Source organism: Mus musculus, chromosome 1, assembly GCF_000001635.26.
Source record: "Mus musculus strain C57BL/6J chromosome 1, GRCm38.p6 C57BL/6J".
In the NCBI taxonomy this organism is placed as follows: Eukaryota; Metazoa; Chordata; class Mammalia; order Rodentia; family Muridae; genus Mus; species Mus musculus.
This window is the reverse complement of record NC_000067.6, coordinates 91,796,750-91,868,473: the sequence shown is the minus strand read 5'-3', so window position 1 is coordinate 91,868,473 and position 71,724 is coordinate 91,796,750. Positions and strand designations below refer to the sequence as shown.

The 71,724-nt window shown below is 48.4% G+C and overlaps 1 protein-coding gene and 1 long non-coding RNA gene across 2 annotated transcripts; one reads left to right on the top strand and one right to left on the bottom strand.

The window, feature by feature from the left end:
* Window positions 1–20,439: 20,439 nt before the first annotated feature.
* On the bottom strand, window positions 20,440–67,013 carry Twist2 (twist basic helix-loop-helix transcription factor 2). The gene is made up of 2 exons (NM_007855.3): window positions 66,325–67,013; window positions 20,440–21,085 (listed from the first exon to the last, which is right to left on the bottom strand). The coding sequence occupies exon 1, from the start codon at window positions 66,845–66,847 to the stop codon at window positions 66,365–66,367; it is 483 nt and encodes a 160-aa protein (NP_031881.1). The 5' UTR covers window positions 66,848–67,013; the 3' UTR covers window positions 20,440–21,085; window positions 66,325–66,364.
* Gm46117 lies at window positions 37,152–53,047 on the top strand. Its single transcript, XR_001779204.2, has 3 exons — window positions 37,152–37,323; window positions 52,397–52,470; window positions 52,792–53,047. It is a non-coding gene; the product is annotated as a predicted gene, 46117 (long non-coding RNA).
* Window positions 67,014–71,724: the final 4,711 nt, after the last annotated feature.

Here is a 71,724-nt window from a genome sequence, read left to right as displayed (position 1 = left end):
AGGAAGGAGAAGCAGGAGGAGGGAAAAGGAAGGAGGAAGAGAGAAGGAAGGAGAAGAAAGAAAAGGGAGAAGGAGGAGAAGAATCATTTCTTATGACAGCAAGAAGAGCCAAGACTGAAAAATGGCAGTGCCCAAAGTGCCATGGCTAAGGATGGTATTTGGCTGTAGTGGAGGTGGAGAGGCTCATCCTGTGCTCAAACACAGAACCCCAACTGAAATCCAATCATCTCCTGATTGAATTTAGATCCCATGGGTTGGGGAGAAGGATGTCAGGTAATCCTCCCACAGCTCCTTGGTTCAGCGCTTTTGTTAACAGCATGGTTTATTTCACCCTGTGCTGTGAGCACTTTGTTAAGGAGACTATAGAGTTGGTAAACCACCTCAGGATGCCCAGAGTCAGCTGATGAGAGATAGAGAATGGTGTCTCTTGAGCTCAGAAAGAGAGGGTCCTTTGTCTTTGCTCTGACCCCACAAGCCCTGTAGATTGGCCCTCCCTGCCAGCTGCCATCTCTTGGATGTCATCTTGCCTTACCTGTCTTTTTGTATCCTTTGCTGCTCCCATCCCTGCTGTACTTCAAACACTGCCCATGAGTAGCAAGGCTGAGACTCAGGCCAGGCACAAGTGCATGGGCTTGCTATCCATGTTGTGGCAGTATCAGGAGGGCTTGGGTGTCACGTCTGCTCTCGACCAGCAAGAACGACACGACTACCAGTCCTTCTAACAGCAGTTTATTCAGCAAACTTCAGTCTTCATCTCTCTCTCTTCATCTTTTTCCTCATCTATCTCCCCCGAACCCGGGGCCTCTCACTCTTATATACTCTCAGTCCCCATCCACTCACAGCAGGCCACGTCACCTCACCAGGCACGCAGCTTCAGCCAATCAGGGCGGCAGGGGCATGTCTCCAACAAATATGGACTTGTTTAAACCTCCAGCATCATGGTGCACCTGTGCAGCTCTCACGATGGTCGTGGCTTATTTTCAGGTGTATGATGAAGTCAGGTGCAAGTCATAAGACTTAGCTGCAGTCCCTGGCGCCTTCTTGGGACTGCTGCCACACCCGCTCCTCACACTTGGGGAGGAAGGAGGATGTCCAGAGAGGAACTGACACCGTGTAGCTTATATATGTACACAGAAGACCATGAATAAGGAGAACAGGGATGATCTTGGAGATTCCCACAATTCCTCTGGACTCCATCCTGACCCTATCCAAGGGTTTAAGAATGGGATCTAGACTGGTCTCTGGCTTCTTCTCAGCACTTACAGGCACATTTTAGATCTGTAGTTCTCCAATTTGGGACAACTCTGTACTTTATACATTCAAAATTTCTATTAAAAATCTATTATATGTAAAAAAAAAAGTTGCAAAGTCTGAAGTCTCTTGGAAGTAAACTGTAACCTTACACTAACTAGTTTCTTAAATTAGAGTCAGATAGAGAGTGTGGGGGTCATGAAAAATTGGTAGCAATGTAAGCTTTCCTCAATGCACAATTGGCAACAATGTATACTTTCTTCAAAGCACAAATTAGCAACAATGTATGCTTTCCTCCACGTACAAATTGGCAACAATGTATACATTCCTCAGTGTACAAATTGGCAACAATGTATGGGTTCCTCCATGTACAAATTGCCAACAAGGTATGCTTTCCTCAGTGCACAATGATTAAGAAGAAATTCAAAACCCAGTGGGTGTATAAATGCATTGCTCACCATCGTGTGAAGTATGACATCACTGCTGCCTTGATTCCGAACTCAATATGCACCCTTGACAAGGTGCATGCTTCATACCATGCAAACACACATTCAGGCCAAAGAACACAGCCGGAAAAGCCTCAGCTCAGATTCATTTGTCACATTTGTTGCAGTTAGTTCTTCTTCTTCTTCTTCTTCTTCTTCTTCTTCTTCTTCTTCTTCGTCTTCGTCTTCGTCTTCGTCTTCGTCTTCGTCTTCTTCTTCTTCTATTGCAGAGTTTCCTGCATTTATAGAAACATAAGGGTTTAATTATAGGAAGCAAAGACTTAAAAGTTTCCTACCACTGCCCATCAACAAGCAAGCCTACAGTATTTGGTGGAAGAAGGCTGTTGTGGCTAGCTTTGTCAGTTTGACACAATTTAGAATGAACTGGGAAGGGCCTTAATGAAGAACTGTCTAGATTAAGTTGGCTTGTGGGCCAGTCTATGGGTTTCTGTCTTGACACATCTTATTGATGTGGGAGGATCCAGCTTAAGTTTGGGCAGTGTTTTTAGGTAGCAACCCAGAGAAGAGGATGTGGGAGAAGGAAAGTGTTTTGCTTTTTTGCTCACTCAGCCTTCACTCTTGCTGTTGCTTCTGCTGCTGTTGCTGCTTCCTTTGCTTGCTGTTACTGAGCCAAGTTCTTCAAAGAGGACTGAATACCACCCGTTCTCAGGGAATCCTCCGGGCCTCCAGGGTCACATAGGGACAGCTGAGGAATCCTGCCTCACACACTGAGCAGTTACTAGGTATCTGATAAGAACGCCACAATTGGGCTCTCTGACCATACTGTATAAGCCATTGTTAAATCTCCCTTTAATGTGCAATCGTTCTACTGATTCTGTCCCCCTGGAGAGCCCTGACCAATACAAGGGGTCTTTCTAGGAATGACCTGAGGTTGAGGCAATAAAAGCATAGGGTGAGGGGAACGTTTTGCACAGAGGAAAACCAACAACTCATATATCAGTCCAGCAACACCCAAGAATGAAGTTTGGGGTGAGCAACATGCAGCCCTCTCCGGCTTTGCATAAAAGATGAAGAAGCTGGAAGGGCTTTGATGGGAAGGGAAAGTATCCAGGCTCTATGGGATTTGTAGCCAAGCGTCTGGTGGGCTTCTGGTTGGCAGCAGCTGGCAGAGTCCATGCCAGTCATGTTCATTCTGGAGAGCCATCATGATACAGTAACAAGGGTGTGTGAATATGCTCCTCAAAACAGTTGCACCTGGAAGGTCCAAGTGACATCCTTTCAACATTCCAAGGCTGAGAATTGGTCCCAAGAACATGCCGGTAGAAAGCAGCAGAGACAGGTCATAAGAACCCATGTCTCTCCTTTAAGACTCCTTGACCTCACTCTGAAGTTTTCTCTAGCATAGACATAACCCCTCTCTAGCATGATATAATAAAGCCTTTTAAAAAGGGCCGGCAGGACTGCTAAAGATCCACAGTCATCCACTCCAAGGCAATGCCAGGAAAGGCTAGGAAATGCTAAAAGAAAATTGTTAGCAAGACCCAACAGAGCATGACATGGTCTCATCATTTTCTGAGTTGTTTTGTAAAATAGCAATGCTGAGTACTACAGAACGGATGGAAGACATCATCCTACCTGGTCCTCCGAGAACCATCGACTTCCTCATGGGGTGTGCTGTTATTACGTGGGGGCCTTCATGCATCTTTGCACTCCCGATGGTCTCAGAAGGAACGGCTCTCTAACCTGCTGTGTCTCCTGCTGGAGCCAGACCCCTGGTTCTGACAGGATCCAGATGAATACCATGGCCCTTGCATCTCCACTGGCCTCACCTGGATGCCGAAAGGTCCTGAGCTTGGTGAACAGTCTGTATTTCCAGTGTAGTTTACATCATATGTGTTGGAGGGACTAATTATTCACCCCTAAACCAAACTTAGCCCCTTCTTCCATTGACGGTTGCGCAGGCATTGGAGCCTTCTGGAAACTCACTAGCACACTGTTAGCTTTCTGCTCACCTCCCCCCCCAACCCCTGTGAACTCCATCTTGACATAATAACACCACATTTGTCTCTAAGTGAGCTGGGTAGCCTCCTTTGTCTGCCTTGCCCCGCTCTGACTTTGTCTTATTGACATTGTACTTTATAGAGACAGTTTACATGTCAGTCAAAGTCACTCAGGTCTGTGAGAGCTCATAAAGACCAGCCCAGCACGGGACTCACAAAGCCACACACACCCCATAACCTCCCCAAGGTCGCTGCTGTATCAACCACTTTCTTACTCGCCAGTCAATGCAGTACTATCTGCTTAGGTAAATCTGACATGTAACACTACTGGTCTCATATCCAATTCCATAGCAAGGCTCTTCCTTCCTCCATTTTCTTCCTCTCCTTGGTATTCAAGGGGACCCAGCTAGTGACAATAGAGTACCCCTAATGGCCCATAAAAGCCAGCCCACCAGCTATTGATTTTCCTTGTTACTTCAGGCCCTGTAGTCTTTGTCTCAATGAGGGGTAAATAGTTACATTGTTCTTTCTCCATCTGTATTTCCAGTGTAGCTTGCATTATATATGGTGGTGGTAGTGGACTAATTATTTACCCCTAAAACAAACTTAACCCTTTCTTCCATCAATGGTTGCCCAGACATTGGAGCCTTCTAGAAGATGGACCCATCCCATCTGCCCTCATGATACAACCTCAGGAGCCAAGCTATGACGGATTCTTTTACATCTTGTTTATCCTGAAACAGAGAACTACCAAAACACCAAAGTGTTAGTTCCACAAAGTCTATCTTGGTGACTGGGAGGCATCAGAATGACAGTTCAGGCAGGCTCGGCAGCAATCACCTGCCCTCACTGTGTACAGGACTTCTAGTGGCTGGGAACCCAGTAAACAAATACACATTGTGGCTTGGTCTCCTCCCAGAGCTGGCTGGAACTTCTTGCTTCTTAGAAGCCACAACCCCAGGCCCTTGAGGATTTGGGATTCATACCAGCCAAAGGCCCTATGATTTCCCACCTCTGCCATTTCTGAGCCCAGAGAGAGTGGCACAGCTGGTTTGTGTGGGTCTGACACTTTGTTCTTGGACCAAGACAAGTCACAGATCCAGCAGGTCAGGGCACAGTGGTCCCTGGCTGTCTTGATTTCTTACACTCCAACTCTGCACACTGAGTCATAAATTTCCCCTTCTTCTGCATTCATGGTTGGGCCTGGGCTATCTCTTCTATCATCTCTTCTTTCTCCTCACTGTCTGCCTCTTCCCACAGGTTCTGTGTTTTTGGATCCCAGGAAGGTCTCTAACGTGAGCTCGGAATGTTCCGATCCTTCCTCCCATCCTCCTGTCTCATGCTGCTCTTTCCCCCACACTCCCCCTGTCAAGTCATGTGCTCATTCGAGGTTAGCAGCTTAATGTCTTTTTCCTGTTGTCCCCCCAATAGACAGGTCTTTCTGGAAGGTCCTTGAGCATCAATTACATGTTTTATCACCCACAAAATGGCCATGCACTAGATCCTAATTAGGATCTAATTAGGATCCTAATTAGGATCTAGTTCCATTGGTGCTGCTTTTAGGGCCTGTGGTATGTTTTTTTTTAATTTATCAGAAATATTGGGGCACCCCACCCTCACTAAACATCCCATTCATCAAAGATGTACACCACTCCATACCATACAGAAGAAGATGGCTACCTTAGGAGTCTCCCCAGATAGCACAGCCTTGCTTGCATGTAGCATCATCTCTGAGAGCATGTGGTCACCACAGCCGTAAGGTAAGGTATGCACCATCCCATACCACATGGGGAAAGATAGCCTCAGAGAGACTGCACTGCAAATCCTCCAGAATTGCATCATCAGCATCAGGTGCGGGTGTCATCACCTGTTGCAGGGCCCATGGCAACACTCCCTCCCTCAAACTTATCTTTGGTTTTAAGTGTCCATATTCAAGTACCAATAGCATGTGACTTTTCCCAGGGGAATCTAGACAAACATCTGTGCATCCCAGGCAGAGAACCATCAATACACGGAAGTGTCAGCTCCACAAAGTCTACTTGGTGAATCAATGGCTTTATTTGGGTCCTTTACAGGACCACGGGTGGCTCTGTATCATCCTGTATTCCTCCCCGGGCTCTTAGCAGACAACTTTGTGATTTGACTCCTATAGTCTGGTGACCAAGACAGGAGAACTGGTCTGGGAAAGGGTGCTATCATGCAAGGCAGAGGCTGCCGCAGGTTCTTCAGACAATGGTTTTGAGAAAGAGCAATGGGCTCTACCCAGGCCAAATGATTGGGAGAGACAGAGCATCTCCCTCTCCCCCCTCCCCCTCCTCCCTCTCCCCTCCCCCTCCATCTTCTGCCTCCCCACCTCTGAGCCTAGAGTTTTTGGGTTTTTTCACTACCCTAGCAGCAAGCAGCATGGTCCTTCTGTCTCTCCCTTATCCCAGAAGCACAGTCACAGCCACACAGCCTTGCTTTGCTTTTCAGGTGTGTGAGAAGACTTTAACTTGGATCTTCACGTTTGCTCAGCAAAAGTGCTTACCCATCAAGCCGATTCCCTGGCCCTTGAAGTCTTTCCCAAGCCTCAGGATGATACAGAGTCATTCATGGTCCTGTAAAGAACCCAAATAAAGGCATTGATTCACCAAGTAGACTTTGTGGAGCTGACACTTGGGTGTGTTGATGGTTCTCTGCCTGGGATGCACAGATGTTTGTCCAGGTCCCCCTAGGAAAAGTCACACGCTGTTGGAATTACATGATACGTATCTCAAACGATGTTTAAACACAAGCAGAATGTGGTGGCATTCACATATAATCCCAACACTCAGAAGACTGAGGCAGGAGAATTGCAAATTCCAGGCCAGCCTGGACTATAAAAGACCATGTCTCAAAACGAAACCCACGAATAAACAAGATGACTTGTAAAGTCATTTTCTCGGCAAGGTCAGCTCGTTCTGATGACCACCACATGATATGGGTTTCTTTATCTTTATACAGAGCTTATCTTCAGCAGAGAACATGTTTTCTGCCCCGGGATGTGAATGGTGTCTGGAGATAGCTTGGTTGTCTCCAGACAGTGGAGCCAGACGTGTTGCAGATCTGCCTGCAATGTATGGGAGCGAGTGTCCCTCACCCCAGATGCAACCAGGCCCCAGTGTCAACAGGCTGTGGTTCAGAGGCCCCATTCAAGATCAGTTCCAAATACCCTAATTTATTTTCTTTGGATGAACTCTTGACTTTGGTAGCTGGCTGAACTTTCTTTATATTTAAAGACACTTGTACTTTGGTTATATTTTTCACTGATTCCTTAGACTTTCTTAAGGTCATAGACAGTAGAATTGTTAGCTCCTTTTCTTCCTTTTTCTTCTTCTTCTTTTTTATTCTTTGTTTTGCTGAAGAAAGCGTTCAAAGCCCTGGAAATCCCTTTACTCACAACTGTGACCAACACTTCATCTTTCTTGGTGTATAACTTTAAAATCTTCCAACCTAAACCATGTTTTACCACAGGCTTTGTCCACTCCTTGATCTGTTTGTTACCCAGGAATGTGACTTTAATGTGGAACGAAAGGGCATCTTGTCAGTGTGTTCATGACTGCGGCATGTCTCCTGCCCTGTGGTCAGGGTGGCTGTGTGCAACTCTGGTTTTGGTTTTCCTTGGTTGACATTTTTGATGTGTGCTCAATTACTACCAGTGCGAGAGTTGCTCTCTTCCTAGTTCATATTTCGTAAACATTCGCTGATTCTACTCCAGTGACTGTTTGGATTTAGATTTTATGAAATGCCTGTGTAGTGATTGGAAAGAGAATGCCCACTGTAGGCTCAGATATTTATATGCTTCATCCCAGTTGGCGAACCATTTGAGAAGGATTAGGATGCGCAGCTATGCTGAAGTAGGCGTGGCCTTGTGGGAGAAAGTGCATCATTGGGGGTGGGCGCTGAGGTTTCCAACCCCTCTGCCTGCTGTCTGTGGATCAGGGTGTGAAACTCTCAGCTACTGCTCCAGTGTCCTGTCTGCCACATGCCACTTTGCTCCCTCGGTGACAATAATGAACAAAACCTCTGAAACTATAGACAAGCCCCAATGACATTCTTTCTAAGAGGTACCTTAGTCACAGTGTCTCTTCACAGCAATAAGAGTGAAGTAAGCAGAGACAGAGCTTAGCTTCCTGCTCATTGCCCTTTCTCCATCCATTTCTGCTCCTCCCCCTCCAGCAAGGTCCCATGCCAGCTGAGCTTAGACCCAGGAGATCCTTCTATTCTCAACATAGGTCAGCCTGGAGCAGAGGGCTAGGCTTAGAGATAACAATTTGGGCAGCCAGGCCAATGCACTTAGAAGATATGAGTCACGCACCATAGCTTTGCAGGAAGGTCAGCAGCACCTCTGGCTTCACCCACTGGAGACGACCAAGCTGTATCCAGACACGGCCCATATACCTGGGTAGAAAACCTGTTCTCTACTGAAGATAAGCTCAGAACTTGGGCAAAGATGAAGAAACCTATCCTATCCTATCCTGTCCTATAGTATAGGTGACTGGATCGTGTCAAGGAAGTGACTTTACAATCTATAGTGGTTAAGGTTCTAGGATAACAGTAGGGACAGAAGAATCACTGGGACTTGCTGGCTGCCAGCGCTGGGTGAAAAAACCCAGAGCTCTGAGTTCAAAGAGATCCTCTCAAGGGAACATGGTGGAGACTGATAAAGGGAGACACCTGACATTCTCCTCTGGCCTACACACACGTGTACTCGCGACATGTATATATATTCATGTACCAAACATACATGTAAGAAAACATACATGTAAGAAAAACAATCAGGAGAGGACTTCAGATTACGAGCTTTTAAGTTAGTAAATAGCAACAGGCACAAGGTAGAGAAGACAGAGCGGAAGGCACAGTGAGTGTGGCTGCCAGTCTTCTGCATCTAGGTTTCCTACCCGTGGGCATCTGCATGGATGAGCGCAGGGGCTCAGCTCGGTGTGTCCCCTTTCTGCCTCTTGCTCTGGGGACTCAGTCTGCCTTATGCCTGTCACTAGAGCACTTCTAGGACATAAACACCTCCCCCAATACCATGTCTACACCATTAATAACCCTAATACTAGGAGGTGCTCTCCATCTCCTCAAATAGGGTTTGTTTATTCTTTGGCACAAGTCCTAGTAGTAAATTGAGCACCCCAAGTGGCTCACCTGCTTGCCCAAAGTGACCCCATTGGTCAGTGGCTGTCATTTCCACCTGGGTGCCTTGTTCAATACAACTTCTAATGCCCTTCATTTTCCCCACTGACCCAGCCTGGCCCTGTGGATGGAGCATGCACACGGGCAGATCTGTACGGCAGAAAGCCCTTCTAAGACTTCCGGCAAGCTCTACACTCAACACAGGAGCCAAGCCATGAAGACAGTGAAGATTTATGGGGGATCCTAAGGCCATGTGAACTTATCTTTTTGGCTGGACTCTACATTCCTGGTCATCCCCTGTGGCTCCGTGGGAGCACCTTCCTTTCTTGTCAGTATTTCACACCTCTCCCCTCTGCTCTGCTGGGGTTTGCTTTATAGAAAAATTGTATCATGATCATGACAGTGCTTCTGCAGGGTAAGCTGGTCCATGTGCCTCTGTGTCTGCGCTTTGATCCCCTAGGTCTGTGATTGGCTGGGGCTGAGGATGCTGGGGTGAAATGGGTAGAGTGGTCCTGATCTGGAGGGCTTCAGTCTAGTGGGAGAAGGGCTTCCAGACAGCCCAGTCTGGGCACTGTGGGTGATGAGGCTAGTGCCTGAGCTGTGTGCTGGGTGTGGAGTAGGGCCTTCTAGGCTGGGTGCTATAGGTTATGGGTGGCCTGCTGGGCTGGGCACTGCAGATGAAGGGTGATCAGCTGGGATGGTTGTTGTAGGTGCTGAGACAGCTTCCTAGTCTGGATGCTACAACTGTGGGTCTGTTCTCTTGCATGTTCTGGATGTGGTCCTACTATATCTTCAGCCTCTTAAGTACAATGGGACTAACTGGAACCACAGGACCCTTTTGCTGGGCACCTCCCACGCCAACCCCTGGTTCTGGCACCTATGAGACTGGCTGATCTTCTGGAGATTAGCAAGGGTGGGGTTCATGTGAGTGTGGACAGAGTCCCCCTGTGCTTTGCATCCCAGAGTGTGTAGACACACAGGGACCACATCCAAGAAGCCATACTTGCCAAGCCCTCGGGACCAGGGCTCCATGAGAACCGTTTTTATTGAGGATTGTGGTATGTAGTAGATTGAGAAATTGCCATAGTTGGAAAAACAAGTAGAAAACCTTCCAGAAAGTAAACCCCGAGGAAGGAAGTGCCAGGACAGGGAGTGCTGGACACGTGGGAGGCTCAAGCTCAGTTTCTAGGGGAGCGCTGGGCCATGCAGGTCCCAGTGCCTTCGGATTTGGCCTGGTGGCAGTTCTCGCTGTATTTAAGGTCTAAGATATTCTTTGATTAATTTCCGTGGACTTCACTAGAGTTACAACAGCAAGTCCCTGAGCACTAATTAAGGAAGAGAGGCGGACAGTGACTCATGCTGGAAAGAACCCTCTCCCAGCCCTAACAAAGTGTCTCAGGTCCTCACAGTGGGAACGGCCTCTGATCAAGGCAGCTCTGGATTTAGGTCAGCAAGATAATGGTCAGAGATCTTACTAGCCCCCCACCCCCACCCCCTGTGTGTGTGTGTGTGTGTGTGTGTGTGTGTGTGTGTGTGTATGTGTGTCTTACGTATTGTGTGAGTCTGTCTTTGTGTCTCCTCTCTATCTGCTTATGTGTGTGTGTCTGTTTCTGTATGTCCTTCTGTTCGTCTCTCTCTGTGTTTCTGTTTCTCACTGTGTGTATGTACATATCTGTGGATCTGTGTCGGTGTGCCCCCTCCCCCCGTGCCTGTTGGTCTCTATCTTGCTGTGTCTCTGTGTCTGTCTGTCTGTCTGCCTGCCTATTCCCCCCCCCACCTGTCTCTGTATTCACTTACAGGCTCCAGGCTCCAATTGTGTGTCCCCCAGAAGAGCTGACAGGGGCACCTGGCATGGCTTCTTACACAGTTCTCCTGCTGGAGACCAACAGAACCTTCTGGTGCTTGAACTCAGGGCCTCACACACGCAAGGCAGGCTCCCACCGAGCTGTGACTCAGCTGTTCCAGATCACAAGTCCATGACCAGGGATCTGCCACCACCTAGGTTGGAAGTCACAGCATCCATCTGGCCCCAACCACGAAGGGCCATTTTGGCTGACCAAACCTTTTCTTGAAAGCTTGGGTGGTAAGAAGGAGAGCAGAGGTCGTTGCTTCAGTCACATGCTGGGGAAGGTTGACAAGGCACAAGTAATTCTTATCCAACATAGAAGCAGAGTGTGCCAAAAATGAGAGCAAATTCAAGGGTGTATTTTCTCTCCAAGTGAGAAGTAGCTTGGAGCCTTTCCTGCCATGTGACTAGATTCTGGCTATGGATCTGACCTGGGAGGCCACAGAGGACCCACAGCTTGGGATTCCTTTAGGAGCCAAGACTGAGCAGCAAGTGTGGACATTATTCCCAGTAGAACTTGGTCTTGGGCAGACAAGGAGCTGAGTCTGCTGGTACAGTGTGTTGCTGTGCATCAGAACTAGAGCCCTGTCATCTGGGTGACGTCCAGAGTATGACATTCTCACAGGCTGTCTGCCTTCGGCCTCCATTCCTGTAAACACTTTGCCTATAGATAAGAACCAGCTTGCTGTTTAGCCGAAGGGAATAAATCTTCTTTAGACCAGGAAGGGACCCCATGGTTGAATCTTGACAGCTGGGCAAAGTACAAGTGCAGAGAATGTTGCTGTGAGCAGGGACAGCCAATGAAAGCACCAGGCCACACAGGGCTAACAACTCAGCCAGGGACAGAGATGGGCCTATCTGCCAAGCAGCGTGCTGGAGACCAGAGACTCAGGAGGGAACGCATATGTGGTCAGGTCCCCACGGGGTGAGAGTTGACAGACAAGCAGGGCAGAAAAGCACACAGACTACGTCCCCTTGTTCTCTTGGGTCTCACAAAGGGCAGTGGTGGAGAAGCTTTGCCAGCAAGCACAGGAACTTTGGGAGAAGATTTGAGAAGATGTTTAAATTGTAAGGCCTTCTATTGATCATATAGCAGTCATAATCCCAGATCACCCAACACTGAAGCTGCCTTTGAGCCCCAGCTTCCCCATGGGAGTCACTCTCCTTTATTTAGTTTTAGTTAATGTGTATAGGTGTTCACATGCGTTTGTATATGCACCATGTGCATGGAGTGCCCACAGAAGCTAGGAGAGGGCATCAGATTGCCCTGAAACTGGAGTGACAGGCAGTTGTGAACCTCCATTGGACCAGCCAGTGTTCTTGACCACTGAGCAATCTCTAGCCCCTTCACTGTCTCTTCTACATCATGGCAATGGCAACGCAGAGACAGTTTCTCACAGCTGACAGCACTCCCTTTATGAATTGTATCTTCACACAGCATTGCTTGTTTTAATTAAGAATTTTAATAATTGTATATTCACAGGCAGTTGTAAAAAAAATAGTGCCCAGAGGTCCCATGTGACTTCTACCCAATGTCAAATAATGGCAACATCTTGTATTGAGTAGGGACAGCAAATGGGACCTTTTGCAGTCAGAGAAGAGCATTCAACCATCCCTGCGTGACAGTTCAGATTTCCAGGTCTCTCTCATGCCCAGACCTTTGGCATTACCCTTCAGGGGTCCCTTCCCCGTCTTTCCCTGCTCCCTGAAACGGCTACTCTGTTCCCTGGGTCTACGGTTTATATGCTTTATAATCCTGACTGTCCAGATGCAGTCTTTTGGAGTTCACTGTTCTACACACTGTAATTTTCTGGAGACTCATCCCAGCTGCCCGCAGTCGTTCCTTTCAATGATGGAGGCAGATTTGGTTCCGTGAATGTACCTCAGCTTATGTCACAATTTGTCTTGAATATAGGACATCACTGAAGACATCTGTGAGCAGGAGTTTCTAGAATCCATGTCCAGGAGCAAACTTGTAGGATACTTGTCTAGGAGCAAAGTCGCTGGGTCACAGGGTAGTGAGGTATTTAAAAATTTCAAAACCATCCAAACTGCTTTCCAGAGAAGCTGCCTCATTTTAAGTTCCTGTAAGTGAGAAACCTCCAGGATGCTCTCCCTAGAGATGAGGATGCCCCTGTGTGCAGCTGTTCTGATAAGTGTGAAGAGACACTTGGTATTCATTCCCCAGTGGCTGGTGGTGTTTCATTGCGATAGAATCTCTCCATTGATATGTCTGTCATAGCTTTTGTCCATTTCCTATTGAGTATCAATAAAAATATAAAATATAGTTTATCTCATCCACATCACTGCCCATCATCAAAGGAAGTCAGGGTAGGAACTCCAAGTAGGAACCTGGAGGCAGGAGCTGAAGCAGAAGTCGTGGAGGAGTGATGTCATGAAGGGCTGTTCCCCTGCCTTGCTCAGCTTTCTTTCTTATAGAACCCAAGACTACCAGCCCAGGGATGGCACCACCCACAAGGGGCCCTCCCATCATGATCACTAATTAATGTCTTACAGCTGGATCTCATGGAGACATTTCCTCAAGGGAGGCTCCTTTCTCTGTGATAACTCCAGCTTGTGTCAAGTTGACACAAAACCAACCAGTACAGTCCTGTTCTATCCAGCTGTGGGTGTGTGATAGTTTTGTTGTGTCCAGCAAGTAACGTTTTACTGCAAATGTCTACTATCTCAGGCTCTTATAAGCTCTCTGTCCCTTCTTCCTTCATGAGCCTGAGCCTTGTGGGGATAAGGGTGTTATATAGCTGTTCCATGTCCCTGTAGCTGGATACTCCATGGTCTCTTAATTAATTGTGGGTGTCTGTATTGTCATCTATGGTAAAACGTCTCTCTGGTAAAGGGTAGAGGCATACTATCTGTGGGTATAAAGATAAGAACTTGAAGATAGTTTATTGATGTCCATTTAGTAGAGTAATGGTAGTAGGTTCTCCCTTAAGATCTAAGACCTCACAAAGCTATGGATTTTGGCTCTGTTAATGCACCAGGTAAGAGTTCCATGTTGTGGATGGAGGAGTTAAATCCAATAAAAAAAAAATCTTGAACCAGCCCTGTGCTCCTGCAGTATCTCTTATTTGATCAGTGTATCCATGGAGAGAGAGAGAGAGAGAGAGAGAGAGAGAGAGAGAGAGAGAGAGAGAGAGAGAACACGGTAGTGCTAAGAAAAAATGGTAACAATAAATGCAAAGTAAATGTCTTAAATAAAAAAAATTTTAACTCCTCTGGAGCTAGAACTATAGGCAGTTGTGTACCACCCAGAGACTGGCACTGGGAACCACACGCACTCAGGTCGTCTGTACAGGCAATGTTCACTCTTAACCACTGTGCCATCTCTTCTCCCTCCAGCATTTTGTGTTTTCAACTCTCTGTGTTTGATTTGGGTATCTGAGTAATGGTAGCTTCATAGATTGAATGATTTCCTCCTATTTGTTTTATTGTTGAGACTGTAGATTTGTTATTGGTCCCAAGTCAAATGTTTGGTAGAATTTTGAGCATTAAATTATGAATTTAGCTTCCTTAATATTTATGGGTTGTTCAATCGACCTAGTTCATACCGGGTGAATTGTGGAAGGCTGCTGATTTTATTTTGTGTTTAGGATTGGTTTGATAAAGCCAATTTGACAGATTTATGTAAAGCTGTCTATAGTTTGCCTTTATTATCCTTTTGAGGTCTTTAGGATCTGTAATAAATTCCAATTTCATGAATGGTATTGGTTTTTGCCTTCCCCCTTTCTTTGTGGGTTTTGCTAAATTTGCCAACATTATTGTCTTACCCATTTGTGTCCCTGATATTCTTTATTGTTTAGTATACTCAACGTCAAGAATTTCTATTCTCATCTTTATTTTTTTCTTCTGATTTATTTTCTCTCTTATATTCTTTATGTAAGAATTTAAATTTTTTGAGACATTAAAACACGTGCATTTATTGTTACTGTTTTTTCTTACCACTACTGTGTACCTATGTCATTCAAATTTTTATGTGTTTTATTTTCATTTTCTTTGATTAAATGACTTTAAATTTTTTTCTCCAGATTTCCTGACTTTTGTGTTTAAGATTTGTTGATTTTTTTTTTTTTTTGTTACAAATTACTATTCTGGCTTGACAATGCTGTGGTTGGATAACACATTTTCTATGATTTTCACTCTTTGGAATTTACTGAATTTATCTTATGGCCCAAGACACAATCTGCTTTGATTTGTGTTTTTATTAGCACTTAAACCAATGTCTACTCTGTTGTTTGTGGGTGTTTTGCTTCCATGTATATTAGATACCATTGGCATCTATATTTTTAGTGTTCTTTTGTTAGATTGTTCTAGGAATTGTTGGAAGAGGGGCTGAAGTCTTCAACTATAACTGGAGTTTTCTACTCCTTTCTACTCTATTACTTTACTTATTTATATTGTATGTGTGCTCATGCCAGAGGACAACTTTGTGGAGTCAATTCTCTCTTTTCATCACGTGGGTTCTGGGGATTGAAGTCAGATCATCATGCTTGTTCACCAAGTGCCTTTACGTACTGAGCTAGCTTCTGGGGTCATCAGCTCTATTGCAATTTTGTTGTTTTGTGTATGTATATTTAGTATAGCTGAGTGGTTGATGCCTGCTCGCACGCTCTCTCTCTCTCTCTCTCTCTCTCTCTCTCTCTCTCTCTCTCTCTCTCTCTCTCTGTGTGTGTGTGTGTGTGTTTAAACCCAAGCTAGAAATTCCTTTCTATTTGTGTCTTTAGACCATTTACATTTAGTGTAATTATTGCTGTGTTAGAATATATGTGTACTCTTTCTCTTTCTGCAAAGTTGTATTTTTATTTCCTTGTCTTCCAGTGGCATACTTGAATATTTTTGATTCCATATTTTTTTCATTTCAATTACCCAAGTAATGTAAATTTAGGGAAAAATATGAATCTGGTTGTTAGCATTCACAGTTTTTCATAGGTGACTTTCCTCTGTGCTCTGCTTGACACCAAGACTGTTTTCCTTGAAGTGCTCTGGGTGTAGATGGGAAATATGGTGGCTTGTTTGGGGACAAGAAAGTTTCAGAGAAGTGGAAAGAGTCTCTAAGTAAAGTCTCCTTCTTGGGAGGTCTCAGCTCCTTGCCTGCAGACTCTAAAATCTGCACAGTCTGGCATCTTTGAGGTACTAATGATTTGTGTATCATGGTTTTTATCTGGAATCCTTTTTTCTTTATACTTTAGGACTTAAATTTTCTTGTGTCTTTGATTTGAGCAGGAATTGCTTTTGATGACTTTGTCACCCAAGTTCCTAGAAGTAGAGGATTCAGATCCTTTGCTTTTCTTCTCGGAACAGAGCTGAGAATTTTGTTCAGGGCACTTTCATTTCATAAAATACCCAGGAAATATGAGATTAGAGTAGAGCTTGGAAAAGAAAGAGAAGGCAGAGGACCTGGTGCAAGGTACCCCACTGAGCTGGACATCACTGTTGGCCATGGAGTTGTCCTGCTCTGGGACCTGGAGGGGCAGTGACTATCAGAGTTGCTCTAGATGTGTGAACTCCCTTGCACTAACACCCCTGGATGTGTCCAGAAAGGATGATTGTCAAATGGCCAGGAAGCCCTAAGCAGAGAATGAGTAATGCCAGGTGGTCGGGTCACACTTGTCCTCAGCCAGTTCCTTGGTAGTCACTGAAGCAAAGGATGGCAAGAAGTTCTCCATTGTTTTAACTTGGAGGTGTACAAGAAAAGTTTCTAGTTAAAATGTAATCCCCGAAGTCACACATTAATAGTGTCAGTGAGTAATTGGGGTTAGATGAAGGCACGCCTTTATAAAGGCATTGTTGGCTTCTGAGTGAGAGAGAGAGAGAGAGAGAGAGAGAACATCCATTCTGTCTCACCATACACCATACATCATCTACCCACCCCAGAAGCTGGGTGAGCACCAGGACCATGGTCTTGGACTTCCCAGCTGCCAGAATCACGACCCAAATGAACTTTCTTCTTTTGACCTTGTTACAGGTATTTTGCTATAGCTGTAGAACATGGACTGAAGCCATCGAGTACCGTAGAATACCATCACAGGGCAATGACTCTGGGTGATCAATTCATCTTTCCTCCCTACAGGGTTCCTTTACCATCTGACTTCCTCTCCTTCCTCATGGACTCTGTTCTTTTATCTCCCAGCTTGCCTAGGGTTCGCATGCCACCGCTTCCCCCACCCCTGCTGCTCACTCCAGAGTCATATCCTTTTGGCTTCAGCTCTTGCAGCCAACAAGAGCAGCCTCTGTTTCCCAAACCCCTAGAGGACCGTGCTTGGCCCAGCTCATCCTTTTGATAGAGGCCACCCATGCCTGGGCTCTTGGCAGCTAAGTGGTTATCCAGAGTTCGCCTCCCTCCAGTCAGCAGAGTGGGAGGAACGGGGATGGCTATGTGGAGATGGGGCTGTTTTCATGGGGGACCAGTGGGCGGGAAGACTGTCCACGTGGAGGAGGAAGACTTGGGGACAGAGAAAGGTCTTCTAATTCTCCCTCACCTTTAGAATTCCTCAAAACGTACAGTGGGAGGAGATGGCTCCAGAGGTCAGTGGGACCATCCAACTAATAGAAATTCGCAGCTCCTTCCAACTGCTTAGCCTTGTCTGCCTTTGTTTAATCTGTGAATTGCTGGGTCCATTCCAATATGATAAAGAGTCACATTTGTTAATCTTGGCATCAAAACAGCGTTTTTAAAATCTGAACAAAACTAAAAGAGCAGTAAGTTTCAAAGATGTAAGGCCAAGGAAAGGGAAGGAGTATTTTGTGGATAGTATATAAAGCAAGGCCACTGAGCAAAACCCCTGTGGGATGTGTGACTCTTTTACCCCACCATGGTGGAAAGGTGGGGTGCTTCCATCCAATCTGAACATGAAAAACCACGTAACTTACACCAGCACACGTTGCTGTCATGGGCATGCCCTGTCTAGAGCCATGTGTCATGTCCTTTCACAGGCCAGCACGCTGGTGTCTCTGGTCTTACATTCAGCATATCAGTATGAAGTAGAGTCCTTCCCACTCATTCATCTGTCAAACACAGCTGCACAAAATCTTCAGGGACCATGCAGCTCAGATCTGGGTGCTAATCTTGTCAGGGTTTCTTTTCCCCTCTGGACATCCATGTAGCCCCAAGCACTGGCAGCAAATTATCTAGGGACTCATTTCAAACTCTGCTCCTCCCTATCCGTTATTCATTTCAGGGACAGCCCTGTGGGTTGGGCTTGGTTTCCACAATCCCTTCTTTATAGATATGGATTGCTATTTCCTGGTGTTGTGGATCTCATGAAACCACAAAGCCATCTCTGGGCCTTCTTTCCAGGGATACATGGAGGCCTTCCCAGAGCCTAGGGAGGATGCGTGACCCCAGGGCTACAACCATCCGTGCTCTAAGAATACTACACCCGGCTGCACTTTCCATTTTCCTCAGAGTCATTGTCAAGGTTCCCATTTGGCCATGGCCTCTCAAGATGTCAATGGGTCAAGAAAGTTTTCTATGCTTTTTCTTCCTCTTTGTATTCTGTAAGCCTGGCCATTTTTAGCATCCATTGAACTTCTGTTTTTGATGGAAGTGCTGAATATACATTTGTTAAAATGTTCTGTGTTGTAAGCTGATAGGGAATACAACTCAAAGGAGTGTAGGGTCATGGCTTCAGGGGAACTTTGATCCCGCATCAGCGGTGGGGCAAGCACTGAGAAGCACTAGGTGTCCCGCTCTCCCTGTGTCCCTGGTGGCTGCGTGTGCTGCTCCCAGCTGCTATTGAGAAGGGGCACCATGGCAGCAGCTCTGCCCCCATTCCATGCTAAAGAAATTGAGTTGTCCCCAGCAATAGTTCCAAGACTCCTTACAACTCCCTTCTTGTCCCTTTCACTAGAACTGTGCTTCTCAAGAATCATGGGGACAGCCTACTCAGCCAAAAAAGCAGCTGCCACATCAGCGTGAGGACCCAAGTGTGAATCCTCAGCACTGACATAAAGCATTCAGATGCAGTATTGCCAGTCTAAGCCAAGTGCTGGGGAGGCAGAGGCAGGCAGATCTGTGCAGCAGGCCAGCCTAGTTGAATTGATGGCGTCCACAAAAAATAAGGTGGCGGACCAGTCAGATGGCTCAATGTGAGAGGTGTTTGTTTTCGGCCTTACGAGCTGAGTTTAACACCACTTGGTGGAAAGATAGAACCAACAACCCCTGCAGACCCCGACATGTGTGCATTGGTACAATGTGCACACACACACACACACACACAAAATAAATAAATAAAAGTAATTTAAAAATAAGTAATTAAATAAGGTAAGGACTGATAGTAGATATCAACTGCCAAACCTCTGCACACATGCACACACACACACACACACACACACACACACACACACACACACACGCCCATTTGCCCCATTGGTGGGCCATGGAGACTGACATGCTCTTTCTTCAAGGCTCTGTAGGAACAGAGACCTGAACCTCACGAAACTTCCTGCAAGACACTCAGCAGCCAATTTGGGCAGCCTTCTCTGTTCAGTCTCATTGAGACCCCATCTTGAGATGGATGCCTCTTGTCATGCCCTAATCCTGCCTACCTCCAGTTCCATCAACTGTCAATCCCTACAGTCATTCCATGTCTTTGCTGGCTTCCATACTGTCAGCCTGTCCCCACAACCCCCTATTACCACTCTCTATAGTCTTCTATCCCATGAATCCCCATATCTCATGGGTGGTGTTCCACAAACCCAAGAAACATCACATGTGTGGCATGTGACCTGCTCCTTGCCTTGGGCCATGCTGTCTTCTGGCCACATCCCTCTGGCCTCTGCTTTCTGTTGGCTGCCCTGTAGTTATCACAGCCCTCTTGGGCCACTACACCAGCTTCACCTCTGAGTCTTGCCGCATGGATGGTGGCCAGTCTTGGTGTCTTTTGCTCTTTAGTCAACATCTGGAAACGTCACTAGACTTACCATGAACTGGACGGTGTTGGGATTTGAATCCCTTGGATTGTACTGTTTCCTAAAGGACATTCACTCACGCTCTGTGTGTACCACATCCCCCCAATAAAACCTGAACATCAAATAGAGCTCTATTGACTCCATGTCCCACCACCAGCCTCTGGGTCATAACCAATGTCTTTATCTTCATATTCTGATAGACAGATCCTCATGTGGGACACTTCTCTAGCCTCTGGCCTCCTCTGGTAACACACAGCAGGTACCATAGGGCTTGAGTAGGTTAAAAGCTGTGTATTCTTGCAAGCCTGTTGTCCCAGGAAGGAGAGTATCTGTAAGCCACATGTCTCACAAGAGACAGTTTGGAGCTTCTGCTGTCTCCTGGCCTTGGACTTGGCCAGGCTTCTCTAGAAGTGGGTCCCTGAGCCTTCTCTGTTTCCCCAGCACTGTGAAAGGAGCCAGTTTTCTACCGCACACTCCCCACCATGGCTTACACCACAGATTCAGACTTCTGAAACCGTGCGCCGGAGCGAGCATTTCGTCTTTCAAGTTGTTTCCCCTTTTTTGTCTTTCTGCTTGTTTGTTCATTTGCCAAAGTGACTCAAATCAACACACTTTGGTTCCTAGGCCTGGGTCTGCCAGCACTGGTGTTAACACAGATGAGCACTGCTGGCTTCTAGAAATTCCTACAACTATTAATGTGTGGAGAACCAAATGCATGCCTCTCACCCTTCCTCGTCCCTTTAGAGTGGCAAAGTATTTCATTTCTGCAACCCTCTCAGCTTCCAGGCATAGAGATGAGGACAGAGGGGACACGCGGGGCTGTGCAGGCCTCTTTATTGTTCCTGGGTGTGGAGCGTTATACACAACGCGTGGCAGTCACTTAGCTGGTAAAATATCTCAATAAATAAACAAATAAGCAACATATACACTGAACAGGGAATAGAAAACACGGCTAGCTGAGCAGGCCATGGAGACGTAAAGAACAGGAGTATGCGGGCAAGAATTCCAGGCTTCCTCGAAACAGTCACGGGAGGTCTGGGGCGGGAGGGATCTTGGGTTCTTGTTCTGAGAGCCTTGGTCCAGTTTAAACAGGTTCTACAAGAATGCATTTCTGTTTTATTTAAAAATATACATTAAAAAAAGGCACTTAGAGGGAAATACAATCCAATATATATCCTTACAAATGCATTCCTGAAGCTAGAACTTTCCAGAAAGATTCCCCCAAACTAAAACCCAGGAGGAAAATCCAACAGTGAGGAGATGAGGGCACAGAAGTCACTGGCAGGAAGGCTGATGCCCATCCCCTGGGTATCTGAGGAGGATGTGAACCTGGGTCTCTGTCCCCTGCCAAACACTTGGGCACTGGGGTCATGAGGAGCCACAAGGTTGTCCAGGTGCCGAAAGTCACAGCCGTGGCCGCATCCAGTTCCGCATGCGCCTGAGATGTGCAGGTGGGTCTGGAAGAGAAAGAGAGGGGATGAGATGTTGCCACATTTGGCACTTGGGGAAGTATGACCTTTATCTGAGGGAGCCTCAGGCTGCAGGTATGGATGGAGAACTGGCTCTGTTTTACTTGTGCCACTCCCAATTCCTTCCCTCGCAGAAGCTGGGCAGGGATGGACCTCAGTTCCCAGGCCCTGGAAGGCTGCTGTCCACACAGCACAGCACAGCAACATCTTCTTCTCAGGGCCACACACTGGATCCTGGGAGAGATGCCCACTTAAGCTTCCAGGGTGAGGCTGCCGAGAGGCTGCTGTTGATGGTGGCTGTCTAGGGTTAGGAGGGATAGGATGAGCATGCAGGAGAATGGACAGCTCTGGGGAGAACTGTCAAGGCAGACAGATTTCTCTTTGTAAATTCTTAGGAGTCCATAGTTAAATGCCTTGGAAAATAGTGATAGATTCCTAAGAAGTTGCATTATATCGTGCGGAAAAATCCTATGAGCATTACAATTAATCCCCACAACCACCAAAGTATAAATTCATACTTAGAATACCATAACCTCAATGCCTGGATAGGTACGTGATATTTGTGCATAGTGTATGTGTGGTGTGTGTATGTATGTGTGTGTATGTGTTATGTGATGTGTGTGTATAGTGTATGTGTGGTATGTGTATATATGTAGTGTGTGTATCTGTGTATGTGTTATGTGATGTATGTATAGAGTGTATGTGTTGTATGTGTGTGTTATGTGATGTGTGTACATAGTATAAGTGTGGTGTGTGCATGTATGTATTATGTGATATGTGTGTATAGTGTATGTGTATATGTGTGTTATATAATGTATGTGCAGTGTATGTTTGTGTACTGTGTGATGTGTGTATAATGTATTATAGTATATGATGTGTGTATAGTGTGTGCGTGTGGTATGTGATATGTGTGTACATATGTATGTGTGTGATGTTGCTTAGTGTGTGAGGAGTGTGTGTGTCACATGTGTACAGTGAGGTGTGTAGCATACATTGTACTGTGTTTCTTGCTCCCCCATCTGTCAGTGAGATCCTCGACTTTCCACCTCTACAATGCCATACAAATGATTTTTAAGCCATGTGAGGCGATGAAACCTGGGCCAGCAGGGCTTGATGCCAATGCCAGCTTACGAGCTCTGCTGTCACGTGATCTGGTGTATAAACCTTCTGGGGGTCACTTAGTACCACCCCTATTGGTGCTATGTAATGGTAGCTTTTGGATGTGGTTAGCAGGTCAAATGTCATGCTCATGGAAGACACTGTAATTACATGCCACATACCCATGAGCCCTGGGGCAATTCCCTTACACATACATATATGGGTATACATAGGCATCATATATGCACACTTATGGGTGCTCTGCTCAGCAGCAGTCTACCTTCCCTTAGCAAAAGCTGATTTTGAACCCAGCATTCTGGAGAGGGTGGTATGGAGACAGGCAGGGAAAGGGCACCTGCAGGAGGGATGCCCAGGTCCTTGAGGAGTCTGGAGGTTTTGACAACAGGCCTCCACCACTCATCTCTGCCCCCCTCGAGCTCATTGAAAATGGAATTTGGTTGGTGAGCCAGAATAAGAGGGGGTGGCCATGAATTCAAGCTTGCTTTACCGCTGCACGGTGCCCAGAGCGTGGAAGACATGTGAGTTGGCACAAGCTGCTGCCAGGAATCAGCAGCATGCTGAAAGTCTCATCCAGGTGGGTAATGATGCCACTAAGGGAGGGAATGGCCAGGTCAGAGCCATCCTCGGGGCTGCAGCCACAGCAGACACTGCATCTGACTTGTTACTGGCTGCTCAGGGCAGCACACCACATCGCCACCCCTTCACTGACCAGTGTGCAAAAGCCTCAGACATTCAGCAATACTGTTCCTGAGACCTGAGCTCTGAGAGGTGCTTCTTAAAGCTCCGGAATGCTTCCCCCTTCTGGAATCACAACAATCTAAAACATCTAAGATTTTCACTAAAATTAGGCATGCGCGCACACACACAGGGACACACATACATACACAGACTCACACACAGACACACATACAGACACACAGAGACATACACTTGCGCGCGCACACACACACACACACCAACGTGTGTTTGCTTGCTCTCTCTTTCTCCCTCCTTCCTCTTTTTTTTTCAAGTTCAGAGCACTCCAAATATTTAAGCCTTTTTAAGTGGTCCTGGGCAGAGAGTCAAAGGCTGCTCTATTGGAGAATGTGGTTATAATTAGATAATTAATAGAGGAGGGGGAGGAGAAAGCTAAATGGAAGCCTTCCTCAGTGGGAGGAAATAATTACAATGGCTTTTGATATCTGAGCTGAGCCAGCCCTCCACGGGAAGCACAGGATGGTCCATGAAAAGCCAAGAATGGCAGGGGCTGTCCCAATAGGGTAGGCTTTGGGGGTTGGCTTCATCTGCCGGAGGGGCCTGGGGCTCAGGCAGAAGCAAGTGGCAGGTTCATTAGTCTTCTTGACTGAGAGCCTCCTGGCCTAACCCCCTTGATGTCACCTTGACCCCCACATGTCTGTAGACATGGGCAAATGTAAAACATCTGGGCTCAAGATGGCCTCCCCACTGAAGGGTTACCCGAGCCCCATGCATGGGCCTCCTGTGGCTCACTCTGGCTCTGCCTGGCTCGAGCAGGCTGCAGAGCTGCAGCTGGACTGAAAGCAGGGGTCAGTGGTCCTTGAAGCAGACTCCTAGACACTAAGAAGTTCATAAGGGCCTCACGTTGGCCGAAGGAAGGCATGCCACACTAGTGAGTCTCCAGCAAGTGAGGCAAGGAGAAGGGATGGGAGGTGTCTGTCTGCCACATGTCTATCTTTCCATTCATCTCACTCTTTCTCTCTCCCACTCCTTCTTCCCTCCCTTCTTTCCTGCCACCCGTGTGCACATTCATCCACCTTCTAGCATATGTGCTGAGTGTCTGGCATGTGCAAAGGATGGTGCTAGTTGCTGAAAAAAGCAGAGAAAGTGTCAGAGGATCTGACAGAAGAAACACACATATAAACTAGACCACAGTGGGAGACGCTGAAAACCGTCTCAAGGATAGACCATGGTTGGGATGCTGTAAATCGTCTCAGTGAAAGTGCAAGCCAGATGCTGCTGCAGAGGAGACTTACTCAACTGTCAGAAGAAGCACAAAGTACACACGTGCATGTGCGTGCATCCACATACATATGCATACACATACGTGCATACATGCATGCATGCACGCAAGCACACACACAAATAAATACAGCTGGGTTTCTCATGAGATACTCCAAAAGGTGGAAGGGAAAGTGACCACAGACTATGGGTGTGGCCGTCATCTATAGTACAAAGAAGTCCAGCAGGCTTCCCTACCTGACTTGACCTCTTTGCCCCTAGAATGAGGAAAGGATGAACTTTTGGCTCCACAGTGCCCTAAGGCCTGTCAGTTTGTTCAAGTTGCCAGTCTGCGCCTGCCTTCCTGATTTCTACTTCCCATACTGACACCCTGCTAGCCCTAACGCCAAGACCCTCTTAACTCCTGGGATTCCGATTCCACAGAGGTTGGGGAAATGGAAGGCTGAGTACAGCTGGACTAGAAGCTGAGGATGCCATCAGACCACAGGGGTCCCATTGCTCATCCAACTTGGGGGAACACTTGGGCTTCTAGAGAGCCTCACCTTCTACCTGGGTCCCTTCCCATCCTGAATGCATCTAGACACACCTTCTGAGCTGCCCACACCAACTACCAATGGGTGGCTGGAGAGAGGGGATGGACAGCAGTCAGGAGTCCCTGAACTCTGAGCAAGCAATGATCAAAAAAGAGGACACATCAGGTGCATGGGGCAGAGACTTCCATGAGGAGCACACACTAGCACCTACTAAGTGGCCCCAGGGAAGGAGGTGCTTCACTTTGAAAGACAAAGAGCAGGTTGGGAACTATCAAAAAAGACTCTGAAGCCACAGAAAACTTAGGGATGCTGTGGTTCTAACCAAGGAGGTGATGACCGGAGAGGTAGACCTTGAGGAACAAGCCCCGGGGTCAGTCACTGCTGAGAAGCCTCCCTGCCCTGAGATGGGCATTAGCCATTGAGGAGAGAGAGCGCAGAAATATTCTTCCAGCCAATAAAGAGGAAGTCTCCAGACTGAAGCAGGGACTTGGGTCTGGAAGGAAAACTGAAGCATGCCACAAAGAAATTTCTGGATTCTGAGTAATAATAATAATAATAATAATAATAATAATCCTATGGGATTCAGGCACAAAAAGAAAAAAAAAACAGTTAGACCCTCAGTGGCCTCCCACCCATGTCCCCTACCTGACAATTCTATAATGTTTGGAGCCTTGATGGGTAAAGGTAGACACTTTCTATAGGGAAGCTATAGAACTAACAGGAACCTCCTTGGGTATCCAGCCTCTGCCTCCATAGTATGACTGGAGATGACAGTACATTACCCACACTGCCAAATGGAGGGTGGGAAAGATGGGGAACTGCAGAGTCACAGTGGGATGGGTTGGGAGGCTGACAGGCTCTGGAGCTGCCTCCTAGGCTGGGGTACCCCTAGGCCCTGGCAACCCACGTTGTTTTACACCTTGCCAAAGTTGCAGCAGGGAAATGCCACGAGCCAGCACTCAGGCTGAGTTGCCCCGACCCCCATTTTAGCATTGCTCAGGCTGGCCTCAAATTTGCCAGCCTCTTGAATCCCAAGTACTGGGGTTACAAGCATGAGTGAGCCACCACTCCCAGATGGCCATTCTTTTCATGATTGCACTGATTTATCTACCAAACTCAGCAAAGAAAACTCAGGACAGGGGGATGGACCCATGACTAACTGCCGCCTAAAATAACCCACTTACCCAAGGTCCACGTGATCCATATGAATAGGTAAACCTAGGTCATGGGATGTAACAGAAGCCACAAGGAACAGTAACTCCTACCTGTGTGATGCCAGCTATTCCAGAGTGCAAGCAAGAGGGTACGTTTTCTATTTTATTTTATTTATTCGTGACTGTTATTTTAGAGCCTCATTTTTAGAGCCTTTTGGTTGACAGAATGGAGATTTCCCATGTATACCTATTTTCAGTCATAGCCTCCCTCCCTCAAAACACAGCCAGACACCAAGGCAATTGTACAAGTACCAGAGGAAGGAACACTGACACGTGCAAACACTGTACAGCATCAGCAAATATGCTTGGGCTTTTGTTGCTTTGGTCTGGTTAATGTTATAGGTAGGGTTTCAGTGTGTATCCCAGGCTGGCCTTGAACTCTCAATCCTCCTAGCTCAGCCTTCCAAATGCTGGGATTACAAACATGAGCCTTCGTACTGTTTTTAAAGACTAGTTCCAAATGACCTAAAATGTTAAATTGTGGGTTCAGAATGAATAGCAAGCCACAAGGATGGAGGGCTGGTACAAGTACCTACTTCATCACACATGGAGGTCAGGGGGAGATATCTGTAGCCAGACCTTGGGCTAAATACCAACATCTACTCAAGAATGGGGAGGCCTTGGGGATGGGGTTCACATTCTCTGGGCAAAAACACTAAGCAGGACCTACCTGGAGGGTCATGGACTTATTGTGTGTGCCCTGGAGGTCATGGAGACATTTTCTGACAGTGCTCTGGATAGCCAGACTGCCATGGTGGTAGAAGTTCTGGAGGGAAGGAAGCTATCTCCTTCCCTAGCTGGGGCCCTATGCCAGCTGTGGTGATTTGAATAAGAATGCTCCACAGGCTGATATCTTTGCTCCCAGTTGATGGAACTATTTGGGAAGGATTAGGAGGTGTGGCCTTGTTGGAGAAAGTGTCGCTGAGATGGGCTTTGAAGTTTCCAAAGCCAGCATTCCCCTGTCTCCTTCTCTGAACAGTGCCTGCAGATCAGGATGGGAAGCTCTCAACTAGCGCTCTAATGTCATGCCAGTCTGCTTCTCACCATGATGACCATGGACTAATGCTGTGAAGCTGTAAGCTAAAAGTTGCCTTGGGCATGGTGTTTCATCACAGCGATAGGACAGCCACTAAGACACTTGTCAACAGCACATGACATGCACTTAGTAGCTGTCGAAAAAGGGACACAGTAAAGAGACCAGAGACATCTTAGAACAGCTTCCACCATGCCTGGTGAGCAGGGGCTGCTGACTGCAGGAGGCCTGGTAGGCCTGGACCAGGGTGGGCTGAGGGCAGCTCAGGTAGAGGGATTAGTAATGGTGGAAAGACAAACTTTGCAATGGCAGTGACAGCTCACACTGGGGAACAGTGGGCCCAGGTCCTGTCTTCTGGCCCTCATACTCGGTATTGTAGAGAGACAGCTGAGCCTCAGAACACTCAGCTGTCACCTGTTACAGAAGGACAGTTGGTGAAGACCACACTGACATTAGTAGGCAGAGAGAAGACACTATTGAGCCTACCTTCAGGCCAACCTTACTCCCCACCACCCCAGGGAATCTCTAAGGCCCTGAGACCAGGAGGTGATGCCTGTGTGTGTGCCTTACCAAAGCTGGCAGTCAGAGTGTTTTCCTCTCCTTGACAGAGAGGCAGAAGGAACCCTGGGCTGGTGGTGCCCACCAAGCATCGCAAGGGGCCCAGGATGATGGATCGTGCTCATGGTGAGCTGCCTGAGTCTGGATTCTGCAACCCAAAAGCAGGCACAGTGGCTGCAGAGTGTGACCCAGGAGGCTCTCAGTTGTCACTTGGGACCCCAGAACTACACCTACATGGATCAAAGTTCCCAGCTTGGCTAGGCTGCTTCTGAGCATGCGCAGTTTGGCTGTTCACACCCAGGAGCTGCTTCGGAACATGCACAGTTTGGCTGTTCCTACGAAGTAGCTGCTCGGCACCATACAGAAGGAAACTGAAGATGAGACCACCTCTATCACACAGAAGCTTAGCATAATGGCAAACACAAGACCATGGACATTTTGCTGTTCCCTGTCTGGGCCTGGCTCTACCATGACCACCATTCTAAGGTTGGGACAGGTCGTTTCAAAGATCTCAGACATTTAAGCTGTGGGTTTCTCAGGACAGTCTCTTTATGGGTCATACAGTAGACAGTGCTGGCCACCCTCAGTGATCACCCGCCCACGATGCTGGGGACAAGCACCAAGTCACCTAATCAGCTAAAAGGGCTTCATTTCCTACTGTGTAAGAGATTCAAGGAGAGCTCGGGGCCTCTGAGGGGAGACCAGCTCTGAGCAGCCTCAAGCCTCCTGCCAGCTCCAAGCTACACACAACACACACACACACACACACACACACACACACACCCTGTTGCTGCCTCCCCCAGCAGGCTGTCATTTTGACAAATACATGTGCACAGACAGGGAAGAAGCAACGTGTTTTGCTTCCAAAGGCAAAATCTTCTTCTAATCCAGATCCTGCAGCCAACTCAGCTCAGAGTAAGGCAGGGCAGGGAAGGGCCGGGGCAGGGCAGGTTGGAGACAGCGAATATCTGTAGTAAAGAGACCACCTTACAAGAACCAAGAGCCAGCTTAATCTGAATTCTTCTGGTGCTGGCTAGTTAGGAGTAATGATGCTGGGTACTAGAAATTGGGTACTGGGTGCTAGGAGCTACGTGGGAGTGATCAGTGTAGATTTATGGGACAAGGGTGGAGTGTGCAGCAGTTGGGCTTCCTTCTCTCCTAGACAACATGTCTGCCTGCACACACTTCCGAGAGGCCTCGTGATGACTCCGGTGGTGGGAAGGTTATACGGGTAAAGTTCAGAGCCACAGGAGTGGCACCAAACCCCTGACTCACCACCAGTCTGAGACTTCTGAATTGAAACAGTAGCTGAAAGAGACCTTTCGGGGAGTTAGAAGATGGGGGGTGGGGGGCACTCTGTGAGATGAAGGATGTCAGTGGGCTCTGGAGGAGGGATAGAGACAGGCTGTTCTTTCTCTGAGGCAAATGAACATTGCCAAGCAATGGGCCTTCTGGGACTCATTTGTTTTTATAGTTTCCTCTGGGTGGCTGTGCCCAGGCCCCTCACAGGAGGTTTCTACCCTTCAAAGGGCTATTGTAGCACTCACCTACCTGAAGCAGCAACTGTGTGGTCTCCTTTGTGGGCTTCTGAACCTTGACTCTAGAGAGCTGGGCCAGAGCTTGGCTGTGTATCTCATCAGACAGTGAGGAGGTTGTGGCACTAACCATAGGCTTCTACAAAGCTAGCCAGAGCAGAGACCAGGAGCCACCCTGGTGGCAGAAGGGGTCCTTTAACCCTCTAGGACACAAGGCTTCTCTACCGCCCTGTGATGACCCATGGATGGCATTCCATTTCCTCCCATAATCCCAGATTGCATGCGATGCTATACAATTCCCCCACCCCCAGGCTGCTGATGGGGTAGGTCATGACTGTATGCTCCACTTTGGGACCTGCCGCTCTGATCCTGCTGCAGCTGGTGTGGTCTTGGAAAGGGTGAGCCCAGTGCATCTGAGCTGCCGAGAACTCTGTGTTCAATGGCTATTTCTGGGTGGCAGTATCCTGGCACTTTTGGACCCTCAAAAGAAAGTCATTTGCAGGAAGAATTAGGGTGAGGTTGGGCAAAGATGGCCATATGGGTCTTCTGAACATCTGTCCTCTCTCTAGTTCAATGCATCTGTCCTGGGCTTGCCCTGTGTGACAAAAGGGAAACCCCTTATTCTCTTCATCATTCCCCTTCTCCATTGGGCTTGGCTGTCTCCTTCAGGGACTTCAGGCTGACTTTTTGGAATGACACTTCCAAACTGGTGGTCCCAAAATAACCAGAGAAGGGTCAGGTTTGCCTCTATCCAGGGTCACTGCAGGGTCATTCTCTATCCACTGCCCATCAGTGACCCCACATCCCAGGAGCTAACTCTGTCCCTTTGTCCATCTCATGGGAGCTAGCACGGCAAGGTCAGACGCAGTGTCCTGCTGGCTAAGCCTTCCTGTTTTACTGGTAGCCCCCTGCTCAGTAAAGCCTGCCTTTTTTTCCTCATGGGCCATCAAAAGGCTGCAAAGGGCATTTATTCCCTAGCATCGGCACCATAATGAGCCGGATCACCAGAGGAGCTGAGCCCTTTCCAAGCCCTGCAGTTTTCACATCCAGGAACGACTCCTCCAAGTGACTTACGACTTCCTCGGATGCTGCTGAATCAGCTCCCAAATAAAACCCAGGGGAGAGAAAGGAGGATGAGAAACAGCTCCATCCCAGCCGGGTGGTGACAGAGGCTCCTTCAGGGACCATCTAATCAGACATTGTCGTCTCAGAGACGGAGAGAGCACAGGACACAGGTGGGCTACGATGGGCAGCCAGAACCCAACTCCTGGCCGGAAACACCATTTCGTGTGCAAGACACACGGCATGGAAGCATACACTCCGGGGCATTAACTCAGCAAATGCATTCAGATGACATCAAGGAACACCTGCTTGCCCCTCACACCAGCACCAGCACCAGCTCAACAGAATCTGGAGGATGGTTGCAGGAGGGCTCCCTGGGGATGGGCCATGCAGAGATGACTGGTATTGTCCTGAACCAGCTCGCTGCTCGCTTTGGGGACAGATAGTAGAATTTATTGCAGCAAACATGCCATAGGTATTTTGATGAAGTACTGTGGTGCTATGGTGCTGTGCTGTGGAGTCAATATGCATTACAAACACAAACAATTCCAGTGTAGCACTGCAAGTTCTTGAGAGCCCTCACCACTACCTGCACAGAGAAACAGGGCCTAGCCAAGCATGTGAATATGAGGCTCTGGGGTGGGCCAGAGTTACTTTGGGGAGGGGCCAGAGACACACGGGACTACATATGACAACCTGGAGACAGTGGTGAGTGTTGTGGGCACAGGCATATTGGATATGCACTGTAGAGCCAAGTCTGGCAAGGACAGATGTGACCTGATGATGAAAGAGGGATCCCTCAAGGGCCCAGAAACCTGGGGACACGAGACTCAACCAGGCCAGCTGGGGAATCACAGAGGCTATATAGATTAGCTCACACAGATCCAGGAGTTGCCTAAGCTTCCAAAACAAAGCAGGTCCCTGGGTGTGTGTGTGTGTGAGACAATGGGGAAAGGGAGAGGGAGAGGGAGAGGGAGAGGGAGAGGGAGAGGGAGAGGGAGAGGGAGAGGGAGAGGGAGAGGGAGAGGGAGAGGGAGAGGGAGAGGGAGAGGGAGAGGGAGAGGGAGAGAGGGAGAGAGGGAGAGGGAGAGAGGGAGAGGGAGAGGGAGAGGGAGAGAGGGAGAGAGGGAGAGGGAGAGAGGGAGAGAGGGAGAAGGGGAGAGGGAGAGGGAGGGGGAGGGGGAGGGGGAGGGGGAGAGGGAGAGGGAGAGGGAAAGAGGGAGAGGGAGAGGGAGAGGGAGAGGGGAGAGGGTGCAATATAACCATCCTTGTGAAAGCCAGGTAACTTACTGTGTTAGGATTTGATTTTTTGTTTGGTTTTTTTGTTTGTTTGTTTGTTTGTTTTTGTTTTCGAGAGAGGTTTCTCTGTGTAGCCCTGGCTGTCCTGAAACTCACTTTGTAGACCAGGCTGGCCTCGAACTTGAATCTAGAGTCCAATTCTGCAGCTTTTTACTTCCTGCCTATGATAGAACTCACAGAGCAAGCTACAACAGGGGTCTGGGAATGAGCAGCCTTGTAAGGGGTCAAGTGGAACAGTGGGAAGCATACAGGAGGGAGAACAGGCAGGTAGCAGCCCAGAGGACTGATCCATCAACACAAGCTAAAGGAGGACCAAAACCTGGACCATATGAGCTGGTGGGGGTGGGGGTGGGCAGAGAATGACCTAGGAATAGTCTCTATATGCAGGATACAACAGAGACAGTACCTAGACATTGGAAGTTGTCCTCTTGGTCCTTTTTAGATGCTTTATTTTGCTGAGGCATGCAACACTCTCACCAAGCAGGTGCTTGGGGCCCTCATTTTAACACAACCCTCCCTGAGGTTCTGCAAGTCCGTGCACAGCTCCAATGATGAAGTGTGGAGGGGCAAAAAGCAGGGAGGTGGAGGCAGGTGTCCAGCAATCCTCACACAGTCACACAGTGCTCAGGGACACTGAGTCAGGAGAGCAGGGGAAGGGTTCTGTGGTCACTTCTGATCAGATGCCCTGTCACCTCAGGCCACTTGAGTGAAGTAGACAGATCCAGAAAGATGGTCATAATTGCTATATTTTTTAAAAGTAATATTCCTGAATCAAATCCCACATTCATAAATGGTGAAATACTGAAACACATTTATGCATTTATTTTGCTTTCCAAACGTTTTTGAATTTTCTGTATTTCTGTATTTTCTTAAACAATGATTTTTTTTTCATAAGTAAGAGGCATCATGAGTGAATGATAGCACATATGTGCACATCTCTGGTCCTATTCTAGAGAAGAAAGCCTTGCTGGGTACCAATTATGGACTATGGGAGGTAGGATGCTCCTAGACTCCAGACTAATGCAGGGAGCCAAGGCGAGAACCATGGACCATGGGCCTGCTAACAGCAAGGACGACCTCCTGTGACATCAGTGTCAGTTCCTTAAGCACCTGCTTGCTTCTGTGAGGATGGCTGTCAGGGTGATCACCATCACAGAACTGCAGACATGGTCATGAGGATGACAGGCAGCCTTCTGACCCAGCAAATGGCATCCTTGATGGTCTTGCCACCCTGGCCAAAAATGGCCAGGACATTCCACCAACACCAAAGGTCAACTTCACTCCTGCAGTGCCTCCTTCATCCATCTTGTTTGATGGTATGCACAGGGGTGGGATTGCCCTCCCTGGGCCTCCATGGAGGCCCAGGCTCCGTCAGGCCCACTTCCATGTAGGCATCTCTTCACTCCTGCATGCCAGGCAGCTCAGGGACAGATCGGCGCATCTCCCTCTGCAATCCTTGCCTCATCTATAAATTGGCAGTGTAGCCTTTCCAGAAAGTGAGGAGACACCTGGCATCTGGCTGGTGCTCACTGAGGATTAAGAATTTTGTAACAAACAAGTTCCAGAGCAGTTATTAACACATGAGGCCACCAGTCCGTGAGGGAGGGGGAGATGCTTCAGGCTACATGCACGGGCTTCTCTGAGATTCCAGGTACCAGTTCCTTCCGGGTTATGTAATATTAGAGACCACAGATGTGTGAACACAAGCAGACTCTTCTGGGAAAGCCATCACTCAACAACGCACACTGGCCATGCAAAGCTAGCATAGCATTCTGCCCTAGGCCCAGAGAGCAGGGGCTTTTAGGAGAGGTTGTCTGTCAAAGAACACAGCAGAGACTTCTATGCCTTGCCATCAGACATACTTGACACATAGAATCATCCCTAGGTATCCCAGGACCCACCAGAGAATATCAACATTTGTGGACTCTTCAGGCCCTCGCATGAAATGGAACACTATTTTCTAACTACACACACATCCTCTTGTAGACTTCAGTAAAAGAGGTTTCTATGCTTTAAAAAAATACAACATGCCATAGAAAACAATCTTTTTCAAATATTTCCAGTCCTAAAATGGTAGAATTTGTTTATAGGCAACATGTACATACATATATACATGTATGTGTAAACATATGTGTATTGCATGTGGACATCCATCTATATAGAAACACCATGTATAAAGGCATGTCTACATTCATGCATAAATGCACACATACATGCACAAACATATGTGGACACACACATTCACATATACACACACTCACTTGTGCACATATAGATACATTCACATGTGTGGCATACACAAAGACACACACACACAATTTCTTCTCTAAAAAGGCAACTTTTGACTCAAGTTCACTCTGGTTGCTATTGACTGAGTACACGGTTTGGAGTAGGGATTTTAAACTCATGTAGTCCTAACTGGCTCACCATCAGGAAGTCAGTGTGAATACAGGTAACAGGGTCACCAGCCAGACCCAGCATCTCTTCTTGGCTGGCTTCCACATCCCTCCCTCTCTGCCCCTCTGGGACTCCAGGGATATCCACTTGTCTGCTGCTAGGAGGAGGGTTGCCTGCACTGAAGCCAGCTGCAGCTTGGAGAGTGGGGTGTTTGGGCACACCCGAGGAGGGCATTGGGTTTTCAAAGAGCATGAATGGCCACTGAATGTCTAAGGATACCTCCAGTTCTATGCCTCTTGTAGACTTGCCCTGGGATGTCATCTGTGGGATTCTTAGACGCACAAACGTGTCCTTGCATTGTGTTTTCCTATGGAGGGTGATAATATTCCTAAATTTGAAAGTCAGAGGTGACTTTTATTTTGAATTATAGCAAAGTTCAGGGCTCGAGATACCAAACAAGATCTTGGAAACCAACAGAGTGGAGGTGCCTACTTCAGCCTCCGCAGGCTCACTACAAACTTTCTGGCAGAACCCGGCCTGATGCTTTCGGTGAGAACCAAGCCTGTCCTAACTGCCCATTAAAAGCTTTTAATTAAGACTTGAATTGCATCTTAACATCCCAGAGCCAATTCTTTTGCCAAGACAGACCCCATGAATATGCAAAAATGGTTTTTAATGTCAATTTTATAAGCGGCTTCAGCCATCTACTTAAGGCCTTGATCCAAAAACCCACCTTCCCACCCATGTCTCTTTAATCAAGCTTGGTCAGTAACTAGATGTGATGCAGATGTCCTGCGAGGCTTTAAAGAATTCAGGTTGAATTCACTTTAAACAAAACACTGCCCTGCAATCAAATAAAAAGGATGAAAGTAAACCAAGAGGAGAAAAAAAAATCAACAGAACCCTCACCCGAGGCAGGACTCTGAAAATAAGCTAGTACATGTGAACCGCAGATAAAACCTTGAAATCGTGCTTATGGAAAGTGCAAGAGGAGGAGAACTTTTCGGCCTTCTAATCTGTGCTTCTTTAAGGAAATCTGATCTCGGAGAGCTACATCCACTGCTCACATAAAGTCCTAGGCGAACCTTGGAAGAGTTTTATAATTTGTGAAAACTGTAGTAAGAGGTGCCTTCCATGGCTGAGCTCCCGGGGCGTGGATTTGAAACGGCTTGCTTCATTCAGCTCTCCTGGAGGATACGCATCTCAAGGAGCGAATGCACTGACACAAGATTTTTTCAGGAGGCGGTGATAGACAGCAATGCCTTATGGGATTGCTTTCCATTGCAGCAGTGCGGTTGCGCCAGGGTGAGTTAGGCCTCGCTGCAACAACATACAAGCCCCTAAATGCTAAGGTTTAGTGCTGCACTCACTCAGTTCTGGCTTATTAGGGTTGGCACCATTCTGCTCTACACAGTCAGGCTGGGACTCGGCCCGACTCGACGTCTTACGGCTGTGCTGTGTATCATTTTCAGGAACTAAGGGCAGCAAGAGACATCAGAGTGACGCATGCCAGTTCGATGCTTTAGCTGCAAAAGACCAGCAGCACTTCCTCCCAAGGCCCATTGCTTGGAACCAGTCACATGGCCCCACCCAACGTCAGGAATGGGGGTGGGTGGGGTATCCAAGCATGTTCTGAGACCTCCTGACAGATTTTCCGGCCCAAGCCTTCCAGGGTAACAGTGGTGGGCTGCCTGCTTTCTGTCCTCCTGCTGTGGCCGTCGGGGTGAAGCTAGAGAAACAACATTGGGGGTTTCTGTGTGACTGCGCTTACTGGTATCTGAGCAGCAGTGCTGACCACTCGCTCACCTTTTCCTACCTCCCATTCCCTCCCTCTGATTCCTCTGCCAATCTCTTCATCCCCCCCCCCCCCCACACACACACCCTACCTCCTAGACATCAAACAATAGGCCAAAGCTCATCACATTAGGATGGAGGCATGGAGTCTTACGAACACCTCACACCCCTGACAACCAGAAGACAGCCCAGGAGCATGCTTGGGATACAGGGTAAGGTGAGCTCATGATGGGAAGACAAAACAGCCAGACAGGGTCATCTCTTGCATTCCTCCAGCATCGGAGGGTTAGAAATCCTGCAAGCCTTGTCCTGTGAACAGAGATGGCATTTTAATGTGTTGCAAAGAAAACACATTCTCCTTAAATAGTCTACCTGGGGTTTAGGATGTTGTAATTGGTTGGTGGAAGACACAATGAGCCATAGGAAGAGCTAAACCACAGGCCCTGCAGTGGTTAATCCATAGTCCCACTTCACTCTCAGTCTAGAACGGTCCTACTTCACTCTCAGTCTGGAACGAAGTCACCAGAAGGACCGGACAGGCATAAGATATGGGGACCATCCTGTTAGCTTACGATGGAGGGTCACTGAATGTCAGTCTTCGTGGGGAAACCCCCAGTGGTTTAACTTCTAGGCTGAAACTCTGATCACAGTTTACAGATCAGCCCCCTCTCAAAGCACACCGGAAGTGAGAGGTGTCTCAGTGGTAGGTACCAATCTCCAACCAAGACCCAGGCTTCCCTGAAGCAACAGAGGCCAGATCTTCAGTCTCCTCCATTCACTATAGGACGCAGGCCAAATCAGCTAGCAACTGTCAGGGTTTTTGGTGAGGCCCCTGGAAGAGGCTGTTAACCAGATGAGCTGGGCCCTTGACCCTGCAGAGGCTTGCCATAGCCCAGGACATAGAACCAGTGATGCGAGGGGGAATCGGGTACTGCTCTAAAGCCCAGGTCAGGGAAACCCAGAGATGTGGGGCACTGCCTGGCAATGATGGCTTAGCCTCTGACCATCTGCCTGATTTGGACAGGATCTGTGGACCCCCTGGATCAAAGAATAGGGAAATGTGGTTCCCAGGGACAATGTGCCTTTAGTCCCATTGACGTTGTACATGACCTCCACAGACAAGCTCCTAGCTTTGCTCTGCCTTCACCCATGCTGTCCCAGGAACCTAGATGGACCTGTGAAATGGCAGGTGAAGGGGGAAATGTACTGGTGTTAGCAGTTCAGACAGAGATCTTCCTCAGAGAAGAGTAAACTGTTGGCTGAAAGCCCACCCTGTTTTTTTTCAGGGGACATTTCTAGCACCTTAATCTCAGTCATGTATGCCAGCCCCCAAACAGAAGGAACTGTCCATCCCCTGCCCCCAGACTTACCCTGGGGCCGGTGCAATGGAACCCCAACCTTGAAGTCAGCTCATGAGTCATTCCAAGCTTAGAATCTTGTTTTGTATTTAACCCTCAGCATCCTAGGCAGGGCAGTTTCAGAAGCCAGCTTTGAAGGTCAGTGAATACCAGGTAATGTGCAGGGGAGCCCCTGGGCTGGGCGGAGCCTCCCACTCCTCTGTCTGGGGAATCACAGGATCTCACTCCAGCAGCAGGCAGCAAGGAGACCTGAGGTGGCCCTGGGTACCAGGACCCCAGAGTAGAGGTGAGGATGCACAGGTGGCTATTTGATGAAGGTGAGGCCCACACATCATCTCCCAAGCACTGTAAGTATCCACAGTGCCTTCCTTCTAGGGAGGCACTAGGAGAGGAGCTGAGAGGTTGGGGGGAGGGTAGGGAGGGGTTCAGATAAGCAGAGTGATGGGGAGGTTGAAGGCAGCTAACGCTGGGTGAGACAGACTGAAACCAGAGCTGCCAGCCATATCAGCCATCAATCACTGAAGTCCAGCTGATGCAAAAGGGAAGGTCAGTCAGTTATGTTCATCACACAGAGGGGAAGGCAAAAAACAACAACACCCTTGGCCTATCTCCTCACAAGGATTAGCATCTGTCTCCTTTCCCAGGGCCCTCTCTGATGCCCATGGAGCCAGGAACACATCTTATTCATCTCCCTTAGTGGGCTTGGGGCTCCTCCCCTGCCAGGCTTCTAGAAAAGTCTTTGCCTCTGGTGCTAAATGGTCCCCCTGATTTGTGTGTCTTCAAAATCCCACACCTTCTGGCTCTGCTGGAATTAGGGGGGCAGGGAGTGCTCAAAGCACTGGGCAGTCTCTGTCTCACGGCGTATATAGCTCTGGGTATCTCTATTCACGATCCCTTCCCACTCTGTCTTTTCTCTCCTGCTTTTTCCTGTTTAATGTCAAGTAAGCCAGTCAGGCTCCTCAGGGACCCACAGCTGCAGAAGCAAGCAGGAGTGGATTTTAAATCAGTAGAGAATTTTAGAAGTGAGTCAAATGGAAAAAAAAAAAAAGCTGGTATGTGACCCTGGGGCTCTGCTGCTCCCACCAAGTGCACAGCACCCACCCCGTATGTGGTACCCTGTACGCGTGGATCTTTGTGTGCACAGATCTCCCCATATGTGGCACCCTGTATGCGTGGATCTTTGTGTGCACAGATCTCTGTGTGTACGATGTTCCCACTGTGGGTATGGAATCCTATGTGTAAACAACTCCCACTGGGTGTGTGGATCCTCCCCATGTGTGCACAGCTCTCACTATGTGCACAGGTCATTGTCTTTTTGCAGGTCCGACTGTGTTCATGGATCCTCATTTGTACATGGATTCCTATGTACACATACATTATCTTTATGTGTATAGACATCGATGTGTATAGATCTTCTTGTGCATGAATTTCCCTATCTGTGCACACTCTATATGAATTGTCCTAAGTGTCCCCTGTATCCCTTTGTACTCTTACAGAGGATGACATATTACTCACAGGGCATTTCCACAGGAGGAAAGGATCAGAGGGGCCACCCAGTCCAGACAGTAAAACAGGAGTCAGTAAGCATCGGAGCCTCTCCTAGGTGCTCCCAGCACTGCTCCAGTGAGCAAAGTAGACAGAGAAGGCTGAGGCACAGCTCAGTAGTAGGGCACTTGCCTAGCATGCATGAGGTCCTGGTTTGAATATAAGTAACAGAGAGTGGAGACTCAGGTGCTCCAAGCCCTTGCTCAAGTTTCTAGAATTAGCTGAAAAGCCAAACAAAGGAAAAGAATCACGGAAGGACAATCTACATCCGTCTAGTTCCTAACTAGGAGGACCAGTGTTGGGAGCTGTTTGTGAAAGCCTGGCATTTACTATCTGTCTGGACACTTTGCCTTAGCAGTCCATTCTGGGGGGACACACCTGGCTTAGGAAAACCTGATCCTGGGTGTCCCAGCTCTCTGGCAGAACAACTCAGAAACCATGGTTATAGTTTGTTTTTGAAAAACCTTTGTCCTTGGAGGACTTTCAAAATTGAGTTCTTACCTCTGGGGACTCCAAACAGACCCCCGCCATCCCCTCATCACAGAGTAAAATCAGTCTGGAGGTTGTAGCACTCTCTGCTCCTGCAGGAGTACAGCTCAGGAGTCTTGAGTGCTTTTACAGACCATCAGCTCCTGGTTGGGAGGCATGGTGTAGAAAGAGGCACTCAGTCACGAGGCTGACTGTGGGAGCTGTTAAGGAGGCTGGGATGAGAGCGACGGGGCTGCAGTTCCTACATGCCTCCCGAGGACTGTCTGTTCTGTAAGGCAGGGCATCCTGGCACAGTGAGGGACACTGGCTTTTTGTTTCTGCTGAGGCCACAGCATGAAAGTAGAAAACCAGGCTGATGTATTTTCCTGCCTCCTTTCTATCTGATGGCCTTGAAGGTTCTCAGAAGTTGAGTCAGCACAGGTGGACTCCCTCTTCCTCACCCCTGAGCTACACAGGGGCTGGCATTCCATGACCGCCAGGCCACACCACAGAGCTGAGTTCATCTGAGACAGTGTTGTGGGCTTGGAGCAAGACAGGTCCCAGAAAAGTCCCTACATCAGGCTCTCTGTATGACCCTTCAACAAGTGCTGTGGTAGGGTGTGTGGGGTAGGGAAGGGGTGGCATTAAAGGTTGGCATGGCTGGGAATCCCAGGCCCTCACAGGGAGGTCCTTCTCCTCCGTGGATCTGAAGGGCCCGTTGTTCCTTTTGGCATGTTAGTACAGGATGCACATGTGCATGGACGGGAGGCCACTCAGCCTGGTGGCTGAACTAAGCTGAAATGGGCTGAAGTGGAAGACTCCATAGCAAAGCAGCTTGCCTGGTCTGATGCAGGACGGAGACCCCAAACTTTCCCAACCTTGCTATTCTCTTGAGATAACAATGTTCCTGGAACCTACCGAGCCCTTGTAAGAGCCCCAAGAACTCTCTTCTTTGGGACACTACTTTCTGGTCCAGGCAGCCTGAGGTCATGAATGACTGACTGACTGAATGAATGAATGAATGAATGAGCAAAGGAAGGAGTGAGTAAGTGGTTGGGACAGTGGTGGGTACAGGTGAAGGGAGCCACCTCTGCTGTCATCAAGGGGCAGGCTCCCTCAGGTGTGGCTGATGAGAGTCGAGCCCTGGGTGAGTCTGGCCAGTGACCCACACTTACTTAGCATGATGCTAAATATGAGTAATGATTCAATATGTCAGTGGCCTAGGGTTGTATCCGAGGCCCTCTCTCTGCGCACACACAGCTTGCAGCCTCCCCAGAGAACCTACTCTTGCCAGCTTTGAAGCAGACCACCTATTGGTCACTGTTCATCCCAGACTCTATTTACTCTGCTCTTCATAAAGCATCTCTGTTCATTCCCTGCAGCAACCCCTTCCATACCCCATCTGCACCAGAACATAATCCTCCCTCCTGCATTTTCAGGGAGCCTCCTGTGAGTACTGACTGGCAGACCAGCTCCCCAAAGCTGTATGTACACACCAGCACTAGCTGGGCTCCTGGTCCTCATGGGTATGGTTTTCAGATAGGCATATTGGTGTAGATCAAGGGCCATGGGGAAGTGGGAGGCAGGATGTCTAAGGTACTGGGGAGCAGGTCTGGCAGGGAGGGCACACATGAGCAAGGCTTGTCATATATAGCAAAGGGATTCTGAGAGTTGAGGATACTCATTCTTGGGAGGATGGCCCGAGACTGTCCCTCACTAGTGGAGAATCCATTTTCAAGTTCTTCAATAACTAAATTCACCAAGACAGGGCCAACTCCAAGCCTTTAAGAAGCTCAAGCCAGGTAAGGCAAGATTAGACCCCAGTGAGTGGAGGGAGCCAGGCAGGCTATGTTGTCTCGAGATGGGTGGCTCACACTCTGGCCTTTCTGTGTCTGGGGAACCTCCTCCAAGCAACGCATCCAGTGTGGCGTGGTCATAGGAGACTTGTTGCATTGTGACTTCACGTTTTATGACCTGGCCTCTAGAGTGAGGTCACATGCTCCTACATTCAACATGCCCCTCCTTCCTGCTGTCTGCAACATTAACACTTAAGCATTCAAAGGCAGTCAGCTCCAGAAGGTGGCCTGCTATAAAGAGAGGTGCACAGACTCCCGCTATGAGGCCTGCATCCTTCTGTCTCACTAAATTTGTCCCAGTGGTCACAGGGAGCCAGCTACCAGAGACTGTTTGAGACTTAACTCTGTAGTCGCTCTTGTTCTTGGAGGAGCGTGCTCCTTGGGTGGCTTCTCCTAATGGAGCAGACTCTGCAGCAGGGTGGAGAGCACCTGGGAAAAAGATTGCTCCCCCCACCCCCCACTTACTTGCTACATCAGAGCCAAGGGGCAGGAGCTGACCCAGATCCCCTCCCAGCTGGGCTCTGACGATCACCAGAGCCCTGCACACCTAGCAGGTCTATGGATTCCCATGGCCTTAAGAAGTCCTGCCCCCACTCCCGATGGGTGGGTGGGAGGCTGCCTGCTTATGCTTTTCTGGATGCTCTACGGGACTATTTGCTGGCTGCCATTGAACTGAGGCTGGAGGCTTTGTAAGGAAGGCCCAGTGTGAGGCTAATTGTGCAGGGTAAGGTGAGCTCTGACAGAGCACATGGTGGCCCACTCACTCCAAAGAGGGCTAGGAAAGGGCTAGGAAATGTCGGGGGCGGGGAGAGCACCCAACACAGAGCTTACCACCCTCTCCTGGCTGTCCTTACCCTTCTGTCTGCCGAGTACCAGCCCATCATACTGGGACTAGTGCAATCCTTTCTACCCAAGGGTTTGCACTGTCCCTTTCACCCTAAGTCAGCCTGTGACAAGTATTAGCTTTCTCTGGAGGACTCCATGGCTCATGCCATCCATTTTCCATGTGTTTCCCAGGATGCATCCAGATGTTTTACAACACACCCCTGAAACAGCATCAGCTGTAAGAGACAGACCACTCCTAGTTTCTCCGCAAAAATCTTGGCACCCCTGTTGTCCCGACTCTCAGAGCTGCCTGAGCACAGTCTTGCCGCTTTGAAACTGTTATCTATGTGATTTGGTAAAGAAATGACGTGCTCAGCGCTGCGTTTCCACACATCCCCACTGTAAGCAGAACTGATCCTTCAAGGTCATGTTCTGCTGTACTCCCAAGAAACCCGCCCCGTCCCTCATCAGGCAGATACAAGATAGTATCTAAATTTTCTTCTGTGTTGTATCATTTTGTCTGCACGCACATGTGTGTGTATGTGTAAAAGCCATAGGATAAATCAGGTGTCTTTCCTCAGGCTTTACCTACCGTTTTTTTTTTTTTTTTTTTTTTTTTTTTTTTGAAAAAGGGTCTCTTACTGGCCTAGGGCTCACCAAGTAGGCTAGGCTGGCTGGCCAGCAACCCCTAGAGAACTACCTGTTTTCTGTCCCCAGCACTGGTGCCCACACCACCACCACCACCACCACCACCACCACCACCACCACCACCACCACCGTACTTGGTTTCTTTTATTTTAAAGTGAGTTTTGGGGGGTCTGAACTCAGGCTGCTCTTCTTGCAAGGCAAACACTATTTACTGGCTAAGCTATCCCCCTAGCTAGCCCTAGTCTTCATTTCTGTGGCTGGCATCTTTTTGGCTGACAATAGAGAGCACTTAGCTATTGCTGATGTGCATAAGAGAGTGTTGAACTCTGTCCTAGGTAAGAGCTGAGTTCCATCACAGCTTGCTCATGGGTCCTACGGATTCTGAATAACACTTGTGTTGGTGCTAGGGCGGGGAGCAGGGCTCCTGAAAGGCAACTGTATCATCTACAAATATTTATTTATCACCTACTGTTTGTCTTCAGGACTCCATCAGTTTTCAGTTTCCATGGAACTACTTTATCTCATTATTATTATTTTTAGATTAGCATGCAAGGTCTTAGAAACCACTGTGGCATTTTTGAATGAAGTGTGCTTTGTTGATTCACTTTCTCCCTTTCCATCCTCCCCCCCCCCCCCCCCCCCGTGGAATTACTTTAGAAGACAAAAACAATCTTGCCAGACACCCCTGCTGACTCAAACAGAGCTGCTTGCAGGGACAGGAAGAGGCTCCTGTTAGAAGGCTGAGGTTTCAAGTAGCAGAGCCTGCTGCAGAAGCAGAGTTGCCACACAGAGCTTCAGGACCCTGAGTCCACCACAGTTACTCCCTTTTCTCACTATGGAAGTGCTGATTGACATAAGTGATCAAAGAACACGAATTCATCGCACGCTCTTTAGCACATTTTGCCAAAGTGTGTTACAAACTTTGTAAATATATCAATGTTAAACTACCTTTTTGTCCCATACAGAAACCCTCTTATTTCCCCGACGATGATATATTCTTTAGAAAGATTAGTACATTTCTTTTTCTTGCAAATGACCTAGAATTTTAACTTCTGAAGAAGTTGATTTCTCTTGCTTCTGTCAGGTCCCTTGCTGGCCTCGGGAGAAGCCAAAGTGAAGGCTCTTGTGGGCCCACAGGCTTCTCTTTCTTCTGATGTAGCTTCTGCTATGTTGACACATCATAGGGAAGACTTTTGTCTCTGCAACTGCTGCTGAAACCCAGTTCTGTCTAATAGCGGTGTACATGGGATAGAGGAATCAGGACTCAGCTAGACACAGGCTCTCCCAGGTGGATGTCTCTACCATCCATGAAGCTCCTGCTTACCATCTGCTCAGGCTTCATGCATCTTATGCATGTATGTATGTATGTATGTATGTATGTATGTATGCATGCACGTAAATGTTTTCTTTTTTAATTATGTGTATGCCAGTGTGCATGTGGGTATAAGTGCCCATGGAGGCCAGAAGAGGTTGCCGGAGCCCCTGGAGCTTGTGTTTTTGATGGTTGTGAGCTGCCTGGCATGGGTGCTGAGAACAGAACTTCAATCGTCTGCAGGAACAACCAGTGCTCTTCACCGCTGCACTTACTTTTGAGATAAGGTCTCACTGTGTTTCTGAGGCTGGCCTGGTCCTTACTATGTAATTGAGGCTGGCCTTGGACTTTATTTACATATTTATTTGCTGGGGGTGTTTTTGGGTGCACATATGCATGCAGGTGTGTGTGCACATGTATGTAAGTAGGGCGGGTCAGAGTGCTCTTCTTCAGTTGCTCTCTGCCTTATCTTTTGAGGCAGATCCCTCCCCGGATCTCCCAGTTACTTTTGAGCCCTCGGGACCCTCCTGTCTCTGCCTCCACGGTGCTGGGATTGAAAACACTTTTACCACGTCACCCAACTTTTGCGTACAGGTTCAAGGGGTTGAACCTGGGTCCTCATGTTCCTGCAGCAAACACTGCCAGCCGAGCCAGCTCCCAGCCTCTTACGTTCACTTCCGTGTTCCTGCTGGGATTGCAAGTGAACACCAGCACACTTGGCTGTGTCTCCTAATAGTGAGCTTCTTGGCAGTAGTAGTAGACAGCAGTTAGCTTGTAAGGGGCACAGATGACCACTGGGTTTCTTTCTTTCTTTCTTTCTTTCTTTCTTTCTTTCTTTCTTTCTTTCTTTCTTTCTTTCTTTCTTTCTCTCTTTCCAGAGTTATGGAGCTGGAGACCTGAACTCTAACCTGAAGCCTGGGCCTTTCCTGCATCCATTTCCCTCCAAGCCCCGACAGTGCTAGAGCCCATGACCAGCCACCTCCTTTGTCTGTCTTTATTGCATCAGAATCTTCTAAAGTAAACTTTCACCCAGCCAGGGCTGTGCAGGGCCAGAGGGCTTTGCCAGGGATCTGTGAGGTAACTTTCCATCTGTTTATTTATGCTTTGCTACTTGGGGACAGGGGGAGAAAGGCACAGGGACCTAGGAGTCCCAGAAGCTAAGCAGAGTGGCTGACATCATGGGAATTTGTATGGCCTGACTCACGCTGTCCCCTGGTGAGGGAGTAGAAGTTCACAAAGTGCCTTTGGCTCCTGTGTCACCAGGAATTTGCAGTGTTGCAGCGGCTGGAAGCCCAGCCCTTACAGATGGTGTGAGATCCCACAGTTTCCAGCCACATGGAGCACACAGCCACAGGGACTCTCTAAGGAAATGTTGGTCAGCATCACAGAGTTTTCCAAATTTCCTCTTTCATCTCTTGGCCAAGTCTACCTTTATCCAGTGGTGGAATGGCTGGAACTCTTCTGTCCCAGTGGGCAGTACAGTCAGAGGGGTCCTGAGATGACCTTTTCTTCTGCTAAGTCCTGAAGGGGACATCCCCCCATCCTGTCCTCAAGGCTCCTTGAGAGACTTCTGACTGCCATGTTTCAACCCAGTGAAGAAAAATGGAACTGAGTCCTCTGTGGCCCAGGAGAGTGACAGATACCAGCTGCCCTGCCTCCCTCCCTGGTTTGCCCTGACAGATCAAACCATCTCAAAAGAGGCGATGCCAACAACTGTCTTTCATAGCTGGAGCCGTCTAGTGACAAGAACACTGTAAATCCACTCAGGCTGTGATAGGCTGTGGTTCTTTGTCCTAGAGCCGGTGCCTTCCCTGTGGATTTCATTTCTGCTTCTCTGGGACGTTATGAACAGAGTCTCCGTGAGGACAGCTGGTCACAGGGAGGGGACTGGTGTGATAAAGAGACCGTGAAACCCAGAACATAGATGTGAGGGTCCACCCACATCTGGAGGATAAGTCAGGGAATCCAGTGCTACGCGGACCCAGTTGATCACCGTGATAGAACAAGCTTTGTGGACATCAAAAAGCATGATAGAAGAGCATACTGTGCTTATAGCCACAGTATTCATGAAAGTCAAAAGTGGGAAGCTGTACAACATGAAATATCATTTAGCCTTAAAAAAATGAAATCTTGGCATAGCTGTAACCTGGGTGGACCATGAGGCATATGCTAACTGAAGTAAGCTAGTTACAGTGATAAATCCTGTGGAATTCCTGTCATAGGAGGTCCCCAGAGGCAGGAACTAGAATGGCACCAAGAGCCAGGGCAGGAGATGGGAGTTAGTGTTTAATGAGGGTGTAGAGGCGGGTGCTTCTGACGGTTGTTACAGTGTGTGATGAAATTACTCACCTAGCAAACAGTGCAAGCTTGATCAGTGCCACAGAACCACACACCTAAACACTGTAAGGATGGCAACCTTTACATTGTGTTTTATAATTACAAACACGGAGATATCTCTGCCATGGTAACTGGAAAGCAAAGGACCCATGGTCAGGGTCTCAGCAACAGGCCTTGACCATCTTCACGCCCTCTCTAACTTTTTGGCATCACGTCCTTAGAATAGTCTCCAGTCAGAGTTCCTGGATCAGTTGTAGGTGTTCCGGGTCAACTTTGTGTCCTCGAGTGCCAAGGTCAGCCCAAGGTAAAGCCATTTCTTTTACCATCTGAACTTTAGCCCAGGGAAATGGTGTTCTAGGTAAGACCTGGCTAGGCCATGGTCTGTACTGTAGGCCAGGGCTGGGGGGCCAAGGCAGTGTGGAGGTTTGGTGGGTCAGGAGAGTGACTGTATGGATGGCAGGTCTTCTAGCAATTTCTAACCTGAATCAGAGCTACTGATTTTCAAAAGAGAGGGCTGAGTCTGTACATCAACCAGAGGCTGTGTGTGCACTGAAATCTGGCATCTACCTACCTGTACATAAAGAGAAGGAGAGGCATACCCAGGGAGCAGACGTGGGGTGCCAGCACATGCCCACAAAACTTCTAATATTAGGACAGTTAGCTCGACAGGTGACCAATGCATCTACAGAAATCTTCATGGCATGGACTCATGGCCTGATACACACTGGGGACAGTTTAGAATGGCCAGTCTTACTGATGGAGTCAGGCTCTTGGTCCTTGTGACTTTGAGGGGTTTGTGAAGTGGGAAGCAGGCAAGTTGTTCATCCACAGACCAGTGACTATGAATAATGCTGTACAACATTAAATATGATTTAGCCTTAAAAACTGAAATCCTGGCATAGCTGTAACCTGGACGGACCTTGAGGCATATGCTAACAGAAATGGCTCTCAAGCCTGATGGAAGAGACAGAGGACTGGAAAGACAGGGCTCTCAGTTCCCTCTGGGACGTCTGTGATGCTCCTTCTCTGGGTACCTGAAGAGGCTCCTCCACGACCAAGCCATCTCTCAAATGCTTGCTGTTGTTTGATTGTTTGGCTTTGCTAGAAGCTTCCTCCTGGGGGTGGGGGGGTGAGGTGGACTCTCACAGTGGCTGGCATTTGTGTATCACTGAAGGTCAGCCGTGTTGTGGAGTATCTCATGGGCTTTCTTTTCATTTCTTTCTCTTTCAAGGAATGTCTATCCAAACTTTCAGCTCATTTTAATTGTTGAATCTTTGGAATTATTTATATATTCTGGATATTAACTCGTGTGTGTGTGCATGTGCATGCATGTGTGTGTGTGTGTGTGTGTGTGTGTGTGTGTGTGTTGGCATCAGGTTGTCTTCCTCTGTTCTTCCCTATCTTTTTATTGTCTGAGACGCATTCTCCCATAGAACCATGAAATTCACTGTCCCAGCTCTGAGTTCTGTGTCTGCTCTACAGTTCCAGGTTTGCCGATGTTTCCCCCACATCTTCCTCAGGTTTTATGTGGGTGCTGGGGACTGAGAAACTCTAGACGAAAAGTCACAGCAGCAGCATGGACCAGTCCCCCTTTCCCCCTTGAAACTGATTCTCACTGCACTAGGAGCCATTTCCCACCCCGTGCAGACCAGTTTTTCTGCTTACCGCAAGTGGGACTCAACTGTCCGTTGAGTCCTCCCCAGACTCATCTTTTGCAAGAAAACGCTTCAACCATTTGCTTGCTGTGCGCGGCTGCTGGCAGTCTGCCATCTCACCGTTCCTTAAGCCTCTGTTGCCTGCTCTCAGAAGCTGATCCCACCAGAGCCCCCAGCCCAGGAGACTCTGCCAGGCTAAGCCATCAAACCGCCTCCTCCTTTGTCCTACATATCGCTAAACACTATGGTAACACCAGCCTTGCCACCACCCTAGGGAAACCGGAATGATTGATTCCCTCCTTGTTTGTGGCCTGGGCCCCCGATGCCCACCGACCCTTTTGAGACCTGCCTTCTGCCTCTTGAAACTCACTCTGTCGTAGACTATTCTAGAGCATGACATCAGCAGAGGCTGCACTGAGAATGTAGCTTGTCACAGATGTAGTCACCCAGGGTTGCCTAGATGCCCATTTTTCTCCTCCAAGTCCCAGGAAATGTCTTTTGGGATGTATCTTGGAAAGGGACCAGTGTCTGATATGGCTGTACCCCTGAGTGCAGTAGGCAGAACCTCTTGCCCTGCAGGGGCTCCCCATCCTGTTTCTGGAGTTATCAATCAGACTTGAGAGCTTTCCTTTTCAAATCCTGCCTGGCTCTGGAGTTGAATGGAGCCCAAGGTGTACCACTGTCAGATAGCATCTCCCAGAAGAGCAGGTAGAAGCTTGGGGCCTCTAAATCAGTTCCTGCCTGAGCTCTGTCTTAGACTGTTATACTCACTGAGTTCCCAGGGCCTTTCCCCCAAGGCACCAAGAGCCAGGTGCAGGAAGCCACAGCTGAGCCAGCACACCCAGACTCTGGGGGCTGGTGTAGGCAGGACTGAGTCTTCAGTGGTCATCACACAGACAGGGAGGTGACTTGGCACTGCTATCTGTCTTCTCAGCCTGCTGTTTCTATGGGATCTTTGCTTCTATTGCATCTATCCTTTGCTTGTTTGCTGAACCTCCTCCACACCAAGTGTCTGACACTGCCTTCTGCTGATCTTTAGCTCTGGCCCATCTCCTGTGGGCTTTGGTCATCCTCCTGTTTGGTCCAGAAACCATACCCAAAGCTCCCCTGGCTTTCTGTGGGATACTTCCCTCCCAAACTATCTTACACATCCTCCGCTGAACCAGATGAGGGTGGCACACCCTTATCAGTTTCTAGTTCTCTGCACTTGGCCCATGTGAAGCTTCACACGAGCACACACACACATGTCCGGCTGTGTGTAGGACTCAGCCACCCCTCTGTGCATGCAGTAATGCTTCAGGTGCTCTCCTGTCCAAGGCATCACTCGGTGCCAGGCCTTCTGCAGTCTGGGGAAGGCGGCCAGATGTGGGTCATAAATGACTCTGACAGGCACGCGGGGTGTCATAGCTAAGGACTATCACTAGAGGGCGTTCTGGGGCAGGGAGCTTAGGTTGTTACAGTAGATGTCCGGGGATGACCAGAGCTCCCCCATGGGTGGACACTGGAAGCAGGTGCTAAAGGGAGGCAGAGGGGTGTTCTAGCTAAGTACAGCAGAGCAAAGTCACAGACCGTGAGAATGCCATGTTTTAGGGACCAGCACCTGGATCCCTGACACTGTAGTCTCATGGGCCCTGGGCACAGTATGGACAGGGCATGCTCAAGGTAGGGCAGAAGCAAGACGGGGCATGGCCGGTCAGGTTGGTTCAACTGCTGGGCAGTGGGTGGGAACCAAGGTAAAGGAGTCCACACGTGGAAGGTAATACCAAACACTCGGTGGGACACAGCTCTTGTTACTCCAGTAATAGTGAGTCAGATCAACGTGTAGACAGGAAGACCATATGAGGAAGAGCTGGGGAGGGTCTACACAGTCCTGCTGAGCACGGAGAGGCAGGGAAACTGCAAGTGTTCCATAACTGGGAGGGGCATTTTGATCACATTTGACATCTTCCTTGTCAATCTGACTGGATTTAGAATCACCTAGGAGACGCACCTCTTTGCTTGTGAGGACTTTTCCGGAGAGGTCTAACTGAGCATTGAAGACATCTCCTAAGTGTGTGTGTGGCAGTTTTCGCTGGATGGAGAGGGGGTCCTGGACAGAATAGGAAGGAGAAGGGGGCAGACACCAGCATTCATCTCTGCTTCCTGACTATGGATGCCATGTGGCCCTGGCTGCCTCCAGTCCCTGCTGCCACGCCTTCCCCTCCATGGTAGTCTGCAGCCTCGGACGGCCAAAAGAAACCCTTCCTGAAGCCGCTTCTGTCGGGCAGCTTGTCACAACAGTGAGAAACAAATTCAACAAGGCCCAGCAGTGGCAAGTGGCCTGTGAGTTGTTACTTAGTCTTACTACATATGGAAAGACGGTTTGCCACTGAGGGTGTCAGTGAGCCTTCTAGCAGGAGAAAAAGCTGACATTTCTCATTGCCACAGTAGGAAGACAAGCCCCCAAACAGCATACACCAGGTACTCTGTGATTGGCTCTCCCCTGACCCCCAGTCTGCAGACATAGATCTTCCCGGCCACATGCTCCATCTCCTCCTGTCAGTGAGCACACAAAACACCTGAGAGCGGTTGACAAGAGTATAGAAAATGTCAGCAAGTGCCTGGCTGTTCCCAGGTGGGCTGTCACCCTTAGGGAGTGCACATAGCAGCTGAGATGAATGGCTGCCTCACATTTGCGAAAATGTATTTCCCTAAGAACTGGGCCATATTCATAAGGGGAAATGGAATTTTGGGGCAATGTACTAAAAGCAGACTACCTGGGTTTGCTTCCTAGCCTGTGCCCATTGCTATCCATTTTCTGGGGACCTCAGTTTCCCTGCCTGTGAAATGGAGGAAGTCCCAGCCTCCCTGGGCCTTTTTGAGGATATGTGATGGAATGGTGGAGACCAACTGAGCCTAGAGCACCCCCTCTGGCCATTTGCCTTTGCAGGGCAATGATGTCTGTGTCCCCAGGAACAACAGAAGAGAAGGGACTCTGCCACCTTCCAGCCAGATCCTCTGAACCTTGCATGCTTGGAGAATCCAGGAGTCTCTGATCTTGCTTTTTTATTTTTATTTTTTTAACAATTTTTATTAGATATTTTCTTCATTTACAATTCAAATGCTATCTCAAAAGTCCCTTATACCCTCCCCTGCCCTGCTCCCTAACCCACCGACTCCCACTTCCTGGCCCTGGCATTCCCCTGTATTGGGGCATATAATCTTTGCAAGACCAAGGGCTTCTCTTCCCAGTGATGGCCCACTAGGCCATCTTCTGCTACATATGCAGCTAGACACACGAGCTCTGGGGGGTACTGATTAGTTCATATTGTTGTTCCACCTATAGGGTTGCAGATCCCTTCAGCTCCTTGGGTACTTTCTCTAGCTTCTCCTTTGGGGGCCCTGTGTTCCTTCCAATAGCTGAATGTGAGCATCCACTTCTGTATTTGCCAGGCACTGGCATAGCCTCACAAGAGACAGCTATATCAGAGTCATGTCCCAAAGGTCCAACCCTACCTCAAATTCCGTACTCAGGATCCTGTGGAGGGAGAAGACAGAAAGAGGGGATCCCACCTCCATGGTACTCTGTTACTCGGTGCTCAGGAAGGGGAATCAGCATCAGTGTTACCCAGAGTCAAGGTGTGAAGCCTGGGGAGGCACAGGAGGGGAGGAGTGGGAAGATGGCGGTGGTTTATGTGTCTAGGTAATCCAGGCATGGACAGCCCCAGAGCAGGTGTCTGTGCTAGTTTATCCTAAGGGTATCCTAAGCACCCCCCAAGACCTCAACCCACCAGGACAGCAGCTTCCTGAGTACCCTCTGGTCTGTTTCTGCCTTGTTTGGCTTTTGTTCCGGTGAGGTCCAGCCTTCTCCCCTCTGATCTTCCCTTCCTCGGGCTGACCTGGCTCTTGGGCTGGGTGGGGCGTCCTCAGAGCTGGGAGCCGCCTCCCACCCTGCACCCCAGGGACCAGTCAGACTTTCCTGCTTTGTTTATTCACAGAACCAGGAGACACAAGCTCTGCTCTGAGTCACCCTGCTCCCGGGGCACTGATTCATGGAGGAGGCCCCTGCAGGGGACTGACCCCAGCCATTAACTTCTTGCTTCTTTGAGATCTTTACAAAAGGAATCCGTGGTTTTGAATCAAGGACTAAGGTGCAGGCCTGTGAGTGTGTGACATATTTATGGTGGTGAGTGCTACAGAGGGAATCTGAGCGTGGGAGAGCTTGCCCCTCACCTCTAGCCACTTCCCGCCTAGCTGATGGAAACTCACAAAAATGTCAGTCATTACTCTGAAAAAAAAAAAGATTTGGTCATCTGGCAAGTGTGGTCCTAGAATTTGCCAGAAGTATGCGTCAAATGTGTGAAAGAAAACAAGAATAACAAAAATTAGATTACAACTAAGGACTGCAAAAGGAGACACAAGATTCAGAGTCTGGTTGCTCTCCAGCTCAGAGGGGAGCTTGGTCTATGAAGGGGCTGCAGAGGGCGGGTCCCAGGAAACGGGATGTTAGGAGATCCAGGTTGGAAGCTATGCCCACATAGTCCCCAACCCTCCCAGGTCCTCAGCATGAACCATACACAGCATCAACTGCAACCTAGGTGCTGAGTGAGTAACCTTTTACCCTACAGAAAGAAGGGCAATACAAACACCTACAGGTGAGTGGCTACCTTCCTGCTCCCAGGACTGAGGTGGCTTTAAATGGCTGTTCTCAGCATGGTCCAGGGGAGTGGTCAATGAGTTCATTGAGATGTTTTTGCTTCCTTGTCTGTTTTCTGCTTGCCTCCACAATCTGCAGCGGCCAGTGACTGGTGTCCTCTCAAATGGCACCCCAGAGGACTGGAGAACACAGAGAGGAACCCGAGTCTTGAGGTGAGTCTGCTGGTGGGAAGATGGACACATGGGGATCTCTGCCCTAAACCTGAACAATCAACCAGTCAAGGACCTCACAGAGGCAGGTGGCTCTGGCAGATGGAGCTTAAGATGTGGCCTCATAGTCATAACTGCATCCCTGTGGTCAAGGGGAACCCGTGAGCTACACTATTGACCTAAGGCAGGCTAGCTAGCACACTCCAGAGGAATGCCCCAGACTAGCCCAACAGTCTCTGTGTGAGGACAGGGACGGGGTGACCCGTGGATTGAGGAAGACATGACAATATCCCTCAAAAGGCCACTTTCTGGATTTTGTTGTAGAGCCTGCAGCACGCTGGGCCAGCGCCCCACCACCCAGCCACCTTCCTAGATCACTTCAGTAGGATGCAGAGAGAAAGTTCTAATGCCAACCCATCCCCTGGGGAGCAGTGGCTGAAACAGTGTGGTGACGGCATTGTTTCATGGAGGTGAGCAGAGGGTTAGTTGACCTCTCCTTTAGGAAGGGGTGCTGGTGGGCCTTCTTTGTCTTTAAGAACCTACTCTGTGTCCATGCACCCAGACAGCAAAGGTGAATCAAGGCATCTATGGGGTATTTAGTAAACAAGCATGCCCCAGACCCAAGCTCACTGTATATGGTTGGTTTCAGGCTACTTCACTGAGTTACAGCCTGAGGGGTTTTCTACTTTGTATGTACAATGGAATGAAGATTGGGGTGGGGGGAGTGTTTGCATGATGTTGCACTGTGCGGTTGTAACCGTTCTGTTTTTGAAATTGATTATTGTTCCCTTCTCACTGTGTCTAATTTACGGTTAAACGCTATTGTCCTATCATTTCCATGGCTACTCCTTAACTGTAATCTTGCTACTGTTATGAACTGTAAATATCGGATATGCAGGATGTCTGATATTGGAACCTGAAGGGAGTGACACCCACAGGTTGAGAAGAAGTTGCAACCACTGATTTAGAAGGCTCCCTACACGCAGAGTCACTGGTTCAAGGGGATCCTAGCTGGGATGTATCTCAAGGGTAGAATACCTGCCTTCCCCAGCAACAAAAAAGCTGTGTGAAGAGCAGTAGCTTGAATAATCTAGAAAGTGTGCTGAGAAGGGATATTTTCAACGTTAAAACCTCCGACTCTTCTTAGGCAAACTGCATGAGTTTTCTCCCAGGCCAGAGATGGGGGACGAGACTCACTCCCACCTCCCTCAGTTCTGAAGGTGATCACGTTTGCTCCTCTCAATGAGCCAGAGCATCTGCCAACATTTAGAGTTTCTTGTATTATCATTGAAATCGCACACTTTCCTTGGGGTTTCTTTTCTGTTGTGAACGTGTAGTTTTGCTAATGTTTCCTACAGGCCAATTTGATTATAGCTATGACTAGAGTATGATTTGTCTAGTTAAGCAGGCCAGAGAAGATGTCGCTGGACACAGACGGAAACAGCTCTATGTTTCTGGAAGCTTTTCCTCATAGCTGTTTGAAGATCTCACTGGATATGAAACATCGGATAGCACTTTCTTCCTGGTTCCTGTTAAACTTTTGATTGGCATGATGTTTGGCCTATTATAGAAGGCTAAGCTTTGGTTGGGCAGAAGTCACTCTGTGGGACCTACCCTGTTGCACTTAGAATAAGCAGCCAGAGAACCTGGAAGTCAGAGGGGCCATGGACAGTCACTGTGGGGGACTTGGAGGACAGTGCCTTCAATTTCCTGGTTGTGTTTGGCTATGATGTGGCAGGTAACTACATCTTTACCCACTGAGACATTCATCTCACAGATCCCCAGTCCTGTTTCTTTATGAAAGCCATTGCTTTGGTGGCACCATGCATGCACTCTAGTGCTGAGATGTTTGTGGAAACCCAGGCACTTGCTGGCCCTAACGTTGGCTGGATTTTGAGAATCTGGGCAGGAACATCTTCCTGCCCACCCTTGGGAAGCTGCCAGCAGAGGAAAGCCACTTATCTTGGCACAACCCCTCATTCCTCTCTGCCCCACCCCAGGCCAAGTGGAACACAGAGAGATCCCAAAATGTAGGTGGAAACAGAAGGGTCGGCCTGAGGTCCTGGATAAGCTATGCTGTTGGCTTGATGAGAGAACTGGATCGCTCTACAATGCAGACACTGGGTGGTCTTGTAGCCCCTCTGCTCCTGCCTGGAGTGGGCTTCCCTGCATCTGTGGGGCTCTAAGCTACAGACAGGTGCACGTTTGTTCACCATGCATTGCTCACCCGCACAAGCAGCACACGTGTTCTCTCAGGGATGCTGCTCGTTCCTCTTTTCAGATGCTCAGGAGAGACTCTGCTATGCCCATCCCTGTTCACAGGCATCCATGTACCATCACTTTCCTCCTGTGACTTCCAAGTGGCTCTTGGAGATGCCCTATAGGTGGTGTGTGCCAGGTCAGCACATTTGGGCTTACATGCTCTCTTCTGACTTGTCCCTGCCACTGTCCCCAAAGCAGGGAGGCTGACACACTAGGTCAGCTTCTCCTTCAGCTACCTGTTCCCAGAGAACTGAGAGCAAAGTCAGTCTTCCGGGTGAGTCCCTAAGAAGAACATGGACTTTGTCCCTTTGAGGTCCCATGCTGCATCCAGTAGGGATAGTTATCTGCCACATCATAGACAAACACAACCAGGACATTGAAGCCACTGTCCTCCAAGTCCCCCACAGTGACTGTCTGTGGCCCCTTGGCTTCCAGGTTCTCTGGCTGGCCATTCTAAGTGCAACAAGGCAGGTCCCACAGAGTGACTTCCACCCAACCAAAGCTTCGCCTTCTATAATAGGCCAGAAACTATTTCCACAAAGATGGAGAACCTGAGTTCAGTCCCCAAAGCCCACACAATGAGAGGAGAGAATGAACGAACACTCACAAGTTGCCCTCTGACCTCCACACATGGGCTATAGCACACTTTCACAATAGACCAAGAAACAGACAGACAGACAGACAGACAGACAGACAGACAGGTGATTGATAAGATTATATATATATATATAATGTGTGTGTATGTATATATATATATATATATAGATAGATAGATAGATAGATAGATTCTAAATGTAATAATTTTTTTAAAAGGAATAGTATTGGACCCAGCCTACAAAAATACAGAGCCCTCCTTTCAATCCCTCTTGGCTGGGTGGCTGTGACAATGTCTCAAGGACACATGTGGAACACAGCAGAGTTAACACATCTGGGAGAAAGGGGGGAAAAGGTGTGAAAGGACAACCTAATGGCTTTGAATGACATAATGCCACCTTCCTTCTGTCCCTTCTGAGGACAGCATCTACACAGAAGACAAGTAGACACAGAAGACATGTAGGGATCTTCTATTCTTGCTGTTGCTACAATGCTTGGAGGGTCTCTGGATCTAGACACCAGCCTTATATGGGTTTCTCTGCAGGTAGGCAGACTACTCAGGGTGAGTCTGCCCCTGTCACCAAGATGGGCAATGCAACCTCTAGGCACCCCACTGCCAATGCACCAAGTGTTTCTTGCCCTTGTCAGTGGGTGGCCCACACACTTGCTCTTCTATATCCCATCTGTTGGAGCTCAAGAACTCAGGCAAGCTTTGAAAGCCAAGAGAACTGAGCAGACACCTGGCTTCGGTCAGAAGTAAAAGAAGAGAATGCTACCAGCATTTCTGAAGTACGACTTGGGGACATAGTGGAATACACATAATACAAAATTGGTGGTTTGAAAGACTTTTAGTATTCCATAACTGTAGAATCGGATGCATTCCTGTTGTGGAGACACCAGCACTAGAACATTCCAGAACATCTTTTTCTCCCTCCATACAGAAATCCCACACCTGTTAGCTGCTCCTTCGGCTTCACTCTCACAAGTCTCTGGCAGCCTCCAGTCAGCTTTCTGCCTGAATAGACATTTCGTATAAACAGAGTCACACAAGCTGTGGCCCAGAGTCACACGAGCTACTCAGTGCTTGGGTATCATGTGTTTTCAAGATTGACCCCAACCGTATGTGGGTGTGGTCTTAGTGCATCTGGATGGAACTCATGTTATCTGACCCTTCCTGAGCTGATGGACACCTGTGCTGTTCCCTCCCTCCAGCTGCTACACACGCGCGCGCGCACACACACACACACACACACACCCACATGTTTCTGTTTGCACTCCTGTCTTTGTGGCTTTGGGTTATGTTTTTGTGATGGAGCTCCTAGATCAGATCAACACTTTTTTGATGAGGTTTTGTAACTGCAGGGATATCAGCAACCCACCATTTTACCAGTGGGGAAACTGAGGCCCAGAGAGCACCCCACTACCACCTCAGAAAACTGCAGATGGGAACAGGAAAGTTTTCCTTACCCCATGCCTCACTTCGGTGTCTCATTCTAGGTCAGATGTGCCAGACATGAAGGAATGGGTTTTGCCGAAAAGGCCCCTGGAGAACCAGCTTGCTTCCTACAAAGGCAACCAAAGAAAGCCTTTGGTTTCTGTCTAATTAAACTTTCCCAAATTAGAAATATACCACGTCAGAAATTTCGGAGGGGAAAGACTCACATGTGATTTATTCTGGAAACAGTGACTTAAATTAATTGCAGAATCCATTGTGTGGAGTCAGGCCACTTGTAGGCAGCCGCAAGTATTTAGCCATCCTCAGGAGCTGAAACTGACTGCTGTGCTCAGGGAAAGCACCACATAGGAGGGACGTGTGTGGCACCCAGGGACAGACACCCAGGGAGCTTTGCTTTGTCTTCTACTTGCCCTTTCCCTGTCTCTGGGCAGAAAAAGTGAACAGCATAATTGGTGCTAAACAACACTCGCTGTAAGTACAGAGAGACTCACAGCACGGGCCACCCGACCAGGAGCTGAGTACAGAACCGCCTCAGGATGGCATTCTGTCATCAACCAAAGTCCTGCCACTCACGTGGAAGGTTGCTCAGCTGAGTGGGCTGGCTCCCCTTGGAAGAGAGTGTTGATTCAGTTTCCTCCGAGTCTCCGTGGCATGGTGGCTTTTGAAGCAACAGTGACTATGGAACTGCACCTACAGTTACTAAATCCAGGAAAGGACAGCAAACCGAATCATGACTTCCATTTCCTCTCATTAGCCCCGTGGAGGCCGAGTGGTCTTGAGCTCCCACTCAAAGAGGGACTGTTTTCTGCTTAAGGCCATAGAGATGCTGGGGTAGTGGGATAGCACTTTGCACTCAGCCTGTGAGGTCCTTCACTGTCTGCCTTCACTGTCTGGAAAGTGGCCCTGCCTTGGGCCACTTGAGCCCACTTCTCTCAGAGTTTCCACTCCTGCCCTGAGGATGTCTGCTTTCTCTGGCATCTAAGGCCTCTTCCCCCGGTCCTGACAGGGGTTTCAGAAGTAGGACCACTGCTGTAGATTTTCTGATTCCCTTTACAGAACAGTGTTGATGCCTGGGAGCAGACAGGAGGCCAAGGCTCCCAGCCTTGCAGAGCGGTCTGCCCTGGGCTAGCCTGGGCTCATGGGACTGGTGAGGCTTTGCAGTGCTATTGTTCTGTGAAGGCGTTGGGGCTTGTTCTCATAGAATTCTTCTGAATCTCACTGGTTTTCATAGAAACTTCCTAATGTTGTGGCCCTTTAATATACAGTTCCTTGAGTTGTGCTGAGCTCCAACCATAAAATTATTTCATTGCTACTTTATAACTGCAATGTGCTACTGTTATGAATTGTAATGTAAATATCTGACATGCAGGAGATCTGATATGCAATCCCCGTGAAAGCATTTGGGGGTCAAGACCCACAGGTTGAGTGTGTCTTCTCTGAGGAGTTCTGAGCTAAGAGGAGGTGCTGTGGGCAGCAGTGGAGTGGAGCCCACACATCCTTAAGCCTTCTGCTCCTTGCCTGGAGCTCCTGAGGCCCTACTGTGCCCCTCCCTCCACCCCCGGAAAATTCTGAGCACTTTTCCTACCTCCTATCTCAATTTTCTCTACTACTTTGTCCATCTTGGAAAAGTGGACTCTTTCTTATCATAAATCATAAGTGGCACAGTAACATAATGAGGTTCCTAGAGACACAGGATGAAGCAAAATTGTCTCGGATCTAAATGACACAGAGCTGTTCACTTTTAATGTACAGTACACAGAGAGAGTGCGTGAGACAAGCTGAGGGGTCTCCAAAAGGATCGGGTTCCACCAGCTCTTTAGAGAACACCTTCCATCCTCAGAAGACAGTTCAGGGGGGAATTATCTGCAGTAATTTGATATCTGGAGAACTACCCCGAAGTCTATGCTGCCCTTATAGTGCAGCTTGCTTATACAGCATGGAGGGGCCCTTGGCCACACAGAATCGAACAACTCCATAACTCAGCTCCACTTGAGGGAGTTACCTGCTCTGCCACACCCTTGGGTAGCACCACGGCTAGTCCCCTGTTGCAGTTTGAGGATATAAGCAAGTCATTTTGGAAGAGTCAGATCCACAGAATGGGATATTTCTGGACTCTTAGGATACAGGCATTGATATCTGATTGGGGCCGTTTTATTTTGTTACTACTATTAATAGTAATAGTAACAACAACAACAACAACAACAAGTACAATGAAAAAAAGCAGTGGCCAGCTAAGGAGGGGAGTCTGGGTGAGCAGTTCACAGAACACGGAACTCCCAGGATTCTGGAATGACAGGATCCTCCCAGAAGGTGTGTATACCCCTTAAACACAGCCGTGTTACCCCAGTGAACACAAGGCCAGCCTTTGGGATCTTCTATTGCCTTTGTATGGGAAACCTCACTGGGACTCGTGGAAATCATTTTTACAAAGATGACGTCATAGCTAAAGAGTCAGCAGGTGCACTGGGTCCGAGGAGGAAGACAGACTTCTCAGAGGTAGGGATGGTCACAGCAGGAAGACTCGGTGACCAGGTCCTTTACTGAAAGGTTCCAAGCTACATGTAGCAACATAAGCAGATCCACTTGAACAGGAGAATCCTGGCAGCCAGGTCTGGGCCAATGGATTGCAATAGTTAGAAGCCAGGGTATGTCTAAGTCTGTGATTCAGAACTAATTGATTTCAGGAAAAGCAATCGATTCCCAATGAAGAAGTCATTCACACATCAACCCAAGTATAGCAATAGAGGCTCAAGTTCAAACTAAAACAAAAACCAAAACAATCAATCAAACAAACAAACAAACAAACAAACCTTCCTGCTCTTTTCCCTCCCATTTTGCAGACATTTAGCCTTGGTTCACAGAAAAATAGCAACAATGATTTTACTTAGCCAGACGGGCAATCTCTTTAAGAATAAGATTAAAAGTTTGCATGAGTTTCTGGAAAGTGGAGCAGTCAGCAGCATAGGGTTTGCCAAGCCTGCCAGTGACCTGGCCCGATTCACGAGGGGCACTCACCCCTCTTAACCCCTGGGGTGAAAGTCTTAGGAAGACCACTGACACTTCTACCCTCCAGGGGAGGCAACTGCTTGTTGAGTTCTGATCTCTCTGAATCAGTCCACCTACATACCTGAGAGGGACAACGGGAATGTTCATTACTAGATAAGATGGAAGGATACTACTGGCTGCTAGCATTTCTGCGCAGAGAGTGTTAACTCGAAGTGCATCGCACAAAGGAACCCGAGAGGCAGCAGAGTGCCAGCGTGTCAGCTGCAGGCTATTTCTTCTACAGAGTCTGTTTATTTTATCTGCAGCCCTTTCCTAGTGTTCAAGCAATGAAGACTCCCTAGAACCTTCTGAACAGGGGTCACAGAAAGGCTGTGTATGGGGATGCTGGAGAGATGGCTCTGGGGTTGAGAGCACTGGCTGCGGGGGCTGGAGAGGTGGCTCAGTGGTTAAGAGCACTGACTGCTCTTCCAGAGGTCCTGAGTTCAATTCCTAGCAACCACATGGTGGCTTATAACCATGTGTAATAAGATTTGCTGTCATCTTCTGGTGTGTCTGAAGACAGCTACAGTGTACTCACATAAATAAAATAAATCAAAGAGCACTGGCTGCTCTTCCAGAGTACCCAGGTTTGATTCCTTGCACGGATATGGTGGTTCACAACCATCTGTAACTCTAGTTCCAGGGGATCTGACGCCCTCTTCTGGCCTCCGCAGGCACCAGGAGCACACACAGTACACTGACATAGATGTTAGCAAATTTCCAACACACATAAAATAAAATAAAATTATTTTAAAAGGCAGGAAGTCTGGGTGGCACTTGTCTGTGCAACAATGGGAAATGGCACACCGTAAAAGTGTGGGTCTGCCTTTTTTCTGAGCCAGGAAGGCAGCAGAAGGATGGAGCTCCGCCCTCTCCCTAACAGCTGGTCCCTTCGCTAACCCTCCGGAACCTCTGCTTTCGGTCACACCACCAAACTCAACCAGAGGGAGGATGTTTGGTCACAAAGGGTTGCTGAAAGTCAGGGTTTCCTTTAAACCCACCCCTCCCAGTCACACCGCAGATAAGCAGAAACACAGATAAACTCCAGGACGTCTCCTCGCCCCCAAAATGTGTTGTCAATGAACATGCCCTTTGGGCAGAAAGTGAGCTAGACAGGAGAATTTAGAATCACTGCCTATGTTACACTCAGAGTTCAACCCTGTCCTTCATCAAAGTGGCAGAAAACTGAACCACAGAGTTTGAGGGGTCAATCATGTCAAAGATGCTTTTCCTGAGACCCCAGAAGTGAAGTCACAGTTCTAAAGAGGCAGAGGCTGGGTTGTCCCAATCTCTGCTAGGTCACATGATAAAGAGAAGCAATGGAGGAGCCACAGCCGAGCCCTGAGCCGCTTCAGAGACAGGGGAGCTAGCTCAGCCCTGTCCTGTCTCATTCAGAATCATAGGACCTTGACAAGACCCTGAGCAAGAGTTAGGGACAATAACCAAGCATTCCAAGCTGCTCAAACTCTGCTCAAAATAACTGTTTTCAAGAAGGGCTGGAGGTTTCCTTCATGTTGAGGGAAAGTCACATGCTAGCCTCTCCAGCTTCGGATCCAGGGCTCCCTTTGATGTGACAACCATTGGTAATCACCGACTTGGGGAGGAAAAAAAAAAATCCCACTGTGCCTCAGTTTACATCAGCATGAAAATTACAGCCTTAACATCACATTCTCGTCCCAAATAAACACTCAATTAAGGCGTAGTTTAACGTAACCAAATCACATAGGAAGGCTTGCTACAGAACAGGGTCACACACAGAATGTGTTCTGAAGACAAAGTTCATGATCTGCAATCTCATCCCATATCTCTGTCTCTGCCTCTCTCTGTCTCTCTGTCTCTCTCACACACATACACACACGAACTCTGAAACTTCAATATTTATATTACTCTAAATCATCCTTTAGAGTTGTGTGTAACTTTGACGAAAGCCAATATAGTATCAACATCCTCAAAAGCAGACGCATGCCCCTTTCAGACAAGAATGTCTGCAAATCCATTTGCGATGTTCTTTCTCTATTAGTCTAGAAGTCAACTCCTTTTGGAATTAATGCCCACTGTCTGGAACACCACTCTTTGCTTGGGAACTTCAAATTAATTATATCTATATTAAGACCTCACATTCTAAATAGAAGTACAAGAATACAAATGAGGAAAAATGTAGACTGTCATGTAGATTTTTTTTTTTAGTTTATTACTCAGATAAAACAGTAATAGTTCCTTCTGAAGTTGGCCCATTTAAAGACAGACTAATTCTTATAGAATATGTTTACTTTTATTTTTTTAAACTGGGAAGGTGTGGGGATGGGATTGGATAAGATCAAAGTATATGGTGTAAGAAAATGTCTTCATGAAACATTTTCCAATGTGTGAGAGATGATTATATGCCAATAAATAGTTTAAAATTTTTAACTTAGAGATCATGTTAATTTTTCAAGGAGATTCTGAGGCCTTACTCATTTCTCTTAAGGATGGCATCTTCCCAGACTCTAAAATGTCATAGCCCCTAGATTATCTTCAAGTGTTAGCATTTTATTCCTGCATGTGCATGTAGGGTATGTGCATGTGGTGTGTGTGTGTGTGTGTGTGTGTGTGTGTGTGTGCATGTGGGGTGTGTGTGTGTTCCATGCCTATCAGTTTAACCACATGTGTAGGCTCAGGTGACCAGGCACAATATCTTTTGCAACAGCTTCTGACTGTTTAGTTTCACCTTGGCTTTGGGAAACAGCCATCCATCTGTGTGTCTTAGATCCTGTTCCTTCTGTAATCAGGCTCCACTTCATGGCCACAGTAACTTACCCACCTCTTTGAATTTTACAGCCTCCTCCATGAACTCACTGCTGGTAGAGAGCTTTGCGGTCCCTTTGCTTTCTGTAGCACACTCTGCCTTCCCAAGAAAAGACGCAGGCACACACCGACTTTCACAAGGCTCTCAAAGACACCAGGGAGAATGGAGGGATGCAGACACTGACCTGAAAAGTGCCCCACAAGTGCAGCCTTTAAACTTGGCTTATTTTAAGTCTGTATTTAAACTCCAGTTATGAGTTATAGCACCCTGTGCACAAAACGTGGACCTCATGATTTCTTTGCCAGGCAAAATTAGCCCTGCATCTGTGCCTTCTCCTCAGGACACAGTGAGTGAGGCCGGTGGAAACTCATTGGAAACTCAATGCTTCCAAGCTTACAACCTGCTTGAAAGAGAGGCATTTTCAGACAACCTCAGTAAAGGACGCTTCAAATGACTTCAGAAAGCCACTCTAGCCTCTCCAGTCGCCACACAAGCCAGATGGGAGGCAGGAAAACATCGCTGATTTTTAGGAGGGTGGCTCCCACCGACAACTGTAGGGAGTTCCGTAAGACCATCTCATTTGTACCTCACATAGCGCAACTGTTCAGTTTGATCTTCTCAACAAACAAAAGCTCCGCCGGGATTGTGCTTTTCAGTTCCTCCCTGAGCAAGTTTTATTTTGAGACTAGCTAACACCCCGGATGCAGCAAACACCTCCATGATGCAAGCTTCCAGGGGAGAGGAGAGGCTGACATGGGTTGAAAGGTGAGGGAGACACATACTCTGTCCACAGGAACCAAACGTGCTCAGAAGGAAAGGAAAAAGGAAAGGAAAGGAAAAAGGAAAGGAAAGGAAAGGAAAGGAAAGGAAAGGAAAGGAAAGGAAAGGAAAGGAAAGGAAAAAGGAAAGGAAAGGAAAAAGGAAAGGAAAGGAAAGGAAAGGAAAGGAAAAAGGAAAGGAAAGGAAAAAGGAAAGGAAAGGAAAGGAAAGGAAAGGAAAGGAAAGGAAAGGAAAGGAAAGGAAAGGAAAGGAAAGGAAAGGAAAGGAAAGTCCGGTCGTTGGAGATTAAAACCTGTTGAAAAGCCTTGCAGAGTCAGCAGAACGAGAGACGAGGCTGCCTTAAACCATGACCAAGACGGCAGAATAAATAGTGGATGAGAAATGACTGCCTTTCTCTGTTCCGGACCAGGTGACAGCGACCCTGCTCAGAGGGCTCCTACGTCTCACAAACACACTGGACCCCTTCTGAGGCTTCTTTCAGTTATTTGAGTCCTGCTGACTGGGAAGACCCCTGATACTTAGTCTAATTGAGTTTTAGAACACCCAGCCAAGGAAGAACTTTACTATAAGCTGGACTTCATGGGCCAGGCCCTGTTTCTCTCCACCGTCAAGGACGATTTAAGCTTTGTGTCGTTAGTAAAAATATGTCACAATAGACATTAAAAGTATATACAGTTCATGAAATGTCTAGGTTCCTTTCCCTCCAGGGCTGTAATTAATGTTCCTTGGAAATGTTACAGAGAAATAACCAATTACAATTAGCAACATTTCTAGAAGATTAAAGTAATTACAATTGCATTTATGCTCCTTAAGAAGGATGGGTTAAGAATAAGAACATAAAGGTGCTAGTTAGCACAACCCAAACAAATCAGACCAAGGCAGGTCCAACATCAGTGAGTGCATCAAACAGGGACACATTGCCTTGGAAAGAGTCCTCTGTGTGGCCAGACACCAGCTAAGCCCACTAGCCTTTGTATTTGATTATTTGAAAGTAAACAGGCCTGCATCTTGCTTTCCAACCCAATGTGTTATCTGATAGTTTAATGCCTTTTTGTCCAAATAAGCTCTTAACATTTTTCATTTGTTTATTACAGATATTGCATTTTTGGATTTTAAAACATATTTGATTGCAAACTGTGATTGAATCAAAGTTGTTGAAGAGAGCAATTATCTTAAAATGAATTTTAAATGCCCCCACTAAATTCTTGCATCAGGGTAGGATCTCCTAGTGTTGGCTTTCAATAATTTTCGGAAGGACTATCTTAACGATAGTTCTGTTGACATTTCCCTTAAACAAATTCTATGTGTGTGTATAAAAAAGATGGTGCATTTCATCTGTCTCGGCTCCCTCAGACGTGTTGTAAACCATGGCGGTAAGAGGGGTGAGTGGAACTTAACTAATGGACACTCATAATTTAGGCAGCAAAAAAACAGAATTAATGTATTATCCCTCTGAAGCTTCGAGTACTTTGCCAACCCAAACTTTCTTTCCTAGAGAAATACGTGATTGAGACAATTCCCATCTGTTTTTGACAAACACAGGGGAAGATTCCCACAAGTGACTCTGTTAAAAGCTCTTCTTAAAAACTATAAAATAGTCGTATCCCAGAGGTTATTTCATGAAAACATTTTTTTGATGATAGAAATAAAGGATTTTAAAAAAAAGAAAGAAAGAGGGTAAGAAAGGAAAGGAAGAAAGAAAACAAACCCACTGTATGAGACCAACATTTTGTGGCCACAGCAGCAACTTTCAAGATATTATAAAATTATAAAAGTGTAAATAGATGTTTGGGACAATGGATAATCATGTTAATCTTGATTAATCCAAATTCTTTCTGTGTTAAGCGGAGACTTTCATTTAAAAAAAAACACACAAGATGCATGAAAAACGAAGGAAAATTAAGTGGGAAGAATTTTCTATACCACGCTCCCCTCGAAGATCTAAGCAAGGCCTCAGGGAAGCAGAGCCTGCAGGATACTGCCCCTGGGGCTGCCTGGGGATTTGGGATGTGTCTGCTAAGCAGCGGGTGCAGGACATGATAAACGCTCTCTGAAACACCAATCCGGTGCTCAGCTGTGCTGAGCTGCCTTCTTCCCAGGCAAGGCCCTGCTCACACTGCTTCTTCATCCACACCCACCGCACACTCAGACCTGTTACCCAGCCTGAATCCCTTGCCTCTGTGTCTTTCCAAGTTCAAGGATGGTGGTACTTAAGCACACAACTCTAAATACGATCCACCTGCTTGCAGGCAGCCAGAGACTCCAAGCCGCTACATCCACCCAGGCCTGGGCGCTTGAGGGTTCCATACTTTTGGGGCGACAAGGGTCTACTGCATTCTTGGCGCCCAGAGATTTGCTCCTCTGTGAACCTGGAGCCCCAGCGCTGAACAGAAACCTCTCTGCCGCGCCAGGGGCCAGCATCATCTTACGTACTGAGCCGGCTAGGGCTTGAACGCCCTAGCATCCAAGGCGCGGGCCGGAACTGCGGATCAGAAAGAGCGGATTGTCTGTACCACGCGTGGGCTCCTCAGCTCCATAGAATGAGCGCGAGGCAACAGGTCGGCCACAACCCAGCGGGCATCGCATCTCCTGGCCTCCGCTGGCCTAAGGAAGACGTTTTGACAACCGCTCCCCACAGAGTCACCCACAGATACCCATCCACCAAAAATGAAAAGTGACCATTTGTCCAATAAGTGTATTTGGACCCTGATGGGGAACCACAGGCGGGTGGATTCCGAACGGATACCCTTGGCAAAAGACCTTGGGCGTGCCCCCGGGGTAGGAGAGTTTTCTCAGGTCGCGCCAACCCTTGCAGGGTGAGGAAGCTCACCCCATCCCTGTGCGGTTGCCTGAGGTACCTTCACGAGGAGAGATACACTGGCCCGTCCGCCCACCCACCCGTGCGTCGTGGATGCCCACCACACGCAGCACCTACCCTGGCTTGCGGCTCCGGAGGTGGATGGCACGGCGCGGCGCTAGTGGGAGGCGGACATGGACCACGCGCCCTCCATGCGCCACACGGAGAAGGCGTAGCTGAGACGCTCGTGAGCCACGTAGCTGCAGCTGGTCATCTTATTGTCCATCTCGTCGCTCTGGAGAACCTGGTAGAGGAAGTCTATGTACCTGGCGGCCAGCTTGAGCGTCTGGATCTTGCTGAGCTTGTCAGAGGGGAGCGTGGGGATGATCTTGCGCAGCGCGGCGAAGGCCTCGTTGAGCGACTGGGTGCGCTGGCGCTCGCGCACGTTGGCCAGGATGCGCTGGCTCTGCAGCTCCTCGAAAGACTGCGCGCTCGGGCTGCCCTTCTTGCCGCGCTTACCCGGGGTCGGGCTGCCATCTTCGCTCGATTTCTTGCTGTAGCGCCGCTTCCGGCCGAAGCGCTTGGGCTGCCTCTCCAGCTCTTCCTCACTGGTGCCCAGACTGTCCACGGGGGACACCGGCGAGCTGGAGCCCTCCTCCATGGCGCCCGCCCGGCGCGCGTGGGGCTGGGGGGCGCCGAGCGCACGCCACTGGCCAAGCCCGCGGCCGCCGAGCACAGGCTCCCGGGTCGCTCTCAAAGGCTCTGATTTCGAGGCCGGCTTGTGCAAAACCGAGGTCTCCGGGAGAGGAAGTTATTCTAACTTTTTTGGAAACTCTATCCCGGCTGGGTTGCTAAATAGCTGTCAGGAGCGAGGGCGGCGCGCTGATTGGCCACCGTGGCCAGGGGCAGGACAAATTCTGGGGCCTTCGCCGGCCGCCCCCGCCCCCCCCCCCCCCCCCGGGCGGCACTTTCAGTTTTGTCTCCGCTTTTTTCGGCCCTGACTGTGGCCCGCATCTCGGAGGCCAGATCCGCGCGCTCAGCCTGCGCTCCTACCCCAGGCGCGGGCCGCTAATCAGCGGTGCTGACCTCTAAGTTCAACGGTGCCTGCCTTTGTCTGAGTCTCCTGGAGCAGATTTGGCCCTGCCAGGGTTCAGGGTCTCTGCGAGGGGTGGAGGAGGCAAGTCCAAGCCCAGATGTGCTCCGTGGACCAAGGACGCAGCTGGGAGCCTCTTGGGGCGCGCACTGAGACCTCCGGCGTCTGCAACGCGATCCTGCCCGCAGTGAGTGGAGCTGTGCAGGCAGAGTGCCACGACCCGGGGCAGGGCAGATACTCGCCTGTTGGCAGAGATGTCCACCCCCACGATCTCGCCTCTAGGATCTATAGAGACGCCGCCCGGCTCGGGCCAGTATGCAAGTTGGAGATCCTTTTTCAATCCCGATTTTCTGGGCTACTTCAGCCTGGACACGTTTTCAGAACCTGCCCCCTAAATGCTTTATAGCTTAGGCATCACAGCGAGCCTCTGCGGGAGCGCCCATGTGCCCGCCATGCCTGCCTACCTGACCTTGCCCTGAGTGTTGGATCCCGGTTTGGGGTTCAGCCTCAGCCTCTGTACTGTGCTTCACTTGCAGGCGGGTGGTGGGCCCAGAACACTGAGACTAGGGAGAGGCTGAACCTGTCTGAAGTCCCCTGCCCTGGGCACTGATGGGCAGGGCAGGAGGGCTCAGGATTGCAGAACATTGGGCCAGGCCTTGGTGAACAGACATCACGGATCCCGGCCCTTTGCCATCTGGACTCTGAGCGCCGAGCGCCAGCCAGCGCGTTTGAAGTGCTTGGGGTCTCTTTGTTCGCCAGGCCGCTCTAGCTGGGGCCTGGAGGTGGTTTACAGCTTCCTTGCCTTTGAACCTATTCCCAGGTGACCCGGGCTCAACTAGGCCAGGCTTGAGCATGGCTGTCAGAGAAGCCCTGTGATCAAGGGCTAACTAGGTCTTATTGAAGTTGAACCTGAGGCCAGAGACTGCTACAGCCTCAGCCACTCCTGGGGGCAGTGGGGAGGGCCCCCGATGTGGGGCCCTCGGGTTGAGACCACTGTCTAAGGAGCTGGAAGAGCTGTGTATGCCACTTCTTGCCCCCTCACCAAAGGCCTGGGCTCTCCACCTTTGGGGACATGCAACACGCACCACTGGAACAATGCTCTGTGGAGAGCAGGCCCACTCACAGAGGACTGTCACAGCTCTGTGGCTCCTTAAACATTCTCAGGCTTCAGAAGGGTAGTTAAAGGTCTCCTTCAGCCACAGTGCCCATTGCCAGGCTGACTTGCCTTCTGGGAAGGCCACATTTTATCCAATGTCCCTTTCCTTCATCTTTTAAAAATTCAAAGTTCCTTTAAGGACCAAAAAACCGCATCCAGATCCCAGCTTCCTGCCTGCATGAGACGGCCTTTCCTGGGACTTCCGGGTGGAAGGCATAGGGTGCAGGCATGCTGGGTCACGTTTGGGTGTATCACTCAAACGGGTGAGGCATCTCCTGACCTGGATCCCCTTTAAAGTCCGGCTTAAATAAATAAATCAGGTGATACTGTCCTCCCTCTGTAACCAAAGGGTGTTTTCCCAACAGAAGCCTTCTGGTGCCCAGCCCAGCAGCCACCCCCTCCCCTGTGTCTGTGTTTCTCTTTCTCACTGTCTTCTCCTCTCCCCTCCTCCCTTCCTCCACCAGGCAGAGGTCATAGTTGAGAGGGAAAGGAAAACAGCCCAGCCAAGAAGCCTGGTAGGTCTCAAGCTGCCTGCCCGGGCTCAGTTCAGCCAGAGGATGGGGGTGGGGACATTGCATGGAACATAGAGCTGCCACTCAGAATGGGGGCTCCCCTTTACATAGGACAGTAGTTCTCAGCCTTCCTAATGCTTCGACCCTTTAATACAGATTCTCATGGGTGGTGACTCCCCGAACCAACCATACAACTATTTCATTGTTACTTAGCAACTGTAGTTTTGCTACTGTTATGGATAGTATTATAAATATCTGATATTTATATCAGACATGCATAAATATCCATATTCAGGATAACTGATATGTGGGCTCCCCAAAGGGGTCAAGACCCACAAGTTGAGAACCACCGACCTGGGAGCAAGCATTAAAGATTTCCCCTGGGGCCAGTTGTAAATTCCCAGCCAGCAACTCACTTAGGTTTTTGCTCTTCTTCTATGTTGATCTTTTCTATTTTAAACACTTTTAACAAATCAGAAGTGTAAAGAGCCTGAGGAAAAAACTCTTGCTGGTGGAATTTGGAAACCTCTCTCTTGCCTTAGTTGAAACTTAAAAAGAAGGCACAGACACACACCAGAGCCTCCCCTATGTTAGGACCGGGATGGCGGGAAGGTGGTGAGCAGCCTTCTCTATTCAGTTTTGAAATGAAGCACTGATGAAAAATGAGCCAGTTTGGGAAATAATACTCTGCTTATTGATATCACCTGATTTTTTTTTCTTTTAAAAACCAAGTCATTAATAAGGCTAATAAAACCGAAGTATTAATAACACAGGAACAAAATGTGTTTGTGTGTGGGTATCCACCAGACCACCCAGGCTCACTCAGACGTGTGTGTGAAATATCATGCAATAAGGGTCCATGGGCACACATGCAGTTCTTGGTATATTTATTCATTATCGATGTGGAAAAATCATGTCAACGCTTCTTTTCGTATATGTAAAAATGTGTACTTTGTTTCACAGGACTTCAATTTATTAAATAAAAAAATATGACCTGGAGTTCTGAAAGCTTCTTCTATTGCCTGCTCTCTTTCAGCCAATGAGTAGGGCCAGGCACTCTGTTTTCACAGTGAACTTGATGGCTCCTGTCTGGGTGTTAGGGACATTGTTGCTGCTGTGACCTGGGGATGGTCTTCAATGCTGGGACGCCACTGTCAGACAGCTTGTGAGCTTTATTGGGATAATAAAATGTATGCTTGATACTCAGGAAAATTTTTCCCCACATTCCCCCTCCCCCAAAGCTATATAAAGAGTGATAAACGTATACATTTAAATGCTACTGCAAGTCTCAGGTGCACTGAGCCTACCTGTGGGCTCCGCAGACTTAGCTAAGAGGTGAGATGTGAGATCAGATATGTAACAGAGCTACTGGGGAACTGGTGGCTTATTACTTTCTCTTGAGTTGAGAGAGGCAAAGAAGCATAAGTAGGTGACAGAAACCAGTGTTTGTGTAAACAGAACAAAAACAAAAACCAACCAACCAACCAAACAAACAAACAAAAACGGGATCTGTGGCATTTATCAAGAGGTTGAAGATGCCTTCTTGCTTCTTTCTACATCATTGTTCCTGGCGGTGGCTCACCAGTGATTTGCACAGCAGGAGAGGTTGTGTACTTTCCTTTTTGAATCACCGTTAGACATAGCAGGCACTGAATGGGGCACCTTGTCTATAGGAGCACTAATTCCAGAGGTGAGCTCTTGAGAATTATGTCAAGCTGGTAGCTCATCTCTGTTAACCGCAGGAGTCTTTGGAATTGCTTTGCTGCATGTTAGAGCTGTTTGGGAATCATGCTGGTTGCTTACTAACAATGCTATGTCACAGGTGGTGCCCTTCCTAGCTGGATTTGCATGCATCCAGGACCTTCCCTGAGCGAGCATCTGCCTGGCCAGAGCTCATATGCTTCTCACCCAGGTTGAAGCAAGTCCCACCTTGATTGACTGATTCCTAGAGAGGAGCCTGACAAGTTCCAGAAAGTGATAGCATCCTAGAGCCAATCCCCTGCCTCCGCGTCACAGCAGCTGCCAAGGATAGAGTCATGCCCAAGCTACAGACTATAGATAGGAAGGATTCTGCTTTTAGAACTCCTTCAAGTGGCTGTGTGCTACGACCTTAAGCAAAGGATGCTATCCCTGTGTTTTCGGTGTTACCAGGATTGAGCCCAGTGTCAGGGTGGAAACATCCCCATCCTCCCTTCCATCCTCCCTTCTATCCTCCCTTCCATCCTCCCTTCTATCCTCCCTCCCATCCTCCCTTCCATCCTCCCTTCCATCCTCCCTTTCATCCTCCCTTCCATCCTCCCTTCCATCCTCCCTTCCATCCTCCCTTCTATCCTCCCTTCCATCCTCCCTTCCATCCTCCCTTCCATCCTCCCATTTCTTCTTGGCTCATCACCGCCTTGACTTGTGGAATTTAGAATTATCTAAGAGACAAGCCTCTGGCAACATTGGCAGCTTTTCCAGAGAGGTTTAACTGAAGAGAGAAGGTCTCCCTTGACATGAGTGGCACCTTTCTCAGTGGCTGAGACTCTTGAAGAGGAGAAAGCAAGCCGAACACCACTGTCTCCCTCTGCCTCCTGACTTTAGCCAGCTGGCTGCCGTGCCCTCCTTTGCTGAGCCAACATAGACCCTTCTTCCCTTAAATTACATTTTGCCAGGCATTCTGTTAGGTGGATAAGAAAGACAACTAAGATACTTCTCGGTATTCATGTTTCCAGTGAATGAATAAAATTGCCACTGTTTCTATGTCAGCTTTCATAGTCATATTTCATGTGTTTGGG

What these genes read in the sequence shown, in the direction of transcription:
- Twist2 (NM_007855.3), bottom strand. Translation starts at nt 66,847, where the DNA reads ATGGAGGAGGGCTCCAGCTCGCCGGTGTCCCCCGTGGACAGTCTGGGC.